Raw genomic sequence first — 72,089 nt, forward strand, 5'->3', positions numbered from 1 at the left:
AGCTTCGCCACCACCAGGAGGATCGGGACAGGCCCTCCTGATGTCGAGGTCCATGGCGGGCCTCATCCGGAGCCATCTTCAGGCACCCCTCTCCCCCCACCCCCACCACGGAGCTCGACGTCTGGGGGAGAGCAAAATCCAGTCCTTTAACTCAGTTTCTCTCTCCACAGATGCTGCCAGACCTGCTGAGTATTTCCAGCACTTTCTGTTTTTATTTTATATAAGTATTACATCTAGTTATTATAGGATTTGGTAGCTTAGTGGTTATGTTACTGGACTAGTAATCGAGAGGCCTGGATTAATGATCTCATGGGATGACTTCAAATCCCACCACTGTAGCTGGGGCATTTAAATTCATTTAATTAAATAAATCTGAAGTGAAAAAACTAGTATCAGTAATGGTATTTGTGAACATCCTGGATTGTTGTAACAACCCAGCTGGTTCATTAAGGTCCTTTAGGGAAGGAATCCTGTCATCCTTTCCTGGTCTGGCCTATCTGTGACTCCAAAACCACAGCAATGTATTTGACTCTTAACTACTCTTAAATTGCCTGGCAAGCATTGTATGCAAGAAGGTGACACACCACCACCTTCTCGAGGGAAATTAGGGATGGGCAATAAATGCTGGTGTTATCACGATGCCAACCCTCCCGGGAATCAATTAAAAACAAACGTGACTTTTAGACATTTCCTTAAATTTTACTTACATTGGTGATATTACAGTTATCTGTCCTAATTACGCATGGTCTCCCCGGTTATATCATGTAGTAAGATAATACTTCAGTTCAAGTGGTTGAGTACAGAAGTCTGCTGTCAACAAAGAAGCTTCATAAAATGGGACAATGTCGCTCCTCTGCCTGCCTATGTTATTTCGAATTGTATAGCTTGGAATTCAGATAACATCAATAAACTGCTCAACCTTTCAGTTAGCAGTTTATGAGTTAATCTAAGGTGTTACTACTTTACAACATACCCAGGGCGCTTGCATTGATCATTTTCTTACAAAATATTCCACTCTATCTTTACACCTTTGTGTTCTTTTTTTCACACACTCTTGAAAGCTGGGTGCAATCTTCAGTCTGGAAACATTGTAATTGTGAGGTTATTTGGATAAAGGATGAATATTGACTGCTTCACGGCTAATTATTCAGCTAATTTATACTGGAAACATTCATTAAGCTTCCAGATCACATATAACCCAGTTCTCCTGGCACTTGTTTCTGCTGACAGAGCACTGACCTGGAACAACAATGGCAGTGGGTGGGGAGAGAGTTGTTCCTGCCCAGAGCAAATTTTGAGTCGGGTTTTCCTGCACATGTGAGAATCCTACAATCTCTGGCCGCCCTGGCAACTGGCTAATATAGTCATGGCCAGTGTTCTAAGTTGATTGAATAAATCACATTCCATTTTTATTACATAGGATTCCAGGACTTTTACAACTGTTTTGAGATTGTATTCTTCAAGTCTGTTGATTTATAATTCGGTGAATTGGTACCAGAACAAATCAAGTTCTAGTTTTATTGCAGCATTTTACAGACCGCAGTCTGTGATTCCATCCATTTTTTCATGAAACCTGAAAATCAGTGGCCTTATCTATCATGTATGTACAGTAAATGATTTTCTATAAATTACTATTGTAACACATCAGTGCACACATACCATTGACTTAGAATGGGAGTGAGAGACAGCAGTAAAATTGAATCTTTCCCTCCGTTACAACAAAGCAATGATACAAATCCCTTCTGGCCGCTTTCTTAACAAATTATTCTAGTTATGGTTTATATTATCTAAATTTAACAAAAATTAAAACTCTAATCAGGGTGTACACTTAATACAGTGTACAGTTGTTATGGGATTTCAGACATCAGCCAGATAACTATGCAATGCAATAATGTTTATGATGATCAGTTTGGTTCAGAAGTAGCACCCTCGCCTCTGATTCAGAGTTTGTAGATTTAAACCCTACACCAGGACTGCAGCATACTCCAGTGTAGTATTGAGGGAGTGCTGCCTTGTAGGAGGTACCATCTTCCAGGTGAGATGTTAAATCCATGGACTATCTGCTTGTTCGTGTTGGCATAAGTGATTCCGTCGTATAAAAACAGAAAATGCTAGAAATACTCAGCAGGTCTGGCAGCATCAGTGGAGAAAGAAACTGAGTTAGCTGGTTCTGATGTAAACTTATTGACCTGAACAGTTAACTCTGTTTCTCTCCCCATCGATGCTGCCAGACCTGTTGAGTATTTCCAGAATTTTTTTTGTTTTTATTTCAGAATTGCAACATATGCAGTATTTTGCTTTTGCATTAGGATTCCATAGTGTTCGTGAGGAACACCAAGGAGTTCTGGCTAACTTTCATCCTGAACCAGCACCACTACAAGCAGATTAACTGGTCATTCAGCTCATTATCTTACTGTATTTCAAAAGTTATTTAAAGAAGATAGGAACGTCCTGAGAATATTAAAGATGCTCTGGAAATTCAAGCTCTTTTTTGCATGTAGTAGAGAATATTTTTAATTCATTCTTTTTTGATATGCAATTTATAAACTTTTGTTTAATTAATAGTGCAAAGTATACAGCATGACAGCTTTGGGAAAGCCATTCACTGTTGTATTGTTCAATAAGCAAAAGAAAGCTGCCTCTATATGATATGTTAGAAGTTTCAAGTGTTTTCATGACTATAGCATGTGAAGACATTACAACCTGTTATTTTAGATCCTTCTCAAATTTTCCAGTGTGGAGAGCATCTCCTTCCAGATAGAACCATAAAATTATAGAAAAGTTATGGCACAGAAAGAGGCCATTCAGCCCATCGTATCCACGCCAGCTGAAAAAAAAGTCACCCGGTCTAATCCCATCTTCCAGCACCTGGTCCGTAGCCTTGCAGGTTACAGCACTTCAGGTCCAGGTACCTTTTAAATGAGTTGCGGGTTTCTGTCTCCACCACCGATCTGGGCAGTGAATTCCAGACACCCACTACTCTCTGGGTGAAAAAGTTTTTCCTAACTAATCCTTCCACCTTAAATCTGTGCCCCTTGGTAATTGACCTCTCTGCTAGGGGAAGCAGGTCCTTCCTGTCTACTCTATCTAGGCCCCTTATAATTTTGTATACCTCAATTAAGTCACCCCTCAGCCTCCTCAGTTCTGAGGAAAACAACCCTGGCCAATCCAATCTTTCCTCATCTTCAACTTTCAAGCCCTGGCAGATATTTATGTTTTTGGTATCACCTGCCCAAACACAGAGAGAAAAATACCCGGGGTGTTGGCTAACCGTAAGTTCTGCTCTGTTGGTACACCAGGCATCCCACAATCGGAGGACAGAGTACTACTTCTAAACCAAACTGACTCTGTTCTCAACATTATTGCATTGTATGGTTTTCTGCCTGAAATTCCATAACAACTGTACTTTTTATTAAACATACACCCTGATTAGAGTTTTACTTTTTTATAAAATTTTGATAATATAGCCATAAATAGAATCTTTTGTTAGGAAAGCAGCCAGTATCATTACTTGATTGTGACTGAGGGAAAGATTCAATTTTACTGCTGTCTCTCACTCCCATTCTAAGTCAATGGTATGTGCGCACTGATGTGTTACAATAGTAATTTATAGAAAATCATTTACTTTACACATATGATTTTCAGGTTTCATGAAAAAAAAATGCAACGGTACATTGAGGACTGAAGAGCCAGTGACTGCAGATGCTCAAATATCTGAATCCTCCCGTACGATTTTGTAAGTTGGCACAGTGAGCCTGCAATTTAAAAAAGATATATGAGATGGGAAAAGGAGCATATGTACTTATATAATGAACAGTTCAGTTTGTGCCATGAGAATACCACGTTAAATTTAGCATGCAAAAAATATATATATTTTTGCTGGTGCAAGCAGTGAGTGGTCCAGCTCCTGTGCCTGCTATGCTGGTACTGGCTGGCTATGAGGGTGCAGTTTGTTGGGTGTGCACGGTCGTGGGGGGGGGGGGGGGGGGGGGATTCCTGGTGCAAGACTGAAAGACACGCCGCTCTAATTGAGAATGATGCACTGTTGCGGTCGGCTGCATATTGATGGCACTGGAGTATTTTTTTCCTCTCTCCCTCCCTCTATGAAATATAGAGACATCTGCCTGAGAGATAGTGATAATGATGATGCTCCTCTTGCATGAGCTGCCAGTGGTTACAGGTTCCACGCGCCCTCCCACCACTGTCCCCGGCAACCGCGCGCAGGGTGGCGCGCCTGCGCGCTCCCCCGACATTCCCGCCCGCGCATGGCAGGGGGCGCGCGCCCTCTCCCCCCTCGCTCACGCGCTTGCGCATGCACACGCTCCGGGGCTCTGCTGTTCAGTCTGGATTGAGAGAATGTTAGAGGCAGCGAAGGAGATAGAGCTCGGGATAAACACAGGAGGTAGGATGACTTTTTCTATGCACACATTTATACATCTGGGGGGGGGGGGAAGGATTTTAGATGAGGGGAATAGTCACATATTTCTAAAACTATTCTTTCCAATAAAAAAAACCCAAATGCCTGCCAGACAATATTGAGCGTGTGAATCCCCTTTGAAGGGAACGAAGCTTTAGAGCTCCAGGAAGATTCAGGTATGGGACAAAGCGTGTGGAAATGATGCTTTCCCACCCTATTTTAAGGGAAGTTTTTCTCCCCCCTACTTTTTATGCTCTGGAATCATTTGCAAACATTAAGAGTCTCTTGTCAAACATTTGATGACAAAATGAGTAAACCCCTCAGCATCCTTCAGAGGTAAACTTGTGTTGCTGTTGCCGACCTCGTTGTATTTTTAAATGCATTTTGCATGATGTACAATCTAGGCTTTTTTTAAAAAAAAGAAAAATGAGCTTGGGAACATTGGATTTTATTCTGAATGAACGCAGTTTCATTTTAGCGGAGGCGATGTAAATCTGCTGTTTGTGCCACTCGCTTTTCCTGTGCTCAAAAGTTTCAATGCAGGGAAATGGCATTTCGTTAAATAGTTTCTTAAATTGGTTCAAATCATCGAAGCCTCGGGGTCTGGTCGGCGATGTCATCGGCATTTCAAAGCGAAGCAACCAAAAACGTGAGACTTGTTTTTTTATCTCCTCTGTTAGTGAAGCAGTTAGTGCAAAAGGGGCATCTTTTTACCCCATTAACAAAAGCATCCTTTTCTAATCCTGACCTTGCTCTAAAATTGAAAAGGACGTCGGTCCTTTGATAGTTTGTTTTCGCCCTTTGCCAGTTTGCCTTCGCGAGTTAATGTTGGGATCAGTTGTGATAATTAGAGATCGTTTTTAATGACATTTATATCATCATGAAAATAACTGGTGCACTTCTATGATGCACTAACTTTGAGCTATTGACTTTTTAGACCTGGAGTTGAACTGACCTGAACCCCCAATTTTAACTCAGTGCTTTTTAATGCCAGTGGGTGTGTCAGTTATCACAATGCATGAAGTGGAATTTGTTTTCCTGAAAAAAAACTGGATATAATTTCTTTTCAGTTTTAATTTATTGTTTTTATCATTGGTAGGTATTTTTGAAGTCTTAAGAACAAAAAGACAAAAGTTTGTTCAGGGAGCTCTCTCTGGATGCTTTGCTCTGAATATTCCAATCTCAATCAGGGCATTAAAGTGAGTTACTGAGCAGAGGAAGAGAGGGGAATTGGGAGGAGGGAGATCACATGGACACTTCCCATTGGCCAGTCAGTCCAGTATTAACAGAACCAGTGGGCGCAGGTTCTCATTTCTCTTGAAATGGGGAATGGCGCCAATGGATCTCAGGACTCTTGTGGGGCGGCGGTATTTACAAAATCTGGGCAGCAAGCATGAATATTTTGAGGTCTTTTGCTCCAGAATATTTAAATGGTGTAGTTTCTATCCGCTTCAATAATTTTGAATTTTCACTAGATCCTGTTTCTGAAGATAACCAAAGTTACATTCCACATCAGAGATGATCCCTTCTCCTTTTTTCCCCACTAAGAATCCTAAGATTTAACGAAGGGATAGAGTAAGATTCCTTTCACTTGAGGATACAGCAAAGACACTCGCCCTTCACAACACAGCGAATCTCGAGAAATTGGAGTATTCGATCATCTACTGTTTGTTATTTTACTAGTTCACATACAGTGGCGCAGTGGTTAGCACCGCAGCCTCACAGCTCCAGCGACCCGGGTTCAATTCTGGGTACTGCCTGTGTGGAGTTTGCAAGTTCTCCCTGTGTCTGTGTGGGTTTCCTCCGGGTGCTCCGGTTTCCTCCCACATGCCAAAGACTTGCAGGTTGATAGGTAAATTGGCCATTATAAATTGCCCCTAGTATAGGTAAGTGGTAGGGAAATATAGGGACAGGTGGGGATGTGGTAGGAATATGGGATTAGTGTAGGATTAGTATAAAATGGGTGGTTGATGGTCGGCACAGACTTGGTGGGCCGAAGGGCCTGTTTCAGTGCTGTATCTCTTAAAAAAAAAAAATTGTACTTAACGGCCTACTCTCAAAAATCAGGCAGTTATATAGTTCTGAAACAAATGATTTCTGAGAATGCGAATTGGTTAATAGACTGTTAGTTATGTTGAAAACCAAGTATGTCCTGTTGTCAATAAGAAAGAAAAATCACTCGCCTTGAGGTTTGCTGTCACAATCTAAACCCATCAATCGGGCAATTTTGATTATAATGAGCATTTGATGTCAGAATAGTAGGTCAGAGAGCTGATTAAAGTATACTGGGATTTTAATTTTGACAATCAGTTGACATGTAGTGGCATAACTTGCTGGCACACCTATAGTAAGGACATTCCCCACTATCCCAATTAGTAGGATGATAATGATTGACAGATCTGTTTGTGGCATTTCAGTACCTTCAAGGTAGGAGTGAGTCAACTAAGCTAAAATTAAAATTTAACTTTTAATAATTTATAACAGTCAATATAATTGCTCTCAAAAGATTCTTCAACCAACCCCCTGCTCCTTCATGCTCACAATTTGCTAAAATGATTTAGGTCTAGAAATTACTGTAGCTGACATTTACAAACATATGGTTAACTTAATTAAAACACAGGTACTACCTTAATGTAGGTGTTAACCCATTTCCTTTCAGTAACAGACAGCGGAATGTTAAGTGAACGTGTTAAATGTTTGCTAATTTTGCCAGCAGTTTTAGAAAATAAACAAAATGCTGCCATGCTCAAGAGGTCAGAAGAAGTGGCAGTAGAAGGTTTGTTTCTCTCAAGATAATATATTTCAGACATATGTTTGCAAGCCTATGTTATAATTCAAAATATATGAAAGATTTTGTAAGTTTCACTTGTATTAGTCAAAAATAAGAATTGTATAATCATTCCGTGTCACCTTTCTGAATCCGAAGTTATTAGCTGTTCTCAGCAGATGCTTTGCATGATGCAAACCAATTTTACTAACTTTTACTTCCACTTTATTGCAACCATTCAAACATTATGATGTTCATAGACTCTTCTGAGGCAAGAGAATACACTTCAGGTCTATGCTGTATTTGAAAATGTAGAATATCCCTTACTGTTCTGCACTGTATTATTTTGAACACAAAATCAACACAGCAATGTATTTTTTTGGATGAGATGTTGAATGGAAGTGTGACTGCCTGTACCAGCTGTTCAGGTGGCTGTTTAAAATTCCATAGCACTTGGTTTTGTATCGGAGAAAAAGCAAGGAGTTCTCTAGGTGTTCTAGCCAGCATTTCCCCTGCAAACAAAATCATCGCAAAACAGGCTGGTCATTCATCTCACGTTTGTTTGTAGGACTTATTGGCGCAGAATAGCTGTTTTGTTTGTATCCATACAAACAGTAACTGCATATCCAAAAGTAATTCATTGTAAGTTGCCCTGTGAGATGTTTGTGTACAAGGTGCTGTATAAATGCAGGTATCATTCTACAATATCAATAACATATGATCAAGACTATTGTATCTGTTCAGCACAGTGGGTACAGTCCTGGAGGTTTTACATATATAGATGGATAAAAGTGAAATGCATGAAGCATTGGGCAATGTGACAACATGGTGGTATACAGTCTGTCCATGCCACCAGTCCGAAGTAAAGACAATTTGGTAATAGCTTTATTCACTTATCTCTTGGCACGCTGAAGGGCACCATCTGTTGCATGCAGAAACAGAAAGCAACTGATGGATTTTTTGATTCGTAGTTATTAATTTAAGCACACAATAGTATAATTTACACAATAGGTTGCATCGTTCTGCCTATAAAGTAACACCATTAGCAATGGTTTTTGCAGAACTGATTTTGTTCCTTATGTGGACACGATAGTACATGCTGAATAGTTAAAATGGAACACTCATTCCTCGTTCAACCATGTGCCTCAGTAAATGTTCCCTCAGTGAACAATAAACAGACCTAAAGTAGGTAAATTGAAAGACTGCACACTCAAAACCATGACAATTACAGAACCATTAATGTACCACTGCTTTCAGATAACACCACATTTTCTAAGACATCATTACATTGCCATCTGCCGAGTTACTTTAATCTATAGTGATTCTCACTATATTTCCTGTTTTCTGACCTAGTGTAAGCTGCAACATTCTTTATTTGCCTCATTGCTAGCACTGTTGTCCTTGAATCAACAAGTTGCCATCCAGCTATGCTCCAGGACTTTGGGACATAATCTCAGCTGTGCTTAAGTGTGTTCTGGTCGAGGCACCAGCCAGAATTCCCCTTGGCAATCCCACCTGAAATTGGGTGTGATTGTAGCAGAGATCTAATGTGGGTGGTAAGGATTGTGCAGTTTTACTTGGAGCTGGTATACTTGGTTACTGCCTTTGTCCCTTCCAACATGGTGTGTTTGGCCAGCTCCCTGGGCAGGCCCACGGTGGTCTGGATCTCCCGGGAGCTGATGGTGCTGTGCTTGTTGTAATGGGCCAGGCGGGAAGCTTCACCCACGATGCGCTTGAAAATATCGTTCACAAGCGAGTTCATGATGCTCATGGCCTTGGAGGAGATGTCGGTGTTGGGGTGAACCTGCTACATCACTTTGTAGATGTGGATGGAGTAACTCTCCTTCCTCGACTTTCTACACTTCTTGCCGCCCTTTGCTGCTGCTTTACTCACAGCTTTCTCGGCGCCCTTCTTAGGAGCTGCTTTCTTCTTTTCCTCAACCGTCTTCAAACTCAATTTCAGACACAGGAGACTAGTTACTTTGGTACAATGCCGGGGAACATCTGTGGGATCTTAATATTGGGGAAGGTACCAAGAGGTTCACCTAATGGGACACACAAATTTGAGTGGTGAGGATTACCACCATCTCACTTCCCAACCTTTATTTCCCCATCTCACCCTAGCTGAGACCACCTCTTCTTCACTGCCTGCCTCATGGTAATGATGGAGAGGGAAATGGGACCTAGCAGATTTCCCTCCCATCCACCTGTATTGATTCCTGGGGCTGCCAAGTGGAAAGTAATGGTAGGTGGCAACAACCACTCCTGCAGTGCTCCCATGGAGAGCGAGGGCCTTGTAGACTAGCCTGATAACGCATCTGCTAAAGATCCCAGTCTCAGCCAAGGCTTTCAATTGGGCATCATCTTTGGGCACTTGGGTCCTTTTCCTGTCTCTCACTGGGTCTGCTGATACTTCAGCGGTATTCACGCCAACATTCTGTCCTTCACGCTAGCGGATTCCCTCTAGGTAGCAGGAATCCTGCTGGGAGACTGTTGTGCATTTCTGATGAACTTGGACCCAGGGAAAGGAATCAGAATTGGTGCAAATTTTGTGGGGTGGGTGGGAATTTTGCCTTGCTATAACTATAACTTGAAGAGATTCCCAGCCACTGTCTTTTGGCAGAAAGGATAAACCAAGAAATGGCCTGTTTGTTCAAACGGGTGTGAAAGATCCCATCGCACTATTTGAAGAAGAAGGTGCTTCTGGTGCCTTGACCAATATTTGTTCCTTGGGCAACACCTATTACCTGGTCCTTCATCTCATTTATCATTTGTTGAGGCCTTCCTGTGTGCAAATTGCTGCTGTGTTTACATTACCGACAACAGTAACTACATTTCTAGGTTAATTCATTGGCTGTGAGGTATTTTACGTCACTCTGAGGATCCACAAGACTTTTGTTTGTACTTGCAGCATGAACAAAAAATTTACAGACGTCCATTGGCTCCAATTCCAGAGCTGGGCCCACCATCATAAAACATCTGTGATTTCACTATTTATGCATTGTTTGTTAGCATCCACCTGTAGTATCAGCACTGAACTGAATGTACTGAACACCTCTGTGAGTGTCCTTACATTACTATAATTGTTGGGTCTTCAAATATATCAATTTTTATCAATTCTTGCAAGTATACCAATGCTGTTTGCAATCCTTTAGGACTAACTATTATTGTGTGATTTGGAGTGTATCCGTAACATGCATAAGGGCATTCAAGGACTCCTTAAAATCAGCATAAGCAGCAGGATGTAGGGAATGATTTAGCATAACATGGAAAAGATTCTTCCTCTGCCCTGATGTTTATGTTTTGTAAATGTATTAAATTTATTTAATGCCTATTTTATTTAGATTCCTCTGTGCAGCACAGATGGGGCACTGATTATAATTCGGATGCTAGTGATGTTGTGGTTCTTTATAGGTGGTAGCATGGAATGCTTTGCCACAAGGAATAGTTGAGGCAAAAGCCATTGCATCTTTTAAGGGAACACTGGATTAGCACTTGAAGGCAGATGGAGATTTGGGGCTATAAGGAGAGAGCAGGGCTGATTGGTTTTGCAATGCTTAAGCAAAACCTGGCAGAGACATGATGGGCCAATTACTTTTTTTTAATTTCCAAAATATACTTTATTCATAAAAATCTGTAAAAATTACATTGCCAAACAGTTTCAAACAGCACCAAAAAATACAAACATTGCAAGGAAGATCAGTTTCCTTCAATACTATCATGAGTTTCTTCACAACCCTTCCATTTCACAATTGTCATGCCAATTACAGTTTTACATTTACAGCAAATGAAAATATTAACGATACAGTTCGAGGGGTTTCCCATGGATCCAGCCCCTCAGTTCAGCTTGGTGGGGGCACTGTGGTCTTTCCCCATTGAGCCTTTGCTGCGGCTACCCCAAGCTTTAGTGCGTCCCTCAGCACGTAGTCCTGGACCTTGGAATGTGCCAGTCTGCAACATTCGGTGGTGGAGAACTCTTTGCGCTGGAAGACCAGCAAGTTTCGGGCAGACCAAAGGGCGTCTTTCACCGAATTGATAGTCCTCCAGCAGCAGTTGATGTTTGTCTCGGTGTGCGTCCCTGGGAACAGCCCGTAGAGCACAGACTCCTGTGTTACAGAGCTGCTTGGGATGAACCTCGACAAAAACCACTGCATCTCTTTCCACACCTGCTTTGCGAAGACACATTCCATGAGGAAGTGGGCGACCGTCTCTTCCCCACCACAGCCACCGCGGGGGCATTGTGCGGAGGGGGCGAGACTTCGGGTGTGCATGAAGGATCTGACGGGGAGGGCCCTTCTCACCGCCAGCCAAGCTACGTTTTGGTGCTTGTTTGAAAGTTTTGGTGATGAGGCATTCCGCCAAATGACTTTGGCGGTCTGCTCGGGGAACCATCCGACAGGATCCACCGTCTCCTTTTACCGTAGGGCCTTGACATTCCGTGCAGACCACTGCCTGATGGACCGGTGGTCAAAGGTGTTTTCCCGCAGAAACTGCTCCACGAAGGATAGGTGGTACGGCACGGCCCAACTGCATGGAGCGTTCCGCGGCAATGTGACCAGGCCCATCCTTCGTAACACCGGGGACAGATAGAACCTCAGCACGTAGTGACACTTGGAGTTTACGTACTGGAGATCTACACACAGCTTGATGCAGCCGCACACGAAGGTGGTCATCAGGATGAGGGCCACGTTGGGTACATTTTTCCCGCCCTTGTCCAGAGATTTGAACATTGTGTCCCTCTGGACCCGGTCCATTTTAGATCCCCAGATGAAGCGGAAAATGGCTCGGGTGACTGCCACAGCGCAGGAGTGGGGTATGGGCCAGACCTGCGCCACGTAGAGCAACAACGTGAGTTCCTCCGCACCTGATAACCAGGTTCTTACCCACAATGGAGAGAGATCGCTGCCCCCACATGCCCAACTTTTGTCGTACCTTGGCTACTCGCTCCTCCCAGGTTTTGGTGCACGCCCCGGCCCTTCCGAACCATATCCCCAGCGCCTTCAGGTAATCTGACCTGACGGTGAAGGGGACAAAGGATTGGTCAGCCCAGTTCCCAAAGAACATGGCCTTGCTCTTGCCGTGGTTAACTTTGGCTCCCGAGGCCAGTTCGAACTGGTCGCAGATGCTCATCAGTCTGCGCACGGACAGCGGATCCGAGCAGAAGACGGCGACGTCATCCATGTACAGGGAGGTTTTAACCTGAGTGCCTCCGCTGCCTGGGATTGTCACCTCTCTTATGCTCGCATCCTTCCTAATAGACTCAGCAAAGGGTTCAATACAGCAAACAAACAAGACCGGGGAGAGAGGACAGACCTGTCTGACTCCAGATATGATCGGGAAACTTTCCGATTCCCACCCGTTGATTGAGACTGCGCTACTGATGTTTGTGTAGAGCAGTTTGATCCAATTGCAGATTCCCTCCCCAAACCCCATTTTGGAAAGCACGTCCATCATGTAGGTGTGCGATATCCTGTCAAAAGCCTTCTCCTGGTCCAGGCTGATGAGGCAGGTGTCCACCCTCCTGTCCCGTACATAGGCGATCGTATCCCTGAGTAGTGCGAGACTATCAGAGATCTTCCTGCCGGGTACAGTATGGGCCAATTACACTCTTCTGTGTTGTAAACTCCCCTGCTTCTCTCATTCTTTGGTCAGTTTCCCTGAGGCTATCAGATGTTTCACAGTTCACATCAGGGAGTCTGTAGGAGAAAAGCTGCAACGGAAAGCAGTGTGGCAGAAAGAGAGCCAGTTGAAAGAAACACTGGTGAGGGACAGGCCATGAGAAAGACAGAGAAACATTGAAAAGAGGCACATTGGCCCAGATCTTTTGGAGCCGACAGGGGTCTCGCAGTGGGTAGGGAGGGCAGGGAAGTGACCCTGTTTCGGCAGGCGGCGGGACCTGGGGCTGCATTTTACGGGCAGCAGCCAATTGAGTGGCTGCCACTGGGCCTGCCATCCTATTAAGACGGTGACCTACCCCCAAGCGGGAGCAGTGGCCACTGCTGGGGCTGCACCTGGAGGACAAGGGCGCATCGCTGCACCCTCACAACCAGGTAGGTGAGGTCTGGGGATGCCGGCGCCAGTTAGGCAGGCTGCAGCGGTAGCCGGGTGGGGGTTGGTGTCAGTGAAGGCAGGGGCGCTGTTGCTGCAGGGGTTTTGCATTGACACCGGAGCCTCCTTCATTTAAGTGGCTCAATTGGGCTTCAGATGGGTGGGCCATCTGACACCTACATTGTTCTGTGTTCACCAATTTCTATACCATATGTGTGGGTTTAACAATGTTTTGCAGGTTGTAGTGGTGGGTGATTTTAACTTCCCCTATATTGACTGGGACTCACTTAGTGCTAGGGGCTTGGATGGGGCAGAATTTGTAAGGAGCATCCAGGAGGGCTTCTTGAAACAATATGTAGATAGTCCAACTAGGGAAGGGGCCGTACTGGACCTGGTATTGGGGAATGAGCCCGGCCAGGTGGTCGAAGTTTCAGTAGGGGAGCATTTCGGGAACAGTGACCATAATTCCATAAGTTTTAAGGTACTTGCGGATAAGGATAAGAGTAGTCCTCGGGTGAAGGTGCTAAATTGGGGGAAGACTAATTATAACAATATTAGGCAGGAACTGAAGAATTTAGATTGGGGGCGGCTGTTTGAGGGTAAATCAACATCTGACATGTGGGAGTCTTTCAAATGTCAGTTGATTAGAATCCAGGACTGGCATGTTCCTGTGAGGAAGAAAGATAAGTTTGGCAAGTTTCAAGAACCTTGGATAACGTGGGATATTGTGAGCCTAGTCAAAAAGAAAAAGGAAGCATTCGTAAGGGCTGGAAGGCTAGGAACAGACGAATCCCTGGAGGAATATAAAGACAGTAGGAAGGAACTTAAGCAAGGAGTCAGGAGGGCTAAAAGGGGTCATGAAATGTCATTGGCAAACAGGATTAAGGAAAATCCCAAAGCTTTTTATACGTATATAAAGAGCAAGAGGGTAACTTGGGAAAAGGTTGGCCCACTCGAGGACAGAGAAGGGAATCTGTGTGTGGATCCAAAGGAAATGCACGAGGTACTAAATGAGTACTTTGCATCAGTATTCACCAAAGAGAAGGACTTGGTGGATGATGAGCCTAGGGAAGGGAGTGTAGATAGTCTCAGTCATCTCATTATCAAAAAGGAGGAGGTGTTGGGTGTCTTGCAAAGCATTAAGGTAGATAAGTCCCCAGGGCCTGATGGGATCCACCCCAGAATACTGAGGGAGGCAAGGGAAGAAATTGCTGGGGCCTTGACAGAAATCTTTGCATCCTCATTGGCTACAGGTGAGGTCCCAGAGGACTGGAGAATAGCCAATGTTGTTAATTGTTCAAGAATAATCCAGGAAATTATAGGCCGGTGAGCCTTACGTCAGTGGTAGGGAAATTATTAGAGAGGATTCTTCGGGACAGGATTTACTCCCATTTGGAAACAAACGAACTTATTAACAAGAGGCAGCATGGTTTTGTGAAGGGGAGGTCGTGTCTCACTAATTTGATTGATTTTTTTGAGTAAGTGACGAAGATGATTGATGAAGGAAGGGCAGTGGATGTTATCTATATGGACTTTAGTAAAGCCTTTGACAAGGTCCCTCATGGCAGACTGGTACAAAAGGTGAAGTCACACGGGATCAGAGGTGAGCTGGCAAGATGGATACAGAACTGGCTCTGTCATAGAAGACAGGGGGTAGCAGTGGAAGGGTGCTTTTCTGAATGGAGGGATGTGACTAGTGGTGTTCCACAGGGATCAGTGCTGGGACCTTTGCTCTTTGTAGTATATATAAATGATTTGAAGGAAAATGTAGCTGGTCTGATTAGTAAGTTTGCAGATGACACAAAGGTTGGTGGAGTTGTGGATAGTGATGAAGATTGTCAGAGGATACAGCAGGGTATAGATTGGTTGGAGACTTGGGCGGAGAAATGGCAGATGGAGTTTAATCCTGACAAATGTGAGGTAATGCATTTTGGAAGGTCTAATGCAGGTGGGAAGTATACATTAAATGGCAGAACCCTTAGGAGTATTGACAGGCAGAGATATCTGGGCGTACAGGTCCACAGGTCGCTAAAAGTGGCAATGCAGGTGGATAAGGTAGTCAAGAAGGCATACATCATGCTTGCCTTCATCGGTCGGGGCATAGAGTATAAAAATTGGCAAGTCATGCTGCAGTTGTACAGAACTTTAGTTAGGACACACTTAGAATATTGCGTGCAATTCTGGTCACCACACAACCAGAAGGACGTGGAGGCTTTGGAGAGGGTACAGAGGAGGTTTACCAGGATGTTGCCTGGTCTGGAGGGCATTAGCTATGAGGAGAGGTTGGATAAACCCGGATTGTTTTTACTGGAACGACGGAGGTGGAGGGGTGACATGATAGAGGTTTACAAAGTTATGAGCGGCATGGACAGAGTGGATAGTCAGAAGCTTTTTCCCAGGGTGGAAGAGTCAGTTACTAGGGGACATAGGTTTAAAGTGCGAGGGGCAAAGTTTAGAGGGGATGTGCGAGGCAAGTTCTTTACACAGAGGGTGATGAGTGCCTGGAACTTGCTGCCGGGGGAGGTGGTGGAAGCAGGTACAATAGTGACGTTTAAGAGGCATCTTGGCAAATACATGAATAGGATGGGAATAGAGGGATACAGTCCCCGGAAGTGCAGAAGGTTTTAGTTTAGGCAGGCATCAAGATCGGTGCAGGCTTGGAGGGCTGAATGGCCTGTTCCTGTGCTGTACTGTTCTTTGTTCTTTGTCTCTGAGGTTACTGGCTAGAACTAAAATGGCATGCCGTCCCACGCCATTTTGCCAGCTTCCCCGTCTCTGAACCCATCCCCAAAGGCCCTGTAAAATTCCGGCCATGGAGTGGCCAGAAGACAACTGAATAAATCAGGCAGTGGGTGGGGTCGGTACATGTACTGAGACGGTGAAAAATGATAGTTCTAGCCAGTAACATTTGAGACCTGCAAAACATTGCTGGTAAACCCATATATATGGCATAAACATTGGTGAATACAGAACGATGTATTTGCCACAAGGAGTGGTTGAGGGAAAACTCATTGTGTTTTTTCACGGAACAGTGGATTAATATTTGAAGGCAGATGGAGATACAGGGCTATAAGTAGAAGTCAGAATTGGTTTGCTGAGGAATGAATCTTCGGCCCAATTTTAACAATGTGCAAGTGGATGGGTTTAGAATGAGTTAAAATCTCACCCGAATGTTTGGATCAAGATTTGTAGAAACTACTTATGAATTATCTTTTTTTGGTTGTATTTGCAGTGCAATTCATTCATTGCTCCAGCTGAATCTATTAATTTTACAAACATTTTCTTCGTGCAGGTTGTTAGTATAAGATTAACTGTGCATTAGACGTACAGTGATGGGTGTGCTTTGCAATGACAGCTTAGAGTACTATGAAATATTTGATCCCCAAATCATGTTTATGCATTGAGTTGTCCTACTAGGATCATATATGATGGGAATAAGTGCTGAGTGATAAAGACAGTTCAAAATCCTGTGGCTGAATAGTTTAGATGGATCATTTAATTTTGCAACATTGTTTAGCTCTTACCTCTGGCCATAAAAATAGTCATTTACATCAGACTTTAGATTTCTATTCATACGGGACCCACAAACAGCTGTTATGATTTTAAATAGGGATTTAATTAACACCTAGTAGACAACAGATAGAATGTTGTCAAACATCTTGCAATAAATCTAATTTCAGCCCTTCGTCAAATGAAGTGCTTTATAATGCTTTTATAGCTGATCATTGTTTTAATGGGAGCTTGAATTTTTCTACATTCATATTCATTAAAAACTATCAACGTGAATGTGTCTATGTGAATGATGGTTTGCCATTTTCTTGGATTAGTTTAAATTGTATTGCAAATACCATGGCACATGACTTAAATATTTCATATGCCTTCAAGGCATAAATGTCATAATTCCCCTTTTGTCACATTGTATTAAAATACTTTAAAGGAAAGGCTTACGTATCAATTGAATAAGTCGCGTTAAGTGCTCTATCATTCAAGCTAATCTGAGTTTGTGGGAGAGGGACTGTGCATGAATCAGACTAAAGTGGGGTCTCTGTATCAGCTCTGTTAGCTGTGGACTGCTACTCAGTATAGCTAAACCTTTTGAACCATGTATTAGATCACTTGAGGTAACTGGGTGATGTGTAATTTAGGCTGGATGGTTGGATGGTACCAGTGTGCCAATGAGTTTGGTTTGGGGTGGATGTGCTTTGAAAGTGAGGCTAATTTAGGAATTACTAATACTTTTGTTAGATTGTGGAAAATGTGATGGTTTGCTTTTCAATCCTACTATACCTGAGGCTGATCAAAGTTAAGGTGACATGGGTTTAATATACAGATTGAATGCCAAACACTTAAAAGAGAGAATTATTTTTATACGTGAATTACTCTACTGGAGTCAATGATTGAAGGAGAGAGCATGCCAGCATTTATAAACAGATAAGTTAGGTGATGGCTGAAAGAGGAGAGAGTGATCAGATAGAGAAGCAGAGCTGGGATGTGGGATTAGGACCACATCCTGTGTGGAAGATAAAGATCAACATGGACTAGATGGACAAAATGGCCTGTTTCTGTGTTGAAATTCCTGTGCAATGTGATTATGTAATGCATTTGAAAATAATCATGATTCCCTTCAGGTCAATGAAACTTTCAGGGGAAGGCAAACTGCAGAGTAAAGGATGTTTGCACGAAAGGAGAAATAACATTTGAGAACAAGTTAGCTGGAATACTTTGGTGCAAGTCCTTAAAGAACATGATTAGCAAACACATGGGAGCATGTCACCTGTTCACTCTTTTGCTTGGGTAATTGTGCATGGCACATATGGCAGCTTGGGTCGGGAAGAAATAAAACTATTTTTCGCCTGCAGGTAATGACGCATGCTAGTGCTTCATTCAAGTGACTATTCTCCCCCCTTACCCCCCCCCCCCCCCCCCTCAATCTGTGAGCCCAGACAATGAAGACTATTTTAACTCGTCAGAATTGAAGTTAACAAGGTGGTTCGTAGACTTACTGTTCTGTTAACACGGACAATCCTTCAATTGCCATCTAAGGGGTCTTCCCATGGACTACTGGAGTGCTTACCTGGCAGTGGGTTTCTTTGCTATGGAAATCAAAGTTCTATGATGTGGCTGGGGCTTCGACTGCAATTTCAAGCGACATATGAGTGGAGCATGTGTCGCACGTGTTCTGCCCATGTGTTTTGGCATTGAGCAGCCTAAGCAGTGTCCTTAGAGGGACTGCAGCTGGCCACTCAATAAACAGCTTAAAAAAAACAATTTGTTATTTCTTTTGGAGCCAAAATGAGCAGGAGTTAAAACACTAATGAAGTTAGTACAAGACAGCTCGGTATTATGAAAATGCATCAAAGATTGATGTATTCTTTCCCCTCAGAGCAATATTTTTGATACATCAGCAATGTCAAGACAGAAAGAGATTGAAGAACTGTCTTGTCCCATATTTGATAGAAATATGATTATGGTTTAAGAAGAAAATAGCATTAGTAATTGCCCATTAGAAATTGCCACCATTTTAGCCACATGCTGTTTTAGTAGCAAATGTACACACACTAACATGATACGGATAAATGTACTTCACATCTGAATATTTACAAACATCGATCACTGTTCAGTAATCAAAGATATAAAGCATTAACAATGATCAAAAAATGCTCACACACTCTGGTTTTCACCGTAGCATTTTACCAACAAATGCACATGGTACACCAGGCAAATCTAAGTATTGAAATCCCATGCCCAATGGTGATATTTATTACTCATTTTATATTTATGAATCAGAAATGCAATGAACCACATCTGGATTCTCAATTAGCCACATGTGGCTAGTGTATTGGGCAACAATGTTTCAAATGGATAGTTAATACATCCTGCAAAAGTTATTCAGTGTAAGGCCACAAGGGAAAACAAAACACACATTTTCAGCCCTTGTAATGAGAAGAAGGAATGAACGTAAATCCAGGCTAGAATTTCAAGATAATCTGAAATGTCTTGTTTAGTGGAGGAAGGCCAAAGTGAACTTTGCTCAAAAATGAACATATACATTAATTCTCAATATGTGAAGCAATTTTTAAATGTTGATTAAAGTATGCAAGCCTGATGCTAATTGTGATAAAGATCATGAGAAAGGATGAACATTTATTCTGTGCGAAGTGCAAGTCTAGACCAAATATACACACTGACGAACGCACATTCTCTCTCTCTCGGTCTCTTTCTCTTACTCCCTCTCACAGACAAAAGATTAAACTCATTTTCATTTGTATTTTAAGTGATTTCTAATGTGCTTTAGATTGGATTAAATTAGATTGATTTAGATGGAACTGTACCACATGTCTCAACCAGGGGCTCTTTGCCTGTCTCTGAAGAATAGTGTTTAGCACAAACCTTTGGAGTCACTTCAGCTTAATTCCTCCTCCTTACTTTGGGTTCACTCTGTCACTACCTTACATTGCAAGTAAGGATAGAAAATACAGTACTGTCATTATGGGACAGAGCTGCAAGTTATTCATGAGTAGACTTAGTAGATATTGGCATAATATTTTGATGTCTAATGAATAACTTTTGACATTTCTATTATATACATTCCAGATAGTTATCATTAAGAATGGCTAAAGACATACATTATCTTGGGTTCTGCAGTGATTTAGCATGCTGTTCTTTCAATTCTGTAACTTATGGTTGAAATTCAACTTAAAGTTTCATTTCTATGCCAGGTGTAATAATTTTAACTGAAATGAGTCTCCGAAGTCCAGTGAGTCCAGAGTGTTAAATTATTCACAATTCAGCACTAACATGCCATTCTTACTCAGGGAATCCACGACGATGCTGATCGGAGAAAAGAAAAGCATTGCACTGTTGTAGCAGGATGCTGTTTGTCACTTGGTGTTCAGGCACTTAATGCGAAAGTGAAAAGAGAATCATATTGTACTTTGACCTGTCCTACACTCCACCAGTGACTATCTGATACCAGATGTTCCTTTCTCTAACGCTGACATCCCTCATCTCAACACCAGTAATCCTTCTCTGCAGTTATATCTTGGGCTATAATGTTGTCACCCTATCTTGAACCCTGAGTGTGACTTCCATTGGATGTATAGAATGCCCCTATTTTCTATTAACAATAAAGAAGAGAATAGAGAGAAGGCATCTCGGGGCTTTTATGCAGCGTCAACATTTCAAGAATGCTTTAGCAATTTGGCTGGATTGAGTGGCAGTTTAAAAAATTGCATATTGCGTGATTGTCAGATGAGTTCAAATACCAGTGCTGTATCAGTGAAGGCTGCTGTTGGTAGCAGAGATTTGGAGCTGTGGGCATCTTGGCAGGATTGTCAGAATTTTACTTTCATTTGTGATTTGTGCAGATGACTATTTTGAGGGATGTGGCAGTCCTTTCAGTGAGTTTATTGGCTGGTGGTACTGATGTCACTGTTCAGTGGCAACCATTGTTTTAAAAGTGTAATCTGCATTTGGCAAAGAATTCAAATGGTTACTCTGATTTATTTGTGCTTTTTTCATTTGAATCCTTGGTATCAGAATATTTTGTAAAGATAGCAGAATTGCTTGTCGGATCAATAGAAAATCTGCTTGTTTGTTCAATTAATTTATGAATCTCTGCAACTTCAGAGAAAGTTTTAAATGAATGGCTCAACTATTTTTAAAAGTAAGGTATTACATTTTCTTGTATGATTAGAAATATTTCATTTTATTACAGTGAACATTTGTTTGGGAGAGTTGAGAGAAAATAAATTATTTGGTTAGGTTCGTAGAGAAACAGCATGCAGATAGTCATTTTTACTTGCCTCAAATAGCCCAGAATTTTCCGTCAGTGGTGAAGGAATGGCACTCGTTCATCACATCTACAGCTGCCCCACAGATTTTTCATAGGCTTTTGAGTGGCACCTTACAGTACTTCGAGATGATTTTCAGTGTGGCGCCTTCTCCAGGGGATCTGAGGCATTTGTGAGAACAGCAAGCAACAGCATATATCTTCAACCAATCAGGTTGAAGAATTATCACTCAGACACGTAGGGTTGGATTTTCAAAATGGGGTAGAGAATCCGGCGCCTGGATAATTTCTGGGTCCCAACCCCGCACCTCAACTGCATTGCTCATGCGATGCTATTTTGAGATGTTAATACCTGAATTGGCAACGCACCAAGGCTCCTGAGACAGCTCCTTCCAAACCCACGACCTCCACCACCTAGAAGGATAAGGGCGGCAGATGCATGGGAACACCACCCCATGGCTCCACTCCAAGCCAAACACTATCCTGACTTGGAATTTTATCGCGGTTCCTTCACTGTCATTGGGTCAAAATCCTGGAACTCCCTTCGTAACGGTACTGTGGGTGTACCTACCCCACATGGACTGCAGCGGTTCAAGAAGGCACCTTCTCAAGGGCAATTAGGGATGGACAATAAATGCTGGCCCAGCCAGAGGCGCCCACATCCCATGAATGAATTTAAAAAACTGAGCAAGAGGTGAGCTCAGCGCCCAGTTAGTGGTACCAAGCATCTCCGGGAGGCAGGAGCTGCCGACAGAACAAGAGCAGCCAAGGCAGACGACAATTATGATGGGGCCTGCCACTGCTTTGCTGAGAGCAGGCAGCTCCTTAGAGGGCCAGCAGCATAAAAGAATAAGATAATGTGCAAACATCCAAATCAAAGTTAATGCACATGATCCGGCACAAGATCCCTGAGGGCCCCATAATTTTTAACCTTCAGAAAAATAGTTTTCCTTCACCAGCTATGCACTAATGTGCACCAGACTGTTCAAGTTCACCGGAATCCAAATTGAAAATTTGAGTCCTGATCCCCCTGGCTCCCCGGCACAGTGGCGCAGTGGTTAGCACCGCAGCCTCACAGCTCCAGCGACCCAGGTTCAATTCTGGGTACTCCCTGTGTGGAGTTTGCAAGTTCTCCCTGTGGCTGCGTGGGTTTCCTCCGGGTGCTCCGGTTTCCTGCAACATGCCAAAGACTTGCAGGTTGATAGGTTAATTGGCCATTATAAATTGCCCCTAGTATAGGTAGGTGGTAGGGAAATATAGGGACAGGTGGGGATGTGATAAGAATATGGAATTAGTATAGGATTAGTATAAATGGGTGGTTAATGGTCGGCACAGACTCGGTGGACCGAAGGGCCTGTTTCAGTGCTGTATCTCTAATAAAAAAAAATAAAAAACAAGGTCCTCGAGGAGCTTAATGGGCTGTTAATTGGAGGCAAGCGGATTCCCCACTCCCTCTGTACTATTCTCACGTTAAAAATTGTATTCTGTCCTAGAGGCATCAGGATCCAGAGATGCCCTCAGGGTCTGTGATTTTAAAATTGCATCCACACCCAGTCCCGATCCTGTCGGCATTTAAAAGTTTGGCCTGCAAAGTCCAGACCAGGAAGTATAAATTGGCATATTTAATTCAATGTAAAATCATGTCCAGAATGCGAAATAAAAAGAAGGAAAGAAAGATGGGATTGTGAGAGAGAGAAATAAATGGAACAGAAAGAAGTAAAAGGAATTACTTTTTTAAATCTGCAACAATAATTAAATCCTGAAGGAACAAGGCTCCACACTTGTAAAAATAATTTTTCAGGGCCAAAGAGGTTGTTTAGCATAAAAGGCAACACACCATTAAAATTTCACTTGCACATGAATGAACCAACACTAACCTTTTCCAGTGCGCTTAGTGGGTAAGTACCACAACTTTGCTCCTTTCATGTATTTAATGTCCAAGCTATCAGCGAGTACTAATGTAGCAAAGCTTGTGAAGGCGCAAGGAAAATCAGACAGCAATTTCTGGATTCTGGGCTACTGATAGCCTCACTGTTACTATATTGCAAAATTCAGGCTATTATGTTTAGATTCTGGTGTGTTCTTGTGCGATTGTGTACTATGTATTAAGGCCTTGAATTTTACGTTCAATAATCCCCTGAAAACAAAAGCAAAAAGAAAGACATGAGCAATAATTATTGCATTATATTTGATAGCACCACTTCTAAACACATGTATAGTTCCATGCTTTTTTCTGCTAGTATTTTCTTCAAACATCGTTAGTATCTATCAGTTTGATCATTTCATTTGAAAGTGACACCTCTGAGATGTATTAATGTCATTCTTGCTGGGTTATTTGCATTAATCTGCGCACAGCAAATGGGCGTCTAGGGTTACTAGGGTCTGAGCATTGATGGAAGTTCCTTTAAAGAGTCCTGCCTGAAGGCTGCAAAGAGAATTTACACCTCATTTATTAACCTTTTTTATTTTGGCTTTTTTTTGTCAGTAAGCTCTTAAGGTACCCTTGAGCCAACTGTTGGGCCAGTGCCATTTTTGTCACAATTTCATTGTGATAGTAATGACAGTGAAGCTGTCAGTGGAAATGATGGAGGAACTGTCAGTGTTCACTGTCGTTACTCTTCTGAAACTGACAGCAACTTCTGGAGTCCGCACATGCGCAGTTAAATGTGGAAATCCAAAGGTTGATGTCAGTGATTCTATGCTTCTCCAGAGGTTGCGCTGTTGAGGTATCACCAGAATGCAATCAATTAGAAATCATTGAACTGATGAGAGCTTCCACTCTTACACTTTTAGTCTCACTGTGAAAACCCTTGAGAAAGTTACACCTCATTGAGTGAGGTCCAACTGGGTTTTTAACTGCAGCCAAATTCATCTGTGGACACAGCACTGTGGTGACTGTGAAAGTTACAAGTCCTAACATATGTGCCTGCAGGTCATTCCAAAGTGTCACTGGTGACTTTGCCCACAATGGTCAATCCTCAGTACCTGGATGTATAAAGCAAATGACTGAATGCTGTTTTTCTCAAGCAAACATCATCTTTCTTTTCTTGTGGATAGTAGCAGTTTGAGAGTGCTGTGCAATTTTATCAAGTGATAGGATTCCTGTATGTTATTGAATCCTTGGCCGGAATTTTACATCGCCCCAAAAGCAGGCATGGAAGCCCGGGGGTGGGGGGGGGGGGGGGGTGGTGGGAGCGGGTGGGCATGCATACAATTCAATGGGAAGGCCTGTATGCATTGCATACCCACCCCTGGGGGAAAGTGGCAGGTGGCCGACCCGCCCTTAGACAATTGAGGTCCTTAAATGGCCACTTATGAGCCTCTTCCTGCCACCACTGGTATTTTACCAGTGGCAGATGGACACTTCGGCACCTAATGAGGCCACCCAGTAATATCTGGCAGCCTCCATGTGGGCTGGGGGACTGTGCCTTCTGTTTGGGCACCTTGTGCTCCACGAAGGTCTGCCCCTGCTGAAATCAAGGGCCCCTCCCTACATTCTGACCACCCACCCTTCCCACCACTGGGGCCTAGCCTATTGTCCCTGGCGAGGTCCGACCCCGATTACCTTTTCCAAGGCTGATGTCCATGTTCCTGCTCCTGCTGGGTGCAGTCCTAGCAGTGACCACCGCTCCTGGTGCTGCTGTTGGGACTGAAGAACTGCTGGCCCTCTGATTGGTCATCCTGCCTCAAGGGTGGAAACCACGACTGTAGACTCTTAAGTGCCTGAGTCACGCAAAATATCAGCGTGGCTTCCAAGGCTGGTAGAGGCGGGCTCGGTCTTGGCTTTCTTCCAGCAGGTGGACGGGGCTACAGTCTCAATATTAAATACCAGCCCATGGTCTTCTGACTCGGAGTTGAAAGTGTAACTGCTACTACTGAGGCAAGGCTGACACTCTTAAGCATGCTGTCACAATAACTTTTACAGTGGAAACTTTTTTTTCCTTTACGTAGTGCCTGGTGGAACGAACAGTTATCTAATTCAGGTTGTTGCCTGTGTATGAAGTGTGTAGTGGAGCAATAATCACATTTAGTTATTGAGTGGAGGAAATGGGATCTTTGTAAGGAATAGAATATTGAAACAGTGGGAAGGAAGGATATTGCGTCCTGTTGAACTCGGCCTAAATCTAAACTTTCTATAGACTATATAGTTACCATTTATAGCTTTGTTCCATAAGGAAAATGTTTTCTGTTTGCATAGTTTAAATGACTATGAAACCCAGGAAGCCGAAGTGATGGTGCATCATAGCACTGGTGTCCTTTTTTGCTTGTATATTTAGACTTTTACAAATAGGACTCTTGTCTGCTTCAGTTTTACTGTTTAGATATCTTGTATTCATACCAAAGCTAAAGCAGCAGTAACAGAACAAATGAGTTATTACTCTGGTGGAAATCCTGATCATATGGCTTTGATGATTTACAGAGATGAAAACAAATCCAGGTATAACTGAATTTGAATGAAGTGTGCCAAAAATGAACATATCAGCGGTCAATCTCTTTTACGCTCTTTATCAGTGAATGCTGCTTTTAAGCTGAAGGAAGGAACAGTAGTTTTACCACGGGCTGTTTGGTCCAGACTCAACAGTTTGCTCCTTCATCCATCTAATAGTCCTATGTGGCTTATTACCGGAGAGTTCAATCCACTCCAGTTTAGAAAAAGTGGAATTATCATTCTTCACTATAACTAATGACTGTTTCCCAGAGTATATGAAGTTCTGAAAATCTCTGCTGCATATTGAGTGTTTACTTACTAGGTTTTTGATCGTGATTATAATCTACATGCGGTCAAAAGACTATCTGCCCAGTACAGGAACTGTCAATTGCCTTCTGTATGCGAGAACCTGCAGTAAGGATAGAATGATGCTGAAGCATAATGAATACTTTATGACTCAAATTGTTAGGAGTATTTCAAACATAACCCCTTGAGAAGCATAGTTTCATGCTTCATGAATTGCTTGCCTCACTATTAGCAATGTACACTTCATCCACCTCCGTAAGGCACAGCGGACATGAAAGATGTCCCCTGTTTGAGGACTCATTGCTTTCATAAATCAGGTCAGTAATTTCAGACCTTAAGAATCTTTTTTGTACGTGTGGTTTAAAAGTCCGTGCATGCTTGTGTAGATTCTGAATGCTTGTGTAGATTCTGAGTGCTTGCAATCTGTATGCAGATTCTAATATTGAATTTATTGTCATACAATGAATGGCTGGACAAAACTTGAGGCATCAGCTGAACTTCCTGATATATCCATGTAGAGATTGAAGTTCAAAACTAAAGTTACCCTCTCAGTTTCAGGCCAAAAATGCACTTTATTTTTATGTTCCTCTTTAGATTGCCTCTCCTTTTTTGGCTGCTTGCAATTTTACATCCTTCTCCTGTTGGAAGCAGGGGTAAATTGAGAATTCTTCTTGGCTGGAAAGAGGTCCAGTTCAAAGGTGGCAATATGGAGAGCAAGCCACTCTCTCACAATATTCCTTTGGTAGCCCTACTCAAAATGAACTGAATTCATCCATTCAGAATAAGCGTGAGTGACAGGCAACTGGGAGAACGTTCCAGGTCTGAGCTGTGTGAGCTCTTAGATTGCCCCAAGTATCAAAGAATTTCTCAGTCTCAATGTGTTTCTAATGACTACATCATGTGCACTGATCACTGAAAGCATTGATCTGACACATCTCTACTCAATGCTTTTCTAATTAATAAGGTATTTATAACAGTGTTTATAAGTATATAATACAGTATTTACAGTAATAGTCATAGAGTCGTACAGCATAGAAACAGGCCCTTCAGTCCACTGCGTCCATGCCGACCATAATGCCTATCTATACTAATCCCACCTGCCTGCATTAATTTCATATCCCTCTATGCATTGCTCATTCAAGTGCCTGTCCAGATGCCTCTTAAATGCTGCTACTGTTCCTGAATCCACCACCTCCTCTGGCAGCTCATTCCAGATACCCACTATTCTTCGTGTGAAAAATTTACCCCTTTAAACCTCCTCCCAGTCATATGTTAAGCACACTGGTGTCCAACAGAGTTGAAAATACTTTTTTTCATATTTAAAAAAAAATTTTCTGCCAAGTTTTCAAAACCACACAGTAATTCATATAACGCAAACAAAATATTACTTGTGCAAATTAGCTTAATTTTATGAATGAAGTACTGCAAGTGTAACAAATGTGGCAGTTTTTACCAAGCCATCTGTAACAACAAATCACAGGCAGAGATATAGCAACGGTATCCTAAAATATACAGTCATGGTGCTTTCAGTTTTATTGAGGAATCCATGTTTTAAGAAAAATGTGGAGTTGATTTACAGAGAAACATTAAAATCAGAGAAAGTAGGGTAAAGTGGGAGTTATGTAGTAGGAAAAGAGATTATACTGGAGCCCTACCTATATAGTGTCTAGTCAAGTCATCCAGTAGGATTTCTTTATAGGAAAAATGGGATCATGTTCATGTCAGCTTTTCACAGCTTTTTTGCTGGCGTATCGTTAATTCATCTTCTTCTTCTTTGGCCTCCTTATCTCGAGAGACAATGGATACGTGCCTGGAGGTGGTCAGTGGTTTGTGAAGCAGCGCCTGGAGTGGCTATAAAGGCCAATTCTAGAGTGACAGGCTCTTCCACAGGTGCTGCAGAGAAATTTGTTTGTCGGGGCTGTTGCACAGTTGGCTCTCCCCTTGTGCCTCTGTCTTTTTTCCTGCCAACTGCTAAGTCTCTGACTCGCCACACTTTAGCCCCACCTTTATGGCTGTACACCAGCTCTGGCGGACGCTGGCAACTGACTGCCACGACTTGTGATCAATGTCACAGGATTTCATGTCGCGTTTGCAGACGTCTTTAAAGCGGAGACGTGGACGGCCGGTGGGTCTGATACCAGTGGCGAGCTCGCTGTACAATGTGTCTTTGGGGATCCTGCCATCTTCCATGCGGCTCACATGGCCAAGCCATCTCAAGCGCCGCTGACTCAATAGTGTGTACAAGCTGGGGATGTTGGCCGCCTCGAGGACTTCTGTGTTGGAGATACGGTCCTGCCACCTGATGCCAAGTATTCTCCGGAGGCAGCGAAGATGGAATGAATTGAGACGTCGCTCTTGGCTGACATACGTTGTCCAGGCCTCGCTGCCATAGAGCAAGGTACTGAGTAGATTCATCTACTCACCCATATAAAATAGATTCCCAGGGTTGTTAGGGATCGTTTCATTCTAGATGTGAATTTAAAGAGCACTATGGTAAGAACTTGCATTTACATAGCACTTTTCACATCCTCAGGAAGTCTCAGTGTTTCATGGCCAATTAATTAATTTTGAAGTGTAGTTACATACGTAATTTGCGCACAACAAGGTCCTATAAGTAGCAATGACAGGAAAGATCAGTTAACCTGCTTTTAGTGTTGTTGGTTGAAAGATGAATGTTAGCCAGGACGTGGAGAGAACTTTCTGCTTCGCTTCAATAAAATAACTTTGCGTCCTTTACATCCGCCTGAGCTGGCAGTTGAGCCTCACTTCAATGCCTCATGTGCATGTCAGCTGCTCCAGCAATGCACTACTCATTCAGCACTGAAGCAACTACATATTCAATACTGGAGAATGAGTTCAATCCATAGAAACATAGAAAATAGAAGCAGGAGTAGGCCATTCGGCCCTTTGAGCCTGCTCTGCTATTCATTATGATCATGGCTGATCAGCCAACTCAGTAGCCTGTTCCCGCTTTCCCCCCATATCCTTTGATCCCTTTAGACCCAAGAGCTATATCTAACTCCTTCTTGAAAACTTACAATGTTTTGGTCTCAACTGCTTTCTGTGGTAGCGAATTCCATGACCCCTGGTTCTGGACTCCCCCACTTCCTGCATCTACCCTGTCAAATCCTGTTAGAATTTTATAGGTTTCTGAGATCCCCCCTCACTATTCTGAACTCCAGCGAATATAATCCTAACCGACTCAATCTCTCCTCATGCGTCAGTCCTACCATCCCAGGAATCAGTCTGGTAAACCTTCGCTGCACTCCCTCTATTGCAAGAACATCCTTCCTCAGATAAGGAGACCAAAACTGCACACAATATTCCGGTGTGGCCTCACCAAGGCCCTGTATAATTGTAGCAAGACATCCCTGCTCCTGCACTCGAATTCTCTCACTATGAAGGCCAACATACCATTTGCCTTTTTTACTGCCTGTTGCACCTGCATGCTTACCTTCAGCGACTTGTGTACGAGAAAACCCGGGTCTCACTGCATATTCCCCTCTCTCAGTTTATAGCTGTTCAGATAATAATATGCCTTCCTGTTTTTGCTACCAAAGTGGATAACTGCACATTTATCCACATTATACTGCATCTACCATGCATTAGCCCACTCACTGAACTTGTCCAAATCACCCTGAAGCCTCTCTGCGTCCTCCTCACAACTCACCCTCCCACCCAGTTTTGTGTCGTCTGTAGATTTGGAGATATTACATTCCGTTCCCTCATCTAAATCATTAATGTATATTGTGAATATCTGGGGTCCTAGCACCGATCCCTGCGGTACCCCACTAGTCACTGCCTGCCATTTGGAAAAAGACCCATTTATCCTGACTCTTTGTTTCCTGTCCACCAACCAATTTTCTATCCATTGCAAAACACTACCCCCAATCCCATGCACTTTAATTTTACACGGTAATCTCTTATGTGGGACTTTGTCGAAAGCCTTCTGAAAGTCCAAATAAACACATCCACTGGCTCCCCCTCATCAACTCTACTATTTACATCCTCGAAGAATTCTAGGAGGTTTGTTGAGCATGATTTCCCTTTCATAAATCCATGCTGATCCTGCCCAATTCTACCACTGTTCTCTAAGTGCTCTGCTATAAAATCTTTGATAATGGACTCTAGAATTTTCCCCACTACCGACGTCATGCTGACTGGTCTGTAACTCCCTGCTTTCTCTCTACCTCCCTTTTTAAGTAGTGAGGTTACATTAGCTACCCTCCAATCTGTAGGAACTATTCCAGAGTCTGTAGAATCTTGGAAGATGACCACCAATGCATCCACTATTTCTAGGGCCACTTCCTTAAGTACTCTGGGATGCATACCATCAGGCCCTGGGGATTTATCAGCCTTCAATCCCATCAATTTTCCCCAAACCATTTCTCTACTAATACTGATTTCTTTCAGTTCCTCTCTCTCACTAAGCCCTGTTGTTCCCCAACATTCCACAACATTCTGACACAGGTGAGCCTGACCTTAACATAACTGCTATCCTCATTAAGTTGTCATCTTGCATTTTTCTGCACATATATACCTCCCATATACTGCAGTGGTGCCTTTTAAATGTAGCTTGACACTGCACTGAAGTTATATTCCATTCAGTATGAGCACCAAACAGTATGTGAGGTGACCTCCCTGAGTTATTTAAAAGTGGCAGTATAACTCTTGATTCATGCTGACTAATTCTAAACAACATGATGAAAAAACTACTAAACAGACAATAACTATGACATTAATTTTGGTGGAAATCTTTTTAAGTACAGAAGAAAATAAATTAGATGAACACTTCGAAAAAGGAAATTGGTGTTGTAATTCTAATGCTGTTTACAATATTGTAAGTGTTTCAAATCTTGACATGTTGGAGAGTTATCTGATGATCTGGTCGCATGCTAATTTAGCAGGAAGTCTAACATAGGCAGGTAATTAATAGCAGGTGAATCCATGGCTTCGGCCAGTATGGTGAAGCATGATTCAGAGGGAAAAACTCTAGATGAACCTCCTGTTGAGACATTTATCGGAAATGGTTCCTATTTTTGTTTTTTGTAATGAAATTGTGAACGCATTAGAACGGAGACCATTGAGAAAGATCAGTTTGGAAAGATTGCTTGCTGTTTACAGAGCCCACCATTATTATTCTTCTTTGGCATCCTTGTCTTGAGAGACAATGGGTAAGCGCCTGGAGGTGGTCAGTGGTGTGTGGAGCCGTGCCTCGAGTGGCTATAAAGGCCAATTCTAGAGTGATAGGCTCTTCCACAGGTGCTGCAGAACAATTTGTTTGTCGGGGCTGTTACACAGTTGGCTCTCCCCTTGCGCTTCTGTCTTTTTTCCTGCCAAATGCTAAGTCTCTTCGACTCGCCACACTTTAGCCCCGCCTTTATGGCTGCCCACCAGCTCTGGCGAACGCTGGCAACTGACTCCCACGACTTGTGATCAATGTCAGAGCCCACCATTAATTTGAATGAAAAGAGCACCAGGCAGGTGCCCTTAGTGATACGTGACCCTGGCTGGCCAGTTTTATCCTTCTGCCCTCCGCCTGGGTGACATATCCAAGCACTAAAGACAAAAATCTACCCAATTTTTTAAACACACATCGGTGTACGCATAGAAAACAGAAGACATATTTCCCCTTGGTTTGCTCTTATTACTGTGCCTGATGGCTCTCAAAAATGTTATACATAATTGTCAATGGAAATGAAGTCCGAGTTTGAACTTTAGCTGTGATTTAAATTCTGTTCTCGTAGTACATGGCACAGTGCGTTAAAGCATTATGACGTCAGCCCTTGCTGTTGATCATGTTGTTGCAACTAATTTTGTCTGCACTTTAAGCAAGTAAAATTGGATATATGTTTTAGTGCATCAAATGAGAAATGCATTGAAATTTTGCTGTGTGTTAACAGTACAAATGCTTATGTATTTCTAACAAAAATCCAGTGTCAGCTATTTTTACAGAAGCATGACCCATTTATTTTAAACTCATTATGCTTTTTTTTAAAACAGTGGACAAAATAATTTATTAGGAGTGCACTTAGCAATAATGTAATTTCAAGGCCTAACAACTTGGGTAAACAAAGTACTGGCAAGTGTTTCAGAATATGAACTAATGTTACCAGCTTACATCTATAAAAGATGACTAAACGGAATTGAACGTTAGAACTGGGACGGTTTGTGCATCTATTGTTTCCACTTGTATGGTGTGGATGAATTGTAACTGAGGTCAACTAATTTTTTGTGTTATGTTCAGGCTTGTCTTTTGGACAGTTCCTCTGTTCCTGCAAAATGGGCAAAAGAAGTAGATCATGATGTTCAGTGACACTGGAATCTGACTGCTAGTCCATAAGAGCAAAACCAGCTGATATAAGTACTCGGGAGACGGTCAGCTTCAGTTCTCTCTCAGTACAGTTTATTAGTTAAACTAACTTTTAACATCAATGTACATGTTCACTCCTTAGCCAAATGAGGTAACAGTTTAAGCAATAGGGGAAAACTATTTTTAGTCAAATATTCTAATCACTAAGTGGTTAGTGGTAATGTAAGCTATCACTGCCCATGGCAAACAGAGATGCATGAGTCTTTTAATATATTTGCTGTTATGGACTAGCAGTCAGATTCCAGTGCCATAGAACATCATAACCTAGTTCTTTTGCCCATTTTGCAGAACTGACGCTGTCCAAAAGACCAACCTGAACATAACACAAAAAATTAGTTCACCTCAATTACAATTCATCCACACCATACAAGTGGAAACAACTGATGCACAAACCCTCCCAGTTCTGATGCTCAATTCAGTTTGATCAGCTTTTTAGATGTAAGCTGGCAACATTAGTTCACATTCTGAACCTCTGAAACACACTTTAATTGAATCAAGGGCTGCCTAACTACTGAAGTGCATGTGTAGGTAATTGAACCTTTCACCTAAAATGTACAATTGCCATTAATTATTTTCTGATTCAGGTCACGTGAGCATTAATTAAATGGCAAAATGGCTGGGTTTGAACAACAAATAGCAAGCGATTAGCTCCCTTTAGCAGTGAAAGTCATGATTCTAAAAAGTAATTTATTGCTTGCCATATTGAACATGCATATGATGGCATCAAGGACATAAAATCTATAAATTAATGTAACAAAACTACGAGCAGGACTGATCCCTGGATGAGAAGCAAGGGATAGTTTTTAGCAGACACGATGTACTGGTTTCAAAGGTAGTTGTGGAAGTTGCATTTATTGTGAGACAAATATACAGATGTAGGGCGGAGTAATGCCCAGGGCTAAGTGGCCTGTACCCAGAGGCGCAGTCAAATATGGGGCCTTTTGATCTCCCAGGCTGCTGCAAGCAACCTGGGAATTGTTTGAGAGCCGGATTGTGGATGCAAACTGAGGGGGCTTTTTGGGTGTTGATTCTTCACCGCTTATCGAGAGTGGAACAGCAACCAGGATCTGTTCGATTCTCGTGTGTAAGAAAATAGGGCGATAGAGTTTGCTGTTTACGTGACGAGCAGTTTGCATGCACAGGATCTTGGCCTGCTGCCACAAGAAATGACAACTTCTGATGTCAAATATTCCTGCCCCCAGTCTTATGGAAGCTGTTGTGATGCAGTCGGCAGTGACTTGTAATTACTCTTTTCTTCCCTCATCGTCATCCTCCCTTCTCTGTTGCCCTGCAGGTTGGTGACTTCTCTTGTGAAGTAAAAGTAAATATAACTTAGTTGATGTTTTGTGGGATATTATTTTCTGTTATCTTAAATAAAACATGTAATGTCAGTGTGATGGCTGGTAATCGGTCAAATTGAGAATGTAGATATTTGCATTAAACTCTATAGCAGGGAATAATCTAGAGCAGCAAATCAAATTCCAATACAAAAGGTAGTTCTTCCTCACATGCTGGACAACATCCTCCCTTCACACTCAGGATTGGAAATATTATGCAGAGGTGGGGATGGACCCTTGGCTGTTTAGTGCCCAGGGCCTCAAGATGACATTTATGTAACCTGTGGAGAATGAGGTTGCTTGCAGGTCATTTAAAACTTTTCTTTAGCTAGTGGAAATCTTAAATGATAATGGTCAGCCAGAAACAAGGTGCAATATATAAAATATGGCCCCTTGAGTAGTATTTGCTTACAGACTGTCTTTGACATGGACTTATAATACAATTATCAGCCTGTCCCATTAAGATTTACACCATGTGATAAGGTACTTGCTTGGTCTCCTCTCACCATTACCTTCCCTTGCAAAATGTGATAGAAAATTAGAGGGATAGTGACAGCATTAAAGTGATCTGACATAGTTTCAGGGGCAGAAGTATTAATTATATTGTCATACTAGAGCGTAAGGATTTAAATAGAGAAGTAGTCCAATCAGAATTCATTTTGATTGGGCTGAGGGCTAGCAAGAGATTGGTTACATTTCTGGGAGGATATTACAGACCGATGAATCATGGAAATCATGAAATTTTCACATTAGCATAGAGTTAATTTGTCGGATATTTTAAGCATCCAGAAATACACTCGGATAAGGGAAATATTTATATTGAGAAAGGGAAAAGTTTTAATTTTCCCGTGTGTTTAGAATAATTCTTTTCCTGTCAATATGTTGTAAGGAAGGAATTACTACTTGAACTGCTTAAGGGAAATGATGCTGAGCATGTAGGCAAGTTAAATGTAAGGAAACATTTGGGATGCAGTGAGCATAATATTATTAGATTGAATGTAAAAGTAGAAAATTAAAAGAAGAAAATTAGGACAAGGGTATTCAGATGGAAAAAAAGCACAGCACAGCAAGATAAAATGGCAACCAGATCTGTATATCAGCAATGAGAAATCTTTTATACAGGAGATGGAAAAGGTACAAATCAAGTATATTACAGTAAGGCAAAAAGTAATAGGGAGATTAGATCAAATCAAAACTGAGAAAAAGCTAGGACAAATATAAAGAATCATGTAAAATCTACCAAAAAGGAAATTAGAAGGGGAGTACTGGAGAAGAATTATCCAAAAAAAAATTACAGTTTTTTTTATATAGGCACATTAGTAGTAAGAGGATTGTCAAGTTCGGGCTCAGAGTTAAAGAAGGCAAACTTGCAATGGGTGGCAATGTGTTGGTATGAATACTATGCCTCTGTTTTTGCAGAAGACGTGGATATTCTGATTGTAGAATTACCAGAGGTCAATTTAGCACAGTTAGTGGTATTATTCAGAGACATGGTACTAAGGTTCATCAAGCTTGAGGCAGGCAGATCATTTGGACCTTGTATCCAAGGGTCCTGATGAAAACTAAGGAAGTTGGTAGAATGGGCAGACACGTGGCAGATGAAATTTAATGCAGAGAAGTCTGAAGTGATACATTTTGGTAGGAAGAATGAGGAGAGGCAATATGAAATAAAGGGTGCAAATCTAAAGGGGGTATATGTGCATAAATCATTTGAAGCTAGCAGAGCAGGTTGAAAACATGGTTAAAAAGTCCACTGACATCTTGGGCTTTATACATAGAGGTATAGAGTACAAAAGCAAGGAAGTTATGGTGAACCTTTATAAAACACTGGTTCGGCCTTAACTGGAGTATTGCGTCCAATTCAGGGCACAGTACTTTTTAGGAAGGATGTGAAGGCTTTCGAGAGGGCGGGGTGGGGGGGAAGCGCGAGAAAAGATTCATGTGAATGGTTCTGGGGATGAGGGACTTCAGTTACATGGATAGATTGGAGAAGCTGGGGTCGTTTTCCTTGGAGAAGAGAATGTTGAGAGAAGATTTGTTAGAGGTGTTCAAAATCATGAGGGGTCTAGGCAGAGTAGATAAAAACTGTTCCCATTGGCAGAAGGGTCGAGAACCAGACAACACCAATTTAAGGTGAATGGCAAAAGAACCAATGGCAACATGAGGAAGACATTTTTGTGCAGCGAGTGGTTAGGATCTAGAATGCACTCCGAGAGTGTGGCAGAGGCAGATTGAATCTTTCAAAGGAGAATTGGATAAGCAACTGAAGAGAAAATTTTGCAGGGCGATGTTGCAGAGAGCCAGCAGAGACATGACCGGCCAAATGGCCTCTTTCTGTGCTGTAACTATTCTATGATTCTATAAGTATTAGTGGAGACTCCAATTATAATTATCCAAATTGCTGTAGTGAATTGGAGGATGCCTAATGTGACCCCACTTCCAAAAGGGAGATTGGACTAAATCAGAATATTAAAAAGTTGCCCATGAGAAAACTGAGTGACTTGCTACAAGAGCAAAATACTGTTGATACTGGAAATCTGAAATAAAAACACAAATGCTCGAAATATTCAGGTCTGGCAGCATCTGTGGAGAGAGAAACAAAGGTAACGTTAACTCTGGGCTGGATTTTGTCCAGCCTTTGGAGATGGACTGGGAGGCAGACAAAATGATGTGGGATGGCGTGGATGTCATGGCCCACATTGGCTTGTCCCATGCCATTTTGTCTGCGGTGGGTACCGTGGTGGAAAGCAAGTCTGCTGGGATGCCGATTAAGTGGCCTATTAAGTGCTGCTTAAGGGCCACCTCCCCCCTCCTCTGGCATTTAGTCAACATTGGAGGGGCCCACCACCGCGTGGAGACGCCATCAGGTAAGACCTGGCAGCCTCCTAGTGGGCTTGGGGTGGGGTCCCTCCTCTGGGGGCAATCTGTGGTCCACAGAGCGCCCCCCAGTGGAGATGGCTGCCCCTCCAGCAAAGACACCCTCATCAACCACCTCCTCTCCTCGCTGGGGCCTTCCTGACTGGCCCCGGCGACCTCGACCCCACTTACCTTTGTCCCGGGGTCTCCATCTTTACTGCTCCAGGCCTCCTGCAGTACCGGCATTGGCCACTGCTCCCAATAGCATTGCTGGTACTGCTGAGCTTCCGGGCCTCTGATTGGCTAGCAGCTCTTGGGACAGATCTTGTCCCTTAAAGGGGATGGCAACCCCGACAGGAGGCAGTTAATTACCTGCCCGCTGTTGAATTTGGCTGGGGGTCCGATAGAGGGCCGAGGTGGGTTCACCCCCCCTACCTTCCTCCGAGATAAAATTCAGCCCTCTGTTTCTCACTCCACAGCTGCTGCCAGACCTGCTGAGTATTTCCAAAGTTGTTTTTATTGAGTAACTTGCTAGCCCATTTCAGAGGGCAGTTAAGAGTCACCCATATTCCTGCGGGTGTGGAGTCACATATAGGCCAGATTGAGTGAAGACGGTAGATTTCCTTCCGTAAAAAAAAAAATCCAAAGGGTTTTTAATAGCAATAGAGGGTGGGTGCAGGGGTTGGGAGTGGAGAAGAGGACTGGAGTACAGGCAGCCAAGATGCCATATCCAGTTTTGAACATTCCTTAGCATTGACAGCTTTGTAATTTACTTGATGGAAATTCACACTTTCATTTTCATTTAGTTTTCAAATGGCTTTCCAACTATCTAGCTCTCCCATTTTAACATCAAACTGCATTTTGTATGTCCCAAATGTTTTGTTTCCACTTTCCCTGGCAGATTATTCCAAACATTGATTGTTCTGTGACTAAAGAGTTTCTTGTTATCTGTTTACAATATTTTTCACTAATTTAAATTTATATCCTTTGGTTCTACTTTCCCAGCTTACTTTGAAATAATATTAACGCATCCATACCAGGGTGGTGCAGTGGTTAGAACCGCAGCCGCACAGCTCCAGTGACCCGGGTTCAGTTCTGGGTACTGCCTGTGTGGAGTTTGCAAGTTCTCCCTGTGACCGCGTGGGTTTCCGCCGGGTGCTCCGGTTTCCTCCCACAGCCAAGACTTGCAGGTTGATAGGTAAATTGGCCATTGTAAATTGCCCCTAGTGTAGGTAGTTGGTGGGGATGTGGTAGGGAATATGGGATTAATGTAGGATTAGTATAAATGGGTGTTTGCTGGTCGGCACAGACTCAGTGGGCCGAAGGGCCTGTTTCAGTGCTGTATCTCTAAATCAATAAAAATAAATAATAGAATTCTTTGTAGAAATAACAGAATACATATGGCTTATATGGGTTGTCAAAAAGAACTTCGAAAGCTACTCCGTAAATTTTATACTCAGGATAGTGGCATGTGGAATTAAGTGGAATGGTTGGAGGACAGGAGGTAAAAGGTAGGACTGAAAGGAAGTTTCTCAATGGCAAAGTTGTGCTGATTGATAATCCACAGAGGCCCTTGTTGGGCCAACTTTTGTTTACTATATGTAAATGGAGGGAGCAATACTGAAATTTGCTGATGACACCAAATTAGGAAAAATGCTGATTGGAACTTGTAAAAGACTGCAGGAAGACGTAGTAGGAGGGGCAGTTAGGCAGCAGATGCCAATGTAGCAAAATGGAAATATTAGCATATTATTGATGAGCCAAGCGTCTTGTTTCTGCGTTGGAAGTTGAGTTAATGTTCATCCTCTACTGTGCCCTATTTTCATTATTTAAATGCCAAATTATATTATTATTCATTCGTACTGTATGATCATTTTTCGTAGTATTTCTGCGAAAGGAGTTACAAATGAAGCTTTGCCCAACCATTTGAAGCATGCTTACGAATCTTCCGGTAGTGATTAAATCTTTAATCATTAGGCAAAATTGAGACAGATTTTTCTTTTGAGCAATTGTGAAGTAGGTTTTAGAGTCTGAGTAATGAGCACTGCTGCAAGTTAGAGATTTCATCATGAAAGCTGAAAGCCTGCTTTTTTCAAATTATAAATACAGTAGTCCTTGAATGTAAAACTGATATACCTCTGACAGAACAAGCATCCTTTATGGACTTCTTATGAATTCCTTTTTAATATCGAAACCAGAGAAAGCTCTTTTTCTAATAGGAATAAGTTCATAGGCTTTGGTCTTAATGCAGCCGTATCTGAATTTGGGCAAAATTCAAATTTTGATTAGTTCAGTACTGAACAAAATGGTCACTTTGCTCGTGCACAATGATGGTATTCAGTGGTCCACACCTATGCAGATTTGCTTCTGTGCATTCACAGTCAACATCTCATGAAAAGATTCCTTTATATACAGGATCTGGAGTTGGGGCTTGAAAGGTGGTTGTTTAAATTTGTATCAGTCATATTGTTTTTACTTTAGATATTTGATCCAATCCTAGTGGTTGTGCATCTTGGAGGTCTGGGTTGAAAGGATTGAATTGCTTCGGGTTATCTAGAGTTCTAGCTGCATATGCTTCAGAGATTTGGGGATCGTGAAGCATGTTCTTGCACACTCAAACTTCTAGCAGTAGATTAATGTTTCAGATGGGTAAATGCATCCAATTGTAATATTCTGAGTCACAAGATCAAAAGACAGATACAGATGAAAGTCATTTAGGTCATCTCATTCATTCAGGAAAAACCCAAAAAGCACTGTCACAGCGTTCAACTGCTATGAAATTATTCCAGGATTTTCACCCTGATCACTCTACCTGGAAGGCCATTCCGTGCACTGATCATTCGTTGCATAAAGAATTTCCTGCATTATCCATAATATTGTCTGTCTCCTCCCATGCTGCAATCATTGGATGCTGCAACCCTCATCCATGTTACCTCCAGACTCAACTATTCCAATGCTCTTTTGGCTGGTCTCCCATCTTCCACAAACTTAAAATTCTCACCCTCTTGTTCAAATCCCTTGATGGCCTTGGCCCGTCCTATTTCTGTAATCTCCTCCAGCCCTACAACTGAGATCTCTGCTCCTCTCCAATACTGGCCTCTTGCGCATCTCTGATTTACATCTCTCCACCATTGCTGGGCATGCCTTTTGGTGTCCAGGTCCTAACCTCTTGGAAGGTTGTGAGCTCAAGTCCCACTCCAGGACTTGAGTATAACAATCTAGGCTGATGTTCCAGTGCATTACTGAGGAAGCGCTGCACTGTCAAAGGTGTTGTCTTTCAGGTGAGACATTAAACCGAGGCCCTGTCTGCCTTCTCGGGTATACGTAAAAGATCCCATGGCACTATATCAAAGAAGAGCAGGGGAGATCTCCCCGGTGTTCTGGCCAATATTTATCCCTCAATCAACATCACAAAAACAGAGTATCTGGTCATTATCACATTGCTGTTTGTGGGAGCTTGCTGTATGCAATTGATGGTCGCATTTCATACATTACAACAGTGACTACACTTCAGAAGTACTTAATTGGCTGTAAAGTGCTTTGAGGCATCTGGTGGATGTGAAAGGCTCTATATAAATACAAGTTTTTCTTTCTTTCAGGAATTCCCTCCCTAAAACTCTCTGTCTCTCTCTCCTCCTTTAAGATGTTCCTTAAAACCTACCTCTTTGAACAAGCTTTTTGTCACCTGTCCCATCTCTTTCTGTGGCTTACTGTAAATTTTGTCTAATAATACTCCTGCGAAGCACCTTGTGACATTTTACTACATGAAAAGTGCTACAGAAATGCAAGTTGTGTTTCATTAGTCCTAAATTTCCCTTTATCAGTTCAAACATGTCTCATGGTTCAGTTTGAACACGTGTTTTGAGTTTATCTTTTTCATACCTTGTAGATCACTTAGATCACTTCTCAGTTGCCTTCTTTCAAGTCACATGGCTGTTTTCTGTACTGGTTCCAGAGCTGGAATGTCTCCCTTGGTGTTTCAGTCATCAGAAACTGACACAGTACTCAAAGTGAGGTCTGACCAGTACACTCTGCAGCCTCAGCAATGAATTCCAAATCCCAGACTCCAGGGCAGTTATTTGCTGATAGAGAAGAGACTTTCCTGTTTGCATTTATGTCAATTTAAATTTATGATTTAGAACTTAAAGGTACTAAATTTTGTGCACAGTACCTTGTGCGTATTTGGGCTTCAGATTGAGTCATCTCTACCCTTTGTTGTAATGACCTTTTTTGTATAATTCCCAAAGACAGCATTACGCAGCAATATTCTGCACACTGAGAGTTGTGTATTATAAAATTGACTATAACATTAAGGCCTAGAAGTTGGTTTTGGGAGTAGAATGGATGGTACTGGGATCCAGAAGCCGACAGGTTGAGGCTTAACCAAAATTGGGTCGCTGACCTCATCACTCATATGGTGAGAAGCAGAAGTCAATTAGGTAAATGATAGTAAATGGCAAAACTCTTAGGAGTATTGACAGGCAGAGAGATCTGGGCGTACAGGTCCACAGGTCACTGAAAGTGGCAACGCAGGTGGATAAGGTAGTCAAGAAGGCATACGGCATGTTTGCCTTCATCAGTCGGGGCATAGAGTATAAAAATTGGCAAGTCATGTTGCAGCTTTACAGAACTTTAGTTGGGCCACACTTAGAATATAGCGTGCAATTCTGGTCACCACACTACCAGAAGGACGTGGAGGCTTTGGAGAGGGTACAGAAGCGGTTTACCAGGATGTTGCCTGGTCTGGAGGGCATTAGCTATGAGGAGAGGTTGGATAAACTCGGATTGTTTTCACTGGAACGACGGAGGTGGAGGGGCGGCATGATAGAGGTTTACAAAGTTATGAGCAGCATGGACAGAGTGGTTATTCAGAAGCTTTTTCCCAGGGTGGAAGAATCAGTTACTAGGGGGCATAGGTTTAAGGTGTGAGGGGCAAAGTTTAGAGGGGATGTGAGAGGCAAGTTCTTTACACAGAGGGTGGTGAGTGCCTGGAACTTGCTGCCAGGGGAGGTGGTGGAAGCAGATACCATAGCGACGTTTAAGAGGCATCTTGACAAATACATGAATAGGATGGGAATAGAAGGATACGATTCCTGGAAATGCAGAAGGTTTTAGTTTCGGCAGGCATCAAGATCAGCGCAGGCTTGGAGGGCCGAATGGCCTGTTTCTGTGCTGTACTGTTTTTTGTTCTTCTTTGTTTGAAGTGTCCAGAGCAGCTTGTCAGCTTGAAGAGGCTGCGCCCCGAGCCAAGCTGTTCCAGTACAGCTACAACACTGGCATCTACCCAGCAATGTGGAAAAGTTGCCCAGATTTGTCCTGTCCACAAAACGCAGGACAAATCCAATCAGGCCAATTACCACCCAATCAGTCGACTCTCATCATCAGCAAAGTGATGGAAGGGGTCATTGACAGTGCTATCATGCAGCACTTTCTCAGCAATAACCTGCTCACTGATGCTCATTTTGGTTCCACAAGGGCTACTTGGCTCCTGACCTCATTACAGCCTTTGTCCAAAAATGGACAAAAGAGCTGAACACCAGAGGTGAGATGAGAGTGACTGTCCTTGACATCAAGGCAGCATTTGACCGCGTATGGCATCAAGGAGCCTTAGCAAACTGGAGTCAGTGGGAATCAGGGAAAACTTCCCGCTGGTTGGTGTCATACCTCGTGCAAAGGAAGATGGTTGTGGTTGTTGGAGCTCAATCATCTCAGTCCCAGGACATCACTGCAGGAGTTCCTCAGGGTAGTGTCCTAGGTCCAACCATCTTCAGCTGCTTCATCAATGACCTTCCCTCCATCATATGGTCAAAAGTGGGGATGTATGCTGATTGCACAATGTTCAGCACCGTTCATGAGTCAGATACTGAAGCAGTCTTTGTCCATATGCAGCAAGTTCTGGATAACATTCAGGCTTGTGTTAATAGTTAATAAATGACAAGTAACATTCATGCCACACAAATACCAGGCAATGATCATCTTAAACAAGAGAGAATCTAACTATCTCCCTTTGATGTTCAATGGTATTACCATCGCTGAATCCCCCACTATCAACATCCTGGGGATTACCATTGATCAGAAACTGAACTGGACCAGCCATATAAATGCTATGGCTACAAGAGCAGGTCAGAGGCTGGGAATTCTGCTGCAAGTTACTCACCTCTGGCTCCTCAAAGCCTATCCCCATTTACAAGGCACAAATCAGGAGTATGATGGATTACTCTCCACTTGCCTGGACGAGTGCCACTCCAATAACACTCAAGAAGCTTGACACCATCAAGAACGAAGCAACCCGCTTGTTTGGCACCCCATCCATCACCTTCAACATTCACTGCCTTCACCACTGGTGCACACTGGCAGCAGTGTGTACCATCTACAAGATGCACTGCAGCAACTCACCAAGACCCCTTTGACAGCACCTTCCAAACCAGTGACCTCTGCCACCTCGAAGGATAGGGGCAGCAGATGCATGGGAACACCACCACCTGCAAGTTCCCCTCCAAGCCACACACCATCCTGACTTGGAACTATATTACCATTCCTTCATTGTTGCTGGGTCAAAAGCCTGAAACTCCCTTCCGAACAGCACTGTGGGTGTACCTACATCCTATGGACTGCAGCAGTTCAAGAAGGCAGCTCACCACCACTTTCTCAAGGGTAATTCGGGGTGGGCAATAAATGCTGGCATAGCTGGTGACGCCTACTTCCCAAGAACGAATAAAAAAAAGGATTAATTTGGGCAGACCGCCTCTCCAGCAGCTGTCTTCCAGTAATTCCTGGGTCGGAGTCGAGGAAAGCAGGAGGGGAAGAGTAGTGCTTGGCACATGCACCACTCAGTCCCAATGAATTTCAAGGAGAAGCCTTGAAACAGGCATTAAGCCCCTCATTAATATCTGCAAGAGGTCGAGTGCCTGTTTTAGAGTGCCTGCTTATGGCCCAACCCAATAGAGCATTGGGTGTATTTCAGGCGTCCTCGAGACATGGGAAACAGCACAGGGAAATGGAGTTTTATGCCCCTGTTTTGTGCCTGAAAAATGAGTACAATTTGAGCAAATTTTACCCCTTAAATATTTATAATTAATTAATTCTTATTTTATGAGTGGTGGAGGAGAGAGAAGCTTCAATACTGGGTGGAGATGAATCTGAAAGAGGAATTTGTTGGGTCCAATGATTTCACATGTTATAATTGGAGATTCTGATGAAGGTTTCCATACATAAGTGATTAAAGAATGTGCTTGAAAAGTTGCCCAAATTCTTGCCTTGGCAATCGGAAATTTATTTTTTAGCTTGTGTAAATTATTCGGTTTTGGTAGATTCGTTGTGCCCTGTGTTCAGCTATCAGAGCCTTCTTTTATATGCTGTGAAGGAGTGGATTGTGCTCAATGCTGATGTTGGCTGTGACAGGGCTGGTCCGGGAACAGACGGTGTGGAGTCTGTGGTACAGCATGTATGTTGTTTTCAACCTGCTGGCCACTCCTAAGTACAGGAAGACTTTTGTGTACAGTTTGGAGTGATTATAGATGTGCTGGGTGCTGATAAAGGAGTCTCTGTCCTGCTGTTCACACTCCAGGTCTCAGTTTACAACAGCTGCTTTGATCCTTGCAAAATGACGAGTTGCCTCCCAAAGCAAACAGTAACACCTTTGCACTGACACATTAAACTTTTCAAGTCATGGCTACTTCCCATGATTTGCAGAGTAAAGGTCTCGTCGCTCAGCTAACAACCACTTTGTTTGCTGCAACTATTAATTGATCTTCAAAACAGTTCATTCAAAACCTGGCCCATACAGACTACGAAGTGCTTCTAGTCATTTTATCTTGCGTATGACAAATATTGCATTAGATATTTCAGTTAGCTTACATACGTTTATTTAATCAAAATTTAAGGGTGAGAAATGAGTCGAGTCCATTCTCTTCACTACTTCTCAATCTCTGCCTCAACATTGCATAGTGGAGCAGGAAACAACTGCATATAATGGGCGGCTAATCCAATATCATCCGTTTTGCCACCACTGCCTGAGACGAAGTTCTACCCCTTTAAGTTGCCACTGCCTGATTAAAGTAGAATAATTAACAATGCTGCATGTACCAAGTCAATTTTAGACTGCTGCTATAAAAGCAAAATACTGCGGATGCTGCAAATCTGAAACAAAAACAAGAAATGCTGGAATCACTCAGCAGGTCTGGCAGCATCTGTGGAAAGAGAAGCAGAGTTAACGTTTCGGGTTCCGAAGAAGGGTCACTGACCCGAAACGTTAACTCTGCTTCTCTTTCCACAGATGCTGCCAGACCTGCTGAGTGATTCCAGCATTTCTTGTTTTTGTTTTAGACTGCTGCTGTTTGGTACTGAAAACCTTTCAAGTAACTTTAATCTGGATAAATTGATCAGTCCTGCAATTCCAAACTCTGAACTCAACCAAAAGAGGTGGGAATTTAAAAAGAAACAATATCTTCTATCACTGATCTGTGCTTCAAAACTGTTAAAAAAAAAATAAATAAAGCTGAACAGTAATCTTGTTCGTATGATTTAATTCAGATCTGGTGCAAATGAAACCAGAGTTCTCAACTATGTGCTTGACTTAAAAGATGGAGCGTATTTCATTGGTAATGCTTTACATTCTATAAGTAACTAGATAGATTAATATAGTATTTTATACTTCTTCTTTGGCCTCCTTATCTCGAGAGACAATGGGTAAGCGTCTGGAGGTGGTCAGTGGTGTGTGGAGCAGTACCTGGAGTGGCTATAAAGGCCAATTCTAGAGTGACAGGCTCTTCCACAGGTGCTGCAGAAAAATTTGTTTGTCGGGGCTGTTACACAATTGGCTCTCTCCTTGTGCTTCGTCTTTTTTTCTGCCAACTGCTAAGTCTCTTCGACTCGCCACACTTTAGCCCCGCCTTTATGGCTGTCCGCCAGCTCTGGCGAACGCTGGCAACTGACTCCCACGACTTGTGATCAATGTCACAGGACTTCATGTTGCGTTTGCAGACGTCTTTAAAGCGTAGACATGGACGGCCGGTGGGTCTGATACCAGTGGCGAGCTCGCTGTACAATGTGTCTTTGGGGATCCTGCCAACTTCCATGTGGCTCACATGGCCAAACCATCTCAAGCGCCGCTGACTCAGTAGTGTGTATAAGCTGGGGATGTTGGCTGCCTCGAGGACTTCTGTGTTGGAGATACGGTCCTGCTACCTGATGCCAAGTATTCTCTGGAGGCAGCGAAGATGGAATGAATTGAGACGTCGCACTTGGCTGACATACGTTGTCCAGGCCTCGCTGCCATAGAACAAGGTACTGAGGACACAGGCTTGATACACTCAGACTTTTGTGTTCCGTGTCAGTGTGCCATTTTCCCACACTCTCTTGGCCAGTCTGGACATAGCAGTGGAAGCCTTTCCCGTGCGCTTGTTGATTTCTGCATCTAGAGACAGGTTACTGGTGATAGTTGAGCCTAGGTAGGTGAACTCTTGAACCACTTCCAGAGCGTGGTCGCCAATATTGATGGATGGAGCATTTCTGACGTCCTGCCCCATGATGTTTGTTTTCTTGAGGCTGATGGTTAGGCCAAATTCATTGCAGGCCGCCGCAAACCTGTTGATGAGACTCTGCAGGCACTCTTCAGTGTGAGAGGATAAAGCAGCATCGTCAGCAAAGAGGAGTTCCCTGATGAGGACTATCCGTACTTTGGACTTCGCTCTTAGATGGGCAAGGTTGAACAACCTGCCCTCTGATCTTGTGTGGAGGAAAATTCCTTCTTCAGAAGACTTGAACGCATGTGAGAGCAGCAGGGAGAAGAAAATCCCAAAAAGTGTGGGTGTGAGAACACAGCCCTGTTTCACTCCGCTCAGGATAGGAAAGGGGTCTGATGAGGTGCCGCCATGTTGAATTGTGCCCTTCATATTGTCATGGAATGAGGTGATGATACTTAGTCGCTTTGGTGGACATCCAATCTTTTCTAGTAGTCTGTAGGGACCACGTCTGCTGACGAGGTCAAAGGCTGTGGTGAGATCAATGAAAGCAATGTAGAGGGGCATCTGTTATTCGCGGCATTTCTCCTGTATCTGACGAAGGGAGAACAGCATGTCAACGGTTGATCTCTCTGCACGAAAGCCACACTGTGCCTCAGTTATAGCTCCCTGTGAAAGAATATATAGCAATTATTTTATTGATTCAGATATAAAGAACGGTGGCAACATGATATACCCAGTAAAAAAAGATTGCTTCAATCTTTTACTGGAAGCAGTCACTATTGGCCTAATATCACATTTTGTTCAGCCACTTTTCCTGTCACGTGATGCAATCGCACATGACAAAACTTGGCATCCTTACTTGCGTATCATACTGAAAAGAATTGGATCTAGTCTCAGTTCAGAAAGAGATCATGAACATGAAAAAAAGTCAAGAACTGCATATAGTTATCAAATGAAACAATGGCTGTTGGTGGCTTCAGGAGAGCTTTATAGTTTAGGACATCACATCAGCCCGTTTCTAAAACCATGGCAAATGGTCAGCTTTAAATGCACAATTTCATGCTACAGCTATGGGGGATAGTAGTACAATTTCTCATTATTTATAAACAAAATAACTTGGGGTTGCTCTAGTCATTATTCTTTAGTAATACATATTTTAAGAAAATAATTTAAGCATTTGGAACTTAATGTAATATCAACCCATGCCTAATGTTCTGGTTTACATTTGTCTGTCATAGATACTTTCTTAACTAATACTTTTATAAAACAGCTTGCATCAATTCCCTTTTTATGACGGTGTTGGCTTAAAATTTAGAACAAGTTTTGATGTTGATCTATATATTTTTTATTGATTAATACCTTGGACATTGTCCTTCATCTAAAATACTTGGCATAAGCAAGTAAATATATCTTTCAATTGATCTAATTGAAAATATTTCCTCAAAACAAAATACAACTATAGCTGGAGGTGCTGCTGATCCTCTTAACTTTCAAAATCCTTATTAAAGTTTGTCATAAGGAGAAATTAAAATTAGTAGTCATAATTGGAAAAGCAGTGACTGTATAATCTAGAGCATCCCTTTTGTCAGTAGCACTTAAATTTAAAGCGTCTTTAATGGGAATCAGATCTCATTAATGGTTGCATTTGTTGGTTCCCTCTGAGACTACAGTATCAAAGCATTTAATGCAGCAAATATAACATGAAACCAAATGAGCATTAGCATGTAATAAAATAATTCCCCTCTAATTTCCATTGAGGCACATTAGAACTGAGGTGCTGGCTGGAATTTTATCCGGGCGAGGGGGTTCTTGACATCCAGCAAAAGCGATGCTGAGAGCCGCGTGTCGCCTCTTCTGTCAGAGGTCCATGAAATCTTACAAGTAAGGCAGATGAATTGAGGTCTCACAGAGACATGGGTGAAGGAAGGGCAGGACTGGCAGCTTAATATTCCAGGGTATAGAACCATCAGGCATGACGGGGTTGGGGGGGGGTGTCATGAAAGAGGAGGTGGCATTGCACTATTGATCAAGGAGTCAATTACTGCAGTAAGGAGGGATGATCTCTCAGAAGGTTCCTCAATTGAGGCCGTATGGTAGAACATAAAAACAAAAAGGGGGCAATCACTTTGCTGGGAGTGTATTACAGGCTTCCAAACAGTCAGGGAGAGTTAGAGGAGCAGATATGTAGGCAAATCTCAGAGAGGTGTAAAAATAATAGGATAGTAGGGGATTTCAACTTCCCCAATATCAACTGGGATAGTTTTAGTGCAAAAGGCTTAAAGGGAGCGGAATGCTTAAAATGCATCCAGGAGAGCTTTCTGAGCCATCACATAGAAAGTCCGACAAGAGAAGGGGTGGTTAATCTTAGAGAATGAAGCTGGACAAGTGGTAGAAGTGTCAGTGGGGGAGCATTTCTGGGGTAGTGACCATAACTTTCTAAGATTTAAGGTAGTTATGGAAAAGGATAAAGACGGGCCTGAAATAAAGGTACTGAATTGGGGGAAGGCCGATTTCAATATTATAAAACAGGATCTGGCCAAAGTGGACTGGGAGCAGCTACTTGTAGGAAAGGCGAGATCAGACAAGTGGGAGTCATTCAAAAAAGAAATAGTGAGAGTTTAGGACCAACATGTTCCTGTAAAGGTGAAAGGTAGGACCAAAAGGTCCAGGGAATCCTGGATGTCGAGGGATATTGAGGATTGGATAAGGGAAAAAAAGGAGGTATATGGCAGGTTCAGAGTGCTGAAAACAGCAGAGGCCCTAGAGGAGTGTAGAAAGTGTAGGGGGGGGGGGTTACTTAGAAAAAAGTAATTAGGAGAGCGAAGAGGGGGCATGAAAAAACACTGTCAGGCAAGATAAAGAAAATCCCAAGGCATTTTATAAACATATTAAGGGCAAGAGGATAACCAGGGAAAGAGTAGGGCCCATTAAGGATCAAAATGGCAATCTGTGTGTGGAGACTGAGGATGTAGGTGAGGTTTTAAATGATTACTTTTCATCTGTGTTCATTATGGAGAAGGACGATGTAGGTGTCGAGATCAGGGAGGGGGATTGTGATATACGTGAACAAATTAGCACTGAAAGGAAGGAGGTATTAGTGGTTTTAGTGGGCTTCAAAGTGGATAAATCCCCAGGCCCAGATGAGATGTATCCCAGGCTGCTATGTGAGGCAAGTGAGGAGATTGCAGGGCCTCTGACACAAATTTTCAAATCCTTTCTGGCCACAGAAGTGCCAGAAGACTGGAGGACAGTGAATGTGGTACCATTATTCAAGAAGGGTAGTAGGGATAAATCAGGTAATTACAGGCCGGTGAGTCTAACATCAGTAGTAGGGAAACTATTGGAACAAGTCTCCACTTGGAGAGACAGGGATTAATCGGGGATAGTCAGCATGGCTTTGTCAGGGGGATATCATGTCTAACAAACATGATTGAATTTTTCGAGGAGGTGATTAGGAGTGTAGATGAGGGTAAAGCAGTTTATGTAGTCTACATGGACGTCAGTAAGGCTTTTGATAAGGTCCCGCATGGGAGATTGGTTAAGAAGGTAAGAGCCCATGGATCCAGGGCAATTTGCAACATTGGATCCAAAATTGGCTTAGTGGCAGGAGGCAGAGGGTGATGGTCAAGTGTTTTTGCGATTGGAAGCCTGTGTACCGCAGGGATTGTTAAGTTCGCAGATGACATGAAAATTGGTGATGTTGTAAATAGTGAGGAGGAAAGCCTTAGATTACAGGATGATATAGATGCGCTGGTAAGATGGGCAGAGCAGTGGCAAATGGAATTTAATCCTGAGAAGTGAGGTGATGCATTTTGGGAGGAATAACAAGGCAAGGGAATATACAATGGATGGCAGGACCCTAGGAGGTACAGAGCATCAGAGGGACCTTGGTGTACTTATCCATAGATCACTGAAGACAGCAGTTCAGGTAGATAAGGTGGTTAGGAAGACATATGGGATACTTGCCTTTATTAGTCGAGGCATAGAATGTAAGAGCAGGGAGGTTATGATGGAGCTGTATAAAATGCTAGTTAGGCCACAGCTGGAGTACTGTGTACAGTTCTGGTCGCCACACTGTAGGAAGGATGTGATTGCACTGGAGAGGGTGCAGAGGAGATTCCCCAGGATGTTGCCTGGGCTGGAGCATTTCAGCTATGAAGAGAGACTGGATAGGCTAGGGTTGTTTTCCTTAGAGCAGAGAAGGCTGAGGAGGGACCTGATTGAGGTATACAAAATTATGAGGAGCATAGATAGGGTAGATAGGAAGAAACTTTTTCCCTTAGCAGAGGTATCAATAAACAGGGGCATAGATTTAAGGTAAGGGGCAGGAGGTTTTGAGGGGATTTGAGGAAATTTCTTCTCACCCAGAGGGTGTTTGGAATCTGGAACACACTACGTGAAGGGGTGGTCGAGGCAGGAAGCCTCACAACATTTAAGAAGTATTTAGATGAGCACTTGAAACGCCATAGCATACAAGGCTACAGGCCAAGTTCTGGAAAATGGGATTGGAATAGATAGGCTTGATGGCTGGCATGGACACGGTGGGCCGAAGGGCCTGTTTCTGTGTTGTATAACCCTATGACTCTATGTGCCAACTAAGCACTTAACTAGACAGCAGTGGGCCTTCCACAGGATCAAAGACCCTCTCAACGGAAGTCCCACCCTCTTGAGATCTGCCAGCCAATTAGAGGCCGGTAACGTTAACTGAGCAGCACCACCGCGGAGGTGGTGGCTACTGTCAGTGGAGCACCCACCTGAGGCCTAGGAGCAGTGCTGGACCCAGGCCACAGGTAGGTCAGGGTGGAAGGAGTCTCGTGGGAGAGGAGAGTGTGGGGGGTTGGCAGCAAGGGCAGGGGCTGGCTCTCAGCAGGCTCCCCCTTCCTGATGTCGGGAACCTCGTTCAAACACTATGCCTTTTACCGAGGACCCCCACCATCACCCCGAGAGCCAGGAATCAGCCTGCACGGTTTATCCAGCTGTGCTTCCAGTGTGCCGACAGGGCCGCCTGCCGCTCGGCTAATTGCGGCAGTGGGATGAGGCCCTTAATTGGGCACTAATTGTCCAGTTAAGGGTCTCAATTGGCAGCGGGGATTCCCACCCTGGACTAAATTTTGGCGGAGGCGGGAAGGTGGCGGGGTCCCCCCTCTTTCTCCCCCACCTCCCCCCCCCCCCTCCCCATCCCACCTGGTTTTATGGTGACAGTCACAAAGTTAAAGGTAGATTCAGCAAAAACGTGGGCAGTGGGTGATACTCCCTGGGCCAGATTTTCAGCCCCCACCGGGGCTGGGATCGGAGATGGGCAGGAGCTAAAAATAGCCCCACCAGCCCGTGTGCCGGTTCTCAGCTCCATCACCGCTGGGCCATTTTTGCGGAGGTGGGATCAGATTTCCAGGTTCCCGCAGGTGGAAAGGACCAGTTTAGGTGCTTGGAGGTGGCCTCCTGGTGGCTGGCCATGGGGGGAGCTGGCAATGCTCCAGCCAGGCCTGGAGTTCAGCAGCAGCCACAGGCCGCCTTGTGGAGCAGCACCCCCGCCACAGTGGTGGCCTGGCTGCAAAAGCCTTTTTTTAATTTAAATTTTGAAAAGTTGGAGAGAAGGCGTCGCCATCTTAAAGCGCCGTCTCCCTTACTTACCTTTGATTGCAGGCTACTGCTCCTTTCAAGCTGAAAGGCCTCTGATTGGCTCTTCAGCTCCAAGAGCCCGCCAACCATTCTGAATTGGATGGAGAGCCTGTCTTCAACCCAATTCAGGGGGCGTCCGCGTGAACGTCATATTGAGTGACTGTATCCCCCCGTGAGTGGGTCCGGCACATGGAAAGAGTCCTGACCCCTCTTTCCCACCCATGGATGGAAAACTCTGCCCCTCCCCCTGTGTCAGATGCAAACATGCTTCTTATGGTGTGATAATTTTGCAGTTCATGCCACAAAATTCGGTTCTGTAGCGTCCGTATCTTCGGCGCCACAGATGCCATTTTAGGTGTAAAATGGCGTCCCATCATGCGCACGCACTTTTGGCGCAGCCCGTGCCTGACACCATTTTGGTGAGGGCGTTAGCAGTGACATTAGGACCATGCATCAGAAGTAAGCAGGGTGCGCAGACTATGACATCAGTCAGTGTGGCCGTACAGACATTGCAGTCAGGAAGGAGGAGTGTGAAATTTTAGATGAAATTAACATGGTGAAAGAGGAAGTATTTGTATTCATGTGGCTGGGGGAGCAGTTATAGTTCGATGTCAAGGTGAACACTCCAATCAACGGCTGGTGCAGTGTGCATTGTTGTGATGCCCCCAGGAATGGATCTCTCAGGGCACGAGTTCAATATGTGGGCGATGGTGTGACCTGTACAGCCACAGCCACAATTTGAGCTGGTTCTCATGTTTCACTTGTGAAGCAAAGTGGCCACATCTTCCCTGACCCATCCTCAGGCGGTTAAGGGCTGTCCAGATTTTCCTTGGGAGGTTGAAACCTGGGATTTCACCACCCGGGTCAGTTATCAGGTTGCGGTTGGTGATGTTAGCAGTCAACTAGGAGGTGCGCCACCGAGCGCTGGGGCTGTCGTCGGTCTGTAGGGTGTGGAGTGTGTTCCAGTCAGGGCTATGAGATTTCAGGTGGGTGCATGGGGTTTTTTGAGGTCCTGTGTCAATGGGAATGCTTCGTTAACTGTCAGCCGGTGGTGTTCTTTCAGGGGAATGTTTTCCCTGTGGACATCAGGAGGTTCAATGTCATAGAGTGATACAGCAATGAAACAGGCCCTTCGGCCCACCGAGTCTGTGCTGACCATCGACCACCCTTTCATACTAATCCTACATTAATCCCATATTCCCTACGACATGCCCACCGTCCCTCAATTCTCATACCACCTACCTACATTAGGGGCAATTTACAATGGACAATTCACCTATCAACCTGCAAGTCTTTGGCTGTGGGAGGAAACCTGAGCACCCGGCGGAAACCCACGTGGTCACAAAGAGAACTTGCAAACTCCGCACAGGCAGTACCCAGAACCGAACCCGGGTCGCTGGAGCTGTGAGGCTGCGGTGTTAGCCACTGTGCCACCCCGAGCTATGTGTGCTAGCACAGGAAACCTCTCGAACTGTGTTGGTTTCAAAGTTCCAGAAATAATCCTCATGATTTCCTGGAGGTGGATATCTGCCACATTTGTGAACCAGGTTGAGCAGCAGTACTTGGCTGTTGGATAGCCCAGGGTGAGTGAAGCAGTGCATAGTGTACTGCTCTGCTGCCCCAGGTGGTAACCACCAGTTTCCTTATGAGATTCACTCTCGTCTTGACCTTGGCTCCGGTGTTCTGGAGGTGTTGCTGATAGGTCAACATACTTGGTCACGTGGTCAGGGACCCCTGCTTGTGCACAGCCTGTTAGTCCCCTGTGTGACACATTCCCAGTTGCGGCACAGCCAAGCATCCATACAGCTTAGAGGGAACATTGTGGGATGAGGGGAAGTGGGATGCAAGAAAGAATTGGTTGGAACTTACCATCATCTTCAATAATTTCAAACCTGCTGCTGGCCTCAGTCATAGCCACTTGAATGATGGCAAACACCGTCTCCTCCATCAGGATGAGGACAAGTGCCAATGCTTCACTGGTTATGTGCTGCCTGCGATTATGCGCCACCTTGTTCTGCATGAGAGGGAGGTGTGACAGTGAGGTATGTGGTGCAATGTGCTTGGTTGATATGCCTGTCATAGTTGAATGGCAGGCAGTTTGTGCAAGATGTGGGTGTGAGGCTTGTAGCAGTGCTAAGTGTGTAAGGGTGAGGTGAAGCTGTGAATGTGAAGTGAGAGTCGCGGTGGAAAGAAATTGGTGATAGGCAAGTGTGTTGAATTGAGGGGTAGCTGAGGCCACTAATAAACTCCTGTAAGGTCATTGAATGTCTTGTGGCACTGTATCCCGGTCCTCGGGGCTATAATGCTGGCATTCACTGCGGCAGCTATCTGCTTCCTCTGTCTGAATGACCACCTGGTCTCCTGTGGATAGTGGACCCCTCTCCTGACAACTTCCTGGGGCAAGGCCTCCAGTGCTGTGTGAGAGGACATTGGAGCATGTCCTCTGCCCCGTTGTGCCATTGGTCAGTGTTCTTCCTACTCAGTGTGTCTTTCCCAGCTACTTCCCGCCAGAATGCACCTCCTCTTTAAGAGGTGCAGGCTGGCTTTAAGTGTTGTATGAACTTGGCTCCCATACTGAGGGTTTCAGCCACTCATTTGCTGCTGGTCTGCACACATCAGAAGGAACAGGCCAGGGCTAATCGCTCATTGAGATCCCCGCACTCGCTGTCCGACTTTATCCAGTTTTTCCCTCTGGATCCTTTCCATTGTAATGGTTGTGTTACAGAGTTTGTGAAGGATTGGTGCACATGATGAAGTTGTTCAAAAGAGCAATGTTTTAAAAAAAAAGTTAAACTACAAATGCTAAAAACCTAAAAAAAGAAATCTTGGAAATGAAAGAAAAGGTTCATGAGTTGGGCGAAGGGTCACACCCGACACACTAACCTGCCCGAGTTCCGAAGAAGGGTCACTGACCCGAAACGTTAACTCTGCTTCTCTTTTACAGATGCTGCCAGACCTGCTGAGTGGTTCCAGCATTTCTTGCTTTTATTGCCTTTTTCTTTCCATTTGCTGACTGACCTAGTTTTTATTCAAAGGCGCGCACACACACCTACCTGGATTGGGGCTGCTTTAAAAATTATGTCATCTTGTTGCCTAGAGTTCTCTGTACTGAATAGGCTGGAAAAACAAGCAACAGTGAGCATTTTTAACTACCTGTGAAATAGCTGTCGCTGACTCGCTGGAGAAACACAATAGCCTTCTATCTCTCTACCTCCATTGAAAGTAATGGGTACAGCAGTTCAAGTGTGCTTAAAACTAATTTTAAAAATTGTTTTCAATGGAGTATTTTTACAGATAGTTTGCTTCAGGTGGAAGGACATCATTCGTGATGCTGCTACCACCAATGGCACTTAAGGCACGTTACTGCTTTAACAGGATTTTATTGCTCCCCTGATGGCTCAGTTGCTAAATAAATACCTGAATATAGCCAGCACAGTCCCAGCATGGCTTCACTTCCCTTTTACTTACCAATCTTTCTTCATATCCTCCCTTAGTCCCTGTAAACTTTATTGTTTTCCCTGTGTGCTTTAGATTTTCATCTTGATTTTCTTTGGTATTAGCTCTAGACATGTCATACACCTTTTTTTAAAGTCTCATTTTAGTTTTTTTTCTACTGTCCAAGGAATTCTAGCTTTTGCTTTGCCTCTTTTACTGTTTGTGGTAATATGCCTGTGCAGATGCTATTAGAGGAAGAAAAAAGGAGAGATAATTGCCTTGAAAATTCCAAAGGTTATGATCCCAAGTAGTTACTCTACTTGCCATCAGCCTGGGTACATTGGATCACCTGGATGCAACAACAGAGCAAATCACACCAAAGCTTGGAATCTGAACTAATCTTAAAACTCTGATCAGATTTAAATTTATTTTTGGGCCATCTGCATTGTACTTGAGCTGTACTGCGTGGATGCTCTGTTTACTGAGTTGTCACAAATCAATTAATAGCCAACCAATAGTTGCAAAAGGGATAATACCAGAACAGAGCGATTATAACTATTGGGGCACTGAATGGCTGGGGCTCTTTTCTCTGGAAAAGACAAGGCTGAGGGATGGGCGACCTATGGAGTTCTTTGGGAGTATGAAGGGGTTTGGTGGGGTGGATTAAGAGAAAATGTTTCCATTTGCGGAGGAGTCCAAAACTGGGGGACGTGAATGTAAAGTGTTCACTAATTAATCCAGTAGGGAATTCAGGAGAAACTTCTTTGCCCAGAGTGTGGTTAGAATGTGGAACTTGTTGAGGCAAATAGCAGAGATAAATATTCGGGAAGTTTGATAAGTGCATGAGGGAGAAGTGAATAGATGGCTATGCTGATGTGGTTGGACGAAGTGAACTGGGAGGAGATGCATGTGGCATATAAATAAGGGTACAGACCAGTTGGGTCAAATGGCTTGTTTCTGTGCTGTATATACTGTGTAACCAGTAAATGGTAAAACATTTAGCTCAGTGTGTGATTCGTGAGTGATAAGGCAACTTTTTATGGTTGTCACTCTTGAATATGAAATAAGTGGTTCATTAGCTTTCTTATACAAAGAGCAATGAGAAATATAATTAGGCAGGATTCAGAAATAACATTTGGGTGATTAGAATTCCCTTTAGGTTCAAAACACCATTTTCACATTTAAGTTTAAATACAAGCACCACGCAAAGCAGATTTTATTAAAAACTTTGGCCTTGAAATTGTACTGGAGGGTAATTGCATCTGAACGCATTCATCTGATATTCGTCTGTCATCTCTTTTAATAGAGGCATTTAAAATAAATAGCAGAGAGAGAAATTTTAGTCAAACACATTAAGTGTCCATAATTATCCCACAATTTCATTTCATGGGTTTCTTTTATTTAATCTTATTTTTACTATTTCAATTATCGTTACTTAAGGGACAATTAAGCCATTCCAGGTAACATGCCACTGGGGCTGCTACACAAAGTCCAAACCAATCCTGGCAGACCAATGAGCAGAGCTCACCAGATGCTGTGACAGCAGCTCATGAATCTCAATTGAACATGCACCCTTGTGCAGCTTGAGACATGCTCCGGGGACATGGTGAAGGGCACAACACAGAATAATGGGAGAAGGCAATACTTAAAAATTGGCTGTTCCAAGTGAAAGAGCTAAAAATGATCAAGCCCAAAATCCTGTTCAAGACTCTTTTAAGGTTATAAAACATTAGCCTTTGCAGAGGCTGGAAGGGAGATAAGAAATTATGAACCAAACTGAAAGGTCGTAATCCATGAAGTGGACTCTAGTCAAATGACAAAGTGGCATTGTCTCCCTCTCCCTGTTTGATGGCTGTCGAATGGATATTCTGCTGCATAAGCTGAATGTTTGGAGGGTTGTCCCACTTGGCAATTCAGGGCACTATATATAGAGGTGACAGCTAGGCTGAGTGATGTATGCAGTGCTTACGGATCATGGGAAGAGATGTGGGAAAAGATGGCACACTTTAAGGAATCTGTCAAAGTAAGATTAACCAACAGTCCCATATACCAGATAAATGACACGATTCCATATCACAAAAGTATTGCCTGTCAGCCTGTCCCAGGTTTACTACATATTCATGCCACACAATTTGTCAGTTCTTGGATTGCACCTCTTGCATATATATACCTCAGCAGGACACATAGTTAAAATAAATCTAAGTTAAAAGCCGGCTGCACTCATACCTTCCAAGTGCTTCACACATTAAACCATTGTAACCCACGCACGGTCGCTTTCTTTGGAAAATGCACTAGTGTGTCCACGTTGGACAACCTGATCATGCTATTTAGTGAGATGAAGATGCTGACCTCGCTGAGAAATACATAAATCAACTGTTTGGTCCACAACAGCACAGCTCTATCTGATATTGCAGTACTAGCTGGGAGTGAGCAATATGCATGAGCACTAGAAGCCTTGCTAAGCAGTGGCAGTGCCGTCATTCTGCTGTCAGCTGCATGTGCCAAAGCTCTGCAGCTCACTCATTGCTGATCGGAAGCCTGCAGAGGCAGTTGTCCTCAGTCACTGGCAGTTTAGAGGTTTACTAAGGTCGGCAGGTATAGTCTGGGGCCTGTTGTTAATCCTGACATGCCTTCTTTCATTTTGCAATATCTTGACCATGAGATACTGTATTTGAGGTGCTTTAACAACAAACTTGTCTCAAAGAGTTTGTAAAAAAGTAAATAAATAATTCCTTCAGAAAAGGAGATTTACGCATGGAGGCAGAAGGCATAGCTGAGGTAATAAATGAATACTTTTCATCTGTCTTTACCAAGGAAGAAGATGCAACCCAGGCAATGGTGAAAGAGGAGGTAATTCAGACACTAGAAAGGGTTTACAATTGATAAGGAGGTGGTATTAGATAGGCTGTCTGTATTTAAAGTGGATAAAGCACCTGGATCAGATGAGATGCATCCAGGGATACAGAGGGAAGTGAGAGTGGAAATTGCAGAGGCACTGGCCATAATTTGTCAGTCTTCCTTAGGCTCGGGGGTGGTGGAGAATTGCAAACGTTACACCTTTGTTCAAAGATGGGTGTAAAAGTAAGCCCAGCAACTACAGGCCAGTTAGTTTAACTTCGATGATGGGGAAACTTCTAGAAAGAATAATTTGAGACAAAATTAATTGTCACATGGACAAATGCGGTTAATTAAGGAAAGCCAGCATGGATTTCTTGAGGAAAAATCATGTTCAACTAACGTGCTGGAGTTTTTTGAAGAGGTAACGGGGAGGATTGATGAGGGCAATGCAGTTGATGTGGTGTACATGGACTTTCAAAAGGTGTTTGATACAGTGCCACACAACTGACTTGTGAGCAAAGTTATAGTTCATGGAATAAAAGGGATGGTAGAAACATGGATATGGAATTGACTGAGTGACAGGAAACAAAGGGTAGTAGTTAATGGATGGTTTTTCGGGCTAAGGAAAGTTTATAGTGGAGTTCCCCGGGGATCAGTGTTGGAACCCTTGCTTTTCCTGATGTATTTAAATGATCTAGACCTTGGTGTACAGGGCACAATTTCAAAGTTTGCGGATGATCCAAAACTTGGAAGCATTGTAAACTGTGAGGATAGTGTGGAACTGCAAAAGGACATCGACAAGTTGGAGGAATGAACGGACAAGTGGCAGATGAAGTTCAATGCGGAGAAATGTGAAGTGATTCACTTTGGTTGAAAAACATGGAGAGACAATATAAAATAAAGGGCACAATTCTAAAGCGGGTGTAGGAGCAGAGGGACCTTGGTGTATATGTGCATTAGTCATTGAAGGTGGCAGGACCGGCTGAGAGCACAGTTAATAAAGCATTCAGTATCCTGGGTTTTCTTAATAGGGGCATAGCGTAAAAGAGCAAGGAGGTTATGTTGAACTTGTATAAGACACTAGTTGGGCCTCAGCTGGAGTATTGTGTCCTGTTCTGGGCGCCACATTTTAGAAAGGATGTGAAGGCATTGGGGAGAGTGCAGAAAAGATTCACGAGACAGATTGGAGAAGTTAGGACTGTTTTCCTTGGAGAAAAGAAGGCTGAGAGGAGATTTGATAGAGGTATTCAAAATCATGAGGGGTCTGGACAGTAGATGGGGAAAAACTGTTCCCACTCATGAAAGAATTGAGAACGAGAGAGCACAGATTTTAAGTAATTGGTAAAAGAAGCAAAAGTGACACGAGGAAGGACTTTTTCACGCAGCGAGTGGTTAAGGTCTGGAATGCGCTGCCTGAGAGTGTGGTGGAGGCAGGTTCAATTGAAGCATTCAAAAGGGAATTAAACTGTTATATGGGAAAGAAGAATATGTAAGGTTACGGGGTGAAGGCGAGGGAATGGTACTAGATGAATTTCTCATTCGGAAAGCCGGTGCAGACATGATGGGCCGAATGGCCACCTTCTGCGATCTAACTATTCTGTGATATCTTGAGAAATAAACATTGATAAATTTCAGAAATATGTTAAAATGTTTAACCAAAAATCTCTACTGAACTGATACTGTAAACATTACAGAAATACAAAAACATTTTGAGAATTAATTTGCCCATGGAGCTTACCTTAATCTCCATTCCAAATGAGCACACATTTAAAAGAAAAGAGAAACCCGGCATAAATGATCTAATTGAATGGTGGAATGGGCTCGAGGGGCTGAATGAACTACTCCTGTTCCTATGTCCCTAAATACTGTTACTTCTGAGGCTCTTTTATGGCCAGCACATGGGTGGAAGGCACTTTCAAAACAGAGTGCTGAATTGCAGACTTGAAACTAACATCCTCATTAGAGGCCTGCTACCTGACCCGAACCCAACGGGACCCGACAACGTGTCGGGCTCGGGTCAGGCCCATCTTCCAGGGCCGGCTTTCGGGCTCGGGTCGGTTCGGGCCGAGTCCAGATCGAGTTGGGTCGGGTCGGTCTCACATGGTAAGTGCTCTGCTGGTAAGTATTAAAAATAAAAATACTTACCTGAGCTGGGAGTCCGGGACGAAATTGAGTCTGTGCAGTGGGCGAGTGACGTCACTATGATGTCTCGCACATGCGCTGCAGCTTCTTTAAGGTTCGATGTCAGGAAGGTAAGTAAAGGGATGGTCGGGTCGGGCCGCTAAGTGGCGGGTTTGGGTCGGGTAAGGCTCGGGGCAATATCGGAGGGACTCGGGCTGGGTCAGGCTCGGGCCTCTGTGGTTCGGGTCGGGTTCTTCTTCCTGACCTAAAGCAGGCCTCTAATCCCCATGTGCTCCTGGTGCACTTGTACTTCTGGTGCAAAGGAACACTGAATTGGCCCATAATGCTTTTGTGTGTGTGACTGTAAAGCAATTCCTAAATGCTGGTCATTGCCAGATGGAAAACTACCTTACGAGATTGGAAAGCTCCCGAATCTATCTGTCAGTGTGAATGAGACTCTTTGCTAACAGGCAATTTGTTTCGAATCTACATGTCACCCCCTCGGAAATCATGCTCTGCTGTATTAGGAATGAACATGCTAAAATAAGCTTGTTGATGCATTTGTATAGAATTTCTTTGTCCACTATTTTAACAGAGTTCATTACCCTGAATGATTTTAACCACATAGCTCATGTATATTTCATTGGATTTGTAATATTTCTCACACTTGGGCCCATTAAATCTCAATCCTGGTTTGAACGCAAACTGAAAAGGTGGCACTGCTGCAATACGTTCTATTTCCTGAAATTCATGTTTTTGTTTCCTACAATTTAAATTTCAAAGAACAATTTAAAATCATTCTATTGCTCCTGATGACTATTAGAAATCAATTGATTGTGAATTAAACCAGCAACGTGAACTGTTGATTCTTGCCTTTAGTTACTTAAAACTGCAGGCTTAAGGAGTAATGTAAGACAGCCAAGTATGAGAGTCTGAGACACAGGCTTTACATTCATAGCAGCTGGAGAAACTATGAATGCTAGCATTGATACTGGACTCTGAATATTACAGGACACATTGTTAAAGACCAGTCAAATTGAGAAGGAAATATTAAGTCGATCGAACTGCTCCTTTTATTCACATTGGATTAATTTTAAATAAAATGTAATTAAAGTTAAATGCTGCTGATGTCAGATGTTCACTATAGTACTGATATGCTGGAGAGAGTATAACGAGAATTACTGATCTAACGAAACAGGGTCTGCAAAGTGAAGAGGAACATTCATAAGTCGACACAGGGGCCCTGATGGCTTCAGATTTCCCACTGTTATCTTGACATCAAGCTATCTCCCACACAAACGTACACGTGTAACCCACCTTTAACATAATGGTGCCAAAGCACTCTACACAGGGGGAATGAAAGTAGAAGAATTAGGAGCATTTACCAAAAGTATGGTCAAAAAAGTAGGTTTTGAGCAGGAACCGGAGGCAGTTTTGGATCCTAGGGTAGGGATAGCTTAAAGCTCTGCCATCCAGTAAAGGCCAAAGTCAGAGGGCAATCGGGTGTTGACTCCATGTTGAATTTGGCAAAGTTATTTTCCAAACTTGAGAATATTTGGAATCTTGACCAAAACAAGCATGAATGGATATATTTTCCTTTAAGACTATATTTTCAACAAACCTTACAAGAAAATCGGTAAATTTTTAAGAAAAATCTGTTTGTCGTACTAATCTGTCAGATTCAATACAACAAATACTGGATTTACAGTGCTGCGGAGAAAGAGCAAGGGAGTGGGACTAATTGGATAGGTCTTTCAAAGACGTTGGAACAATGGAAAGAATGGTCTGTGCTGTATCATTGTGATTGTATGAAATAGTAAATTCTGTTGATCATTTGCTATGTTTTATAAGCTTGCATAAGGTCTATAAACAGCTATGTGACAGATCACAACAGTTACCTCAACTTCTGTGTTTTAACATGTATGCTCGTCAAGGGGGGGAATGTTACTAGCAAGGAATAGAACAGTTATCCAATTTTTGCAGCCAATGTCCAGAATAGATATTCCCAATTAAGGAAGAGCATAGACAGCTACAATGCAAAGCTCTCTCTACTGTGCCCCAGAAATGAACTTTAAATCTCAGAAAAGACCCCCCCCCACCCCCACTCCCAACCCCCAAACAAACTGGTGAATGTTTCCAACTCCCACCCCAACAACCTCTCAGTAAGATTTTCAGTTCGTGGTAAACATTTCGTGGTTTCAGATCTATCAGGAAGTGAATTTAACGTGTCAAAGCTAATTTTGTGTAACCCTCCTTTTAAAAGGAAAGTAATACATCCATTCATTCTTGTTCCTGGTAAAGATTTCAAATGTTCTCAAGTTTGTAAAAGAACTTTGCCAAATTCAACGTGGAAGCAACGCCTTATGATCCTGACTGTGACCTGTTGTGTAGCCACCTCTGCCTCTCCCTGGATGGTAGAGCTTTTAGCCACCTCTGCGCCAGGATCCAGACCTACCTCCTTTTCCTGCTCAAAACCTACCTTTACTACCATGCATCTGGCCAATGTTCCTTATTCTACTTTAATTATTCTGGACTCTATTCGAACCCAGGTGCAGAGATCACTTGGACAATGTGCTAGCCCACTGCACCATCCAGCTCACTTGCATTAAAATGTTAACATCCCCTTACAGACGTTATCCCTCAAACACCTTCAAAAATGGATCCAATAGTTATCTCTCGTATTGCTGCTTATTGGGCCTCTTGTATGCAAATGAGCTTCTGTATTTGTCTACAAAACAACTAATAAAGAGTGCAAGATGAACTGTTTGTTTATTAGATAAGTACTAGAGTAGAGGTGCTTCCCATACCTTGGCAGCCACCTCTCTCAAAAGGCCATGATGAGATCCAGCACCAGATCAGTGGCCCCAACTCAAACTTCTACCATTTACGTGTTTGACAACAAAGACTTCCGTAAGGCAACAAAAGTTCTAGTGTACAGAGCAGTTGTTTTCACTACACTCCTGTACTGCAGTGAGACCTGAGCGCTAGAGAAATTCCATCAACAATGCCTCCGCCATATCCTCTAGATTCAATGGGGGAGGACCATCGAACAAACGCTAGTGTCCTGCTTGAAGCCAGTTTCACAAGCATTCAGGCAAAACTCATGCAAAATCAACTCTAATAGACTGGACACTGTGTCTGGATGGCCGAAAACCATCTCCCTCACCAGGTCCTGTTTTCTCAACTCTCAAATGGCCAGCGTTCCAGCAGAGGACAAAGAAAACGCTTCAAAGACACTCTGAAGCGCAGCAGCATTGATATTGACGACTGGGAGGAGCTTGCTACCAATTGTTCAAAATGGCGACAAATTGACCATCACGCTGCATCATGCTTCGAGTCCAAACGCCTTAATGATGAAGCAGCGCGGCGGCAGCAAAGGGAAAAATCCTGCTATTTCGTGGAACGCCCTGCCCCATGTGCCCAAAGATCTGCAGATCAAGAAATGGCCTGTTCAGTCACATGAAGACACTTGACAGAAACTCGCAACCTTGAATAGACATCATCCTCGCATCGAGGGACAGCCAATGAAGACTCGAGTAGAGCTGCTCGAGTTGTACATTTTTTTCCTCCTATGATCATAAAAGCATAGGGAATAATTCTCAACCCAATGTGCCTGGCAGGAAACTCACGGAAGTGGGTTGACTTCCAACGAAGAGTAAAATCAGGCGAGGCGTTAAACCAGTATTCCACTTGCTCTCGTCAGCTTTCCAACAGGTTAACATTGCCCCCATAAAGCATGGAACAAGAAAAAGCTATTTGGCTTTTAAAACTGTGCACTGGTTTCCCATGTGGTGTTCGATATTTCTGATGGTAGAACTGAGAGTCGAATGGAATTAGAGAGTGTTCCAAATTGGTATTTTTTTGGTGGGGTTGGGGGGTCCGGGTGGCGGAAGGAGAAATTAATCGGCCGTATTCTCAAATTTAGTTAATAACTACTTTAGATTTGGATGTACCTGCACTGCCATTAGTCTTCATTTCAGCAGTTTTGGTGGTACTTGCCAATTGTTGCTGGAACAATATGACAATAGAGTGTTTTATCTTTCCTCATTCAGTAAAATAAATTGATATACGTCGATGCTGTTTGATAGTCTGTGAAGTGAGTATGTGCTGAATCTGTCATGTTCTTGTGACTGGGATATACTCGTGTTTCTGGGTGCTCGAGCATGGCTGTCTTGCACTGAACTGTGAAGCCACAACATCAAAAAACTTAGAATACTCAACCCTACTTGATTGGTACACCACTGTATTTGTCACTGGACCTCAGAGGACTGTGCAGTGACATACAGCATTTGCTTAAAGCTTTTTATTGAAATACATTTTTAAAAACTTTTAAGTGTAATGTGCAAGAATGTCTTTTCATTTTAAAAAGCTATTTGAAAAATAAGTGTTCTTGTAATCCAGTGCTATTTCCCCTCCAAAAGCAACCTTATTAGTTTGCTGTTCAGTCCACAATACCCCTAGGTGTAATTAAATACTTAACCCATAATATGTAGCTAAGATGTTTACAGCATCCTGCTTGTATTTCCACAGTTCTTTACAGTTACATAAGTATTACTGTAGCTGAAGCAGAGTAAAGCTGGTGTTAGATTTAGTTTCTTTAGCTCCTGCATAAACTGTTTAGACAAAGAACATTCACAAAGAAATCTTGAAAATATAATTAGAGGTTTTGTGCCTTTTTGCACATATCTGTTTCAACAGCTATTCCTGTTTCAACAATTTTTCACAAAAGCGGCTAAATTAATCTGGGCAGGACTTTTGCAAGTCTGATCCTGAAAGACATTTCATCAGTTTAAACACAATCGCACAGAGTTAATTTATGTTTGTTTAATTCCAACCAAGGTCTTTGCATAATTATTGAGAAAAACCGAATGCAGCCACAATATTTATTCACAGCCAAATTTAGAAAATAAATTATGAAAAAATGGGCATCATTAAAAGTTAGACAAATGTTGATGTAGTTTAAAAAAATGTATGCATCGTGTTTTAGGCATCAATTAATCCTTAATCAAGCTTTCCAAGCCAGCATTGTCCATTGCATGTCCATGTAATGTTGGAGCTAGTCTGTGTGGATTATCTCTTGCCTATCAGAAACATGTTGGAGCCAGTCTATGAGTTATGCCTTGCATGCTAGTGTCAGGTGAATATACATTGCTGTCATTTAACTTGTCCATATTTTCTGGCATCAAAGCTGTTTCAGAATCTTTAAACATGAAACAGTATTTGAATCTTAAGTGATGTCTTAACTCATCAAAAGGTTTCAATCATTCAAGTAAATTTATAATGAATTGCTGTGGTTGACTTTATAAATTAATTCAAAAATATCCCTTTGGCACGGGGAGAAAGTATTGAAGGTTTAATGGGCTGAAGGCACGAGTGTGTCAATAAATAATAACAATAACTTCTATTTATATAGTGCTTTTAATATAATAAAGTGTCCCAAGGCAGTTCACAGGAGCATTATATAACAAAATATACAGAGACACATAAGGAGATATTAGGTCAGATTATCAAAAGCTGGGTCAAAGAAGTAGGTTTTAAGGAGGATCTTGAAGGCAAAAAGTGAGATGGAGAGGAGTTAGGAAAGTTTTTCAAGGCTTAGGGCCTAGGCAACTGATGCTGCGACCACCAATGGTGAAGCAGTTAAAATCGGGGATGCTCAAGAGACCAGAATCATATGAGTGCAGATATCTCGGAGACTTACGGAGGTAGGGAGGGGTGAGGCGATGGAGGGATTTGAAAACAAGGATGAGAATTTTAAAATGAAGGCGTTGCTTGACCAGGAGTCAATGTAAGTCAGCGAGCACAGGAATGATAGGTGAACAGGACTTGGTGCGAGTTACAATGCGGGCAGCAGAGTTTTGGCTGACCTCAAGTTTATGGAAGGTAGAATGTGGGAGACCAGCCAGGAGTGCGTTGGAACAGCCAAGTCCAGAGGCAACAAAGGCGTGGACATAGTACATTTGGTGAGGAGAAACCTGAATGTTCAGACGCACTGACAAAGTGAAATTCATTGAGATTTTGTGAAATCTGCCATTTTTATACAAAATTATGGAGATGGGGAAATCTCTACACAGTGGTTTGTGCCACTTTTACACCAATAGAAAAAGTATTGTTTTCCCCTCCCTTCCCCAGTGGTTTTGAGAGGTATTTATATGAAAGCTCATTTGAATGCTCGTTACAGTAGTAATTGACATAAGTCCTGTGTAAAACAGGTAGAATCTGCTGGGATACATGGAAATTGCTGGGCAGCCTTTAAGAAGATAGGTCTGGCTGAACACCGGAAGCAGAATGTGGACAAGCTGATAAATAAGTGCTTGGCTCACTCACTTGACTGTCAGCTAATTTCACCGCATTTCTCATCAATCTGATTCCAATGTTTTGCCAAGATGTCTACAGCTGGAACAGGCTGTCAAACAAGGCATGGCCCCCAGGCAAAGAAGAATCACCCGGAATTTCACAGACTCAGACTTGCAAGATCTGTTTGAGGAAATTGAGTTTATGGAACTGCAGCCTGCTGTGTGTTGGTGAACAAACCTGTCAGGAATCTCACAGCTTGAGGAAGTGGCACTGGCGCTGAGTTCCATTTCTCAACCCCCAGGAATTCAAACAAGTATTGTAAGAAGTTCATAAGAACATAAGAAATAGGAGCAGGAGTGGGCTATTCGGCCCCTCGAGTCTGCTCCGCCATTCAATAAGATCATGGCTGATTTGATCGTGGCCTGAACTCGACTTTCTTGTCTGTCCCCTATAACCCTTGACACCCTTGTAGATCAAAAATCTAATATATTCAATAACCCAGCCTCCACTGCTCTCTGGGGTCGAGAATTCCCAAGATTAATGACCCTCTGAGAGAAGAAATTCCTCCTTATTTCTGTCTTAAATGGGAGAACCCCAATTCTGAGACTGTCACCCCTAGTTCTCGATTCCCAGACAAGTGGAAATATCCTCTCAGCATCTACCCTGTCAAGCCCCCGCAGAATCTTATATGTTTCAATAAGATCACCTCTTGTTCCTCTAAACTCCAATGAGTATAGGCCCAACCAGCCCAACCTTTCCTTGATGATAAAAGCAAAATACTGCGGATGCTGGAAATCTGAAATAAAAACAAGAAATGCTGGAACCGCTCAGCAGGTCTGGCAGCATCTGTGAAAAGAGAAGCAGAGTTAACGTTTCGGGTCAGTGACCTTTCCTTGATGACCTCTGCAGGGCAGGCAGGGTAACACACCAGATCTCCCTTTGCTTCCTTAGGCACATGGGCATGAGCACATTCTTCTTTCTCTAATTGGAATATTTATATAAGTAACCCTTCACAATGTGCTCTGATTGAGACTGGTTAACTCTAGATCTTGCACTATGTCAACTTAGCTCCCTTAACAGTAATTGCTTACGTACACAACCCTAAAACCTTTTCCTCCACTTAAACAGGCTGAAAGTCCCACCTCCATTACTTCAGCGCTCTTATCCCGCTTAGAACATTCTCCACTACTACTAGCGTTCCCTTCGTTTACTCAGTTTCAGGAGAAGTTTGGAACAAAATCACCATGAGAGGTAGATCCACAACTGCAAAAGGGGGCACAAGAGGGGGAAGAAGAACAGAGGCATCGCTAGCTTCTTCTGAACGATGAGGAAGAAAGAGATAAAGGTAGAATAAAACCCTCCCATGAGTTCCTGCAGAGGCTTCCAGCCCTGTGCTACTCTGCCCTAAAACCCCTCGAACTCACCACTTGCTCCTTCACTCCCAGGCACCCCATGAGGATGTGGCACTGAGTGATTCAGAAAGCACGAGGTCTACCACAAGACTGGGAAGTGGGTGAGGATGTGCCATCTTCCCCTTGGAGGCTGAAGAGAAGTCTGCCTGTGGGTTTGGAATTGAGAAAGCCAGATGAATAATTGAAGAACGTCCATGTGCAGGCTCTGAGGTCAGTCTCTCAAGTCTACAACACTCTTTTGCAGCAAGACGAAGAATGACTACTGCTATTCATGACAGACAATATGTAGCATAATGTCGAGTCCTGCCTGGCCTTTCCACATAGCCGGTGTGTACCTTTAAGAGCCCAGAGGTGCTCTTGATGACCAGTTGAAAAGAGGTCTGCGCCTCGTGTTAGAGTTCTCTACTGCTTTTTATGCCTCTCTTAGTGGGATTATTACCCATGGGAGCAGGAGATAGGCTTTGTCACTCAGGTCTCCTCTGTTGACCTGACTTTCTTTGCTGAAGTATGAATGCATTGTGACAACCTCCAACGTTGACTTGTAGGATCCTCTGCATGTTGTCACACATAATGTGTTTATTGAGGAAGTGGAAATTCTTCTTGTTGAGTATATGTGGGTGTTCTGTGGGATCTTGCAAAACAACATGGGTGCCAACGACTGCATTATGGATCTGGAGGAAGCTAGCAACCTTGTAAAAGTAAATGCTGATCTCTTGCTGTGATGCCAAAGATGATGAGTTCGCTAGTTCTCCTGCGCAACAGCCACCTGATTAATACATGACTATACTGCAGCCTGGCTGATATTACATAGATCACCCATGGTAGTCTGAACTGAACATGGTTGTCTGTCATATTAAATGTGGTGGTCGCTCTCATGGTCACAGAATGCAGCATGGGCAGATGAGCATGGCTGCAGGTTGTCGTGCAGTAGATGGCAGTGTGCCCGATTGCACTTCACCAAAGAGGCAATCTTCTTGTATACATTTCCTCAGTAAGGCCCTCATATGACCTTGGCTTTCTGTATATTCTGTGCGGGGGAGATGCATTTTGATGAACTGCATCCTCCTTAACTGTTCCACTTGCTCCATCCTGTTCTTCTGCTCATCCTCCTCAACTATGATAACAGCGTATAAGAGTATGTCCATAAGGAATGCCATACCTGCTCTGAGAAGACTTTTTTTGGGGGTTAGGGAAGGAGGAAAGATCCACCCGTGGTCTGATCCTGTCAGAAACAGGAAACTTGCAGCTGCAGAGCCATTGACCATCAATAATCATATTAGATACTTGGAAATTGGTGGGTGAATTGAGGGAAGGACCAAAAAGTGCAAGGGAATTCAGAAGAACTGATCTGTTCAAGGAAAACGGCATAACCGGTTTCTACCTGACTTTTTACTGGCACAAATATTAACCGATTATGCGGTGATATAATATACCAAAGGTAGTGAGGATGTTCACCCACATATAGACAGGAGCTGGAAGAAGGCAGCTTAGTTTTATGGGTCTTCCTGGAGGGGTGTTCAACGACTTCAAATTTGAATTTTTTCCTGATGAAATTTAAGCCACATTTTGTAAAACACCAATAAGAAGCACCATCTTGACCTCTGGGAATGATTGACATTTGGAATAGGCCACGTGATTAATTTTGGTATTGGGCAAAATGATCAGGATTTTCCGTGAAACACCTCAGGACGTTATGTTAAGGTTGCCATTTAAATGCAGATTTTAAAAAATTCATTTGGGGGGTGTGGGCATCGCTGGCAAGGCCAGCTTTTATTGTCCATCCCCAGTTGAGCCACCTTCTAGAACAGCTGGAGACTGTGTGGCGTAGGTACACCACAGTGCTGTTAGGTAGGGAGTTCTAGAATATTGACTCAACGCCAATGAAGGAACGGCAATATATTTCCAAGTCAGGATGATGCATGACTTGGAGGGGAACTTGCAGATGATGGTGTCCCCATGTGCCTGCTGCACTTGTTTTTCTAGGCGGCAGAGGGTTTGGAAGGTGCTTTGGCGAGTTGCTGCAGTGCCTCTTGTAGATCGTACACACTGCAGCCACTGGGCACCAGTGCCGGAGGGCGTGAATGTTTAGGATGGTGGATGGGGTGCCAGTCAAATGGGTGGCTCTGCCCTGGATGGTGTTGAACATTTCAAGTGTTGTTAGAGCTGGATTCATTCAGGTGCATTCCTGACTTTTGTCTTGTAAATGGTGGAAAGGCACTAGGGTGTTAGCAGGTGAATTACTTGCTGCAGAATACCCAGCCTATGACCTCTTGTTATTAAGTGCCACAGTGGTGAATGGAGTGATAGAATTCACGCTATCGTGCAAGTGCTGATACTGATCTCCACTTTGTGGTCTCTGGGGACGTATAATGAAAGAGCGAGCAAAGAAAGTGAAAGAAAGTTGGCAGACGATTCAAAAATTCACCCTAAGTTACTCCGAGGAGTTGTATTCAGTGTAGCAAGGGAACAAATCCTTACCTGCTTTCTTTCTTGGGGATTGTCCAGCACACACAAGGTCTAAGAAAGTAAGAAGGGAAAATGCTGCAAAAGAAGTTCTGCACCTAGAAATACTGCCTGTGCATTCCAATAATACGGCCGGTATTAATAAGTCCCTATTACATCCTGTGCCAAATGTAATACTGACATTTTCAGACAAAGTAGGGGAAATCATATTTGAAGGTTTCTTTGTATCTTTTATTAAAGGAGCTAAATATATGAAAATGAAACTTTGTCAGCTGAACAAATTGCTGGAAGTCTTGTCCTTTTAATATTTCAATCACAATGATTTATTTTGTTTGGGAACTTTACAAGTCTTTTTATTTAAAAAAAAGACATCTAGTCCACCTCATCCAGGCATCTGCAGTGCTACAGTAAGAGACGTAGCCACCCTCAATGATACCACCTCATTATGCCCTTTTCCAGCCATCAAGCTAAGTGTTCCGTCACTTCATCACATGGCCACAGACACTGTTTCCTATGCCATATTTATTGTGCCAGCTACTGGTCTTGCCGGCCAATCTTGTTGCCCAACTAGCCTTCGTAAATCCCGAAAGACACGTTCCAGATAACAGAAGCCTCTGCAGAGTTGAACAACATTTTTGATTCCACATGCGGCCACTCACTTTAAGTGGGTTATCCCTTTAATTTTACCCATCATTTCTTGCAAGTAGCCTCAGCCCCCTGACAAATAGTCAATATGGTTGGGAACCTTTGTAATTGAAGCTAATATTACACCACCTATCAAAGGCCCCGTGTATTTTTTTTAAAAATAATTTCAGGATATGGGTGATACTGACAAAGCTGCATTTATTGCTCACTCCTAGTTGCCCTGAGGGGATTAAGAGTCAACCATGTTGTGTGGGACTGGAGTAGGCCAGGTCAAGTAGAGGTGGCACATTCTCTCGCTGATTAACATTAGCAAACCAGTTATTGTGGTTATTTTGTCTGATGTGCAAATTGTCAGTTTTACTGAATTCAATTCCCCAGTTTTCCCTGGTGGGATTTGAACTCTCGACCTCTCAATCTTTAATATAGTACCATAATCATTAGGGTGTCATACCCTATTACTACTTCAACTGCTGCAGAAAGGGTTTTGCTCACCGAGGCACTTAGAAACCTAGAAAGCATAGAAACATCTACAGCACAGAAAGAGGCCATTTGACCCATCGTGTCCATGTCAGCTGAAAAGCAGTTATCCAAACTAATCCCAGCTTCCAGCGCTTGGTCCGTAGCCCTGTAGGTTACAGCACTTCAAGTGCATATCCAAGTTTTTTTTTACATGCAATGAGGGTTTTTGCCTCTACCTCCCTTTTTAGGCAGTGAGTTCCAGACCCCCACTACCCGCTGGGTGAAATTATTATTCTTCAGCTCCGCTCTAATCCTTCTAGCAATTATTTTAAATCTTGGCCACCAATAAAATGCTTGGCGGCAGGTTCACATACGGCCCCACCCCCGCCACTGCTGGAAAGTGTGTTAAACATTGATATGGTTACAGCAATCTTCATCTCAATGCCAGTTAGGTAGCAGCTGTGGCTCAGGTGGCAGCACTTCAGCCCCTGAGTTAGAAGGTTCTGGGTATATCCCACTCCAGAGACTTGAGTACAAAAGTCTAGGTTGACACTTGTGCAGTACTGAGGGAGTGCTGCACTGTTGAAGGTGCTATCTTTCAGGTGAGATAGTAAACCAAGACCCTGTCTGCTGTCTCAGATAGACATAAAAGATTCCATGGTACTATCTTGAAGAGCAGAGAAATTATGCCTCATGTCCTTCCAAATATTTATCCTTCACTCAACATTACTAAAAGAAACAGATTATCGGATCATTACTACATTTCTGTGTTTCTTTTTGCGGGAGCTTACTGTGTGCCGATTGGCTGCCGCGTTTCCAACATTACAACAGTAACTACACTTCAAAAGTACTTCATTGGCTGTAAAGCACTTTGGGATGTCATGAAAGGCACTATATAAATGAAAGTCTCTCTTTTTTTCTTTTAGTTGACCGGCTAAGGATGTAACCTTTGGAGCCAGCCTCTTATTGAATCAAATAACAAATTTATGGCATTGCTGTCACCTCCAAAAT

At 43.1% G+C, this 72,089-nt stretch overlaps 1 pseudogene; it reads right to left on the reverse strand.

Annotated features, from left to right (window-relative positions):
- Positions 1–8,757: 8,757 nt before the first annotated feature.
- Positions 8,758–54,978, reverse strand: LOC137347996 (histone H2B 1/2-like; annotated as a pseudogene).
- Between the last annotated feature and the right edge of the window lie 17,111 nt (positions 54,979–72,089).

Source organism: Heterodontus francisci, chromosome 33 (assembly GCF_036365525.1).
Source record: "Heterodontus francisci isolate sHetFra1 chromosome 33, sHetFra1.hap1, whole genome shotgun sequence".
Taxonomy (NCBI): domain Eukaryota; kingdom Metazoa; phylum Chordata; class Chondrichthyes; order Heterodontiformes; family Heterodontidae; genus Heterodontus; species Heterodontus francisci.